The 70,812-nt window shown below is 51.4% G+C and overlaps 1 protein-coding gene across 8 annotated transcripts; it reads right to left on the reverse strand.

Annotated features, from left to right (window-relative positions):
- Window positions 1-7,364: 7,364 nt before the first annotated feature.
- Window positions 7,365-55,841, reverse strand: KCNJ15 (potassium inwardly rectifying channel subfamily J member 15). 8 transcript variants are annotated; one of them, XM_045852493.1, is made up of 4 exons: window positions 55,804-55,841; window positions 55,623-55,702; window positions 17,510-17,598; window positions 7,365-14,826 (listed from the first exon to the last, which is right to left on the reverse strand). In XM_045852493.1, exons 3-4 carry the CDS (start codon window positions 17,580-17,582, stop codon window positions 13,679-13,681), a joined length of 1,221 nt encoding a protein of 406 aa, XP_045708449.1. In that variant the 5' UTR covers window positions 17,583-17,598; window positions 55,623-55,702; window positions 55,804-55,841; the 3' UTR covers window positions 7,365-13,678. The 8 variants fall into 8 exon arrangements, with proteins under 8 accessions (XP_045708449.1, XP_045708453.1, XP_045708452.1 ...); XM_045852497.1 differs by lacking the exons at window positions 55,623-55,702; window positions 55,804-55,841 and adding an exon at window positions 55,558-55,596; XM_045852496.1 differs by lacking the exons at window positions 55,623-55,702; window positions 55,804-55,841 and adding an exon at window positions 30,343-30,457.
- Between the last annotated feature and the right edge of the window lie 14,971 nt (window positions 55,842-70,812).

Raw genomic sequence — 70,812 nt, forward strand, 5'->3', positions numbered from 1 at the left:
GAGGTAAGGAACGCTAGGGGGCGCTCCTGCAAACGACTCAAAAGCAGGCCCTGCTCAGGACGCCGTGCCAGGGCACGGTGGTACCAGAGCGACCCTCTCGTGGATAAAGCCTGGCACATGACTTGCGCTTAAAAAATATTTGACGTTAAGCAACAAAGCCCTCCATTTAAAAAAAAAAAAAAGGCAAGGTGGGAGGATTCTGGGATGTGATCAGGAACTCTGACCTTTGGACCAGAACCCGCCCCACTGGGGGGGATGAGAATTCCTCTGAGGAGGTGAGCCGTGTGGTCAGGTGTGAAATTTCAGGGTGGAATCTGCCTCTTCTGGGTGTCAGCTGGGGTGGCCTTGGGCAAGTCCCTTAAATGTTCTGTGCTTTGGTTTTGACATTGGCCGTTATGGGATAATAATAGCACTTGCTTTGCACTGAGGATTTAATGAGTAAATTCACGTGCAGCTGTGAACACAGCAGCCAACACTTAGCGCATGCTTGATGAAGGCCGGTTGTGACTGTTACTGGCAGTCTCGCAGCCTGACAGCACTGTACGGGAGGAAGTTGTGGGACAGGACACAGCTCTGTAAGGATGAGAGAGGTGATGCCAGCCACGCATGAGGTGAGGATTTATAAAATGCTCGTGAGTTATGTCTTGTCGAGCTCAGAGAGCCTTAGCCTCAGTCTCCTTTAAGAGGGAGATTTCAGTGCGGACTAGCAGCTTGGGCATCACCTGGGGGTTTGTCATGCACTCAGGATCTCAGGACCCGTCCCAGACCTAATGAATCAGAATCTCCATTTTAACGAGCTCCCTAGTGATTAACATGCACATTAATCCTTTAATCGCATTTATTAGAGTAATATTCAGAGAGTAAAACTGCCTTCATTTAAATTGTCCTGGTGTGCGTGTGTTAAGTTGATTGGGGTGTAATTGACATAAGACAAGTTGCATGTATATATCTTGTTGAGTTTAGACGTTTGTATACACCCATGATACCATTACCACAAAATGCTAAACTTATCCATCGTTTCCAAAAATGTGCTTGTGTTTTGTTTTTCTGTAAGACCACTTAACATGAAATCTATCATCTTATACTGTAAAGTGCATACAACAGCAATGTTAACTCTAAGTACTAAGTACTATGTCGTATAACCAAACTCTAGAACTTAGTTTTAAGTGACGTACAGACCTATCACGTCACCACAAGTAAAATTCAGAACGCTTCTGTCTCCCCCAAGAGCTTCCTCACACCCTTTTGTAGTCTTTCCACCCCGGACCCCAGGCGATCTCTGTTCGGCATCACTATAGATTGTTTGGAATATTCTAGAATTTTGTATAGGTGGAATCGTACAGTGAGTCCTCTTTTGGTCTGGCTTGTTCGCCTGTGCTGTTGTCTTTGCTGGTAGATCATTAACTTTTATTCTGTTCCCTTGTGTGGGTAGATGGCATTTTATCTGTGCTGTTGGTGAGCATTCTGGGTGTGTGCAGACTTTTCCGGCTATTAGACATAAAGCGCCACGAACACACACGTCTTCGAATGGATACACGTTTCCGTTTCACGTGGGTGTGTCTAAGAATGGGGCGACGGGGTCTCTGGTCGCTGGGACATCAGACGTCTGGCACGATCTCATGGGCTTCGTTCATTTTTTTTTCCTGTTTTTCTTCCTTCTTTAGTTGGGCAAACCCTATGGGGTTGTCTTCGCATGTACCCACTCTGTGCTCCTTCACTTCCGTGCTGCTGTTCAAACCGCCTGGTACATTTTTTCTTCCAGGTGCACATTTTCTCAGTTCCAAAATTTTAACTTGGCTCTTATTTATATATTCTATGCCTCTGTTGAGGTTGACACAGTTTTTCATTCCTTGCCATTACCCATTCCCTACCTTACCGAGCGTGGCTTTGGAAACTGTCCTCTGAGGGTTGACCCCTGTTGATTCTTTTCTCTTGAGACCAGGTCACAGACTCCCGGTTCTTCATGTGTCATTTAATTTTTGACTGGAACCCTGAACATTGTTACCGACGTGCTGTGGAGACCCTGGGTTCTGTTCTCATAAAGCGTGCTGATGTTTTTCTTTCAGCAGGCAGCCCACTGGGTTAGAGCTGAACTTCAAACTTGGCCTGTGGTCGGTTGTGCCGTAGCCTGTTCTCAGTTTGGACTTTGCAGTGGTCCCCACGTGCGTACGGCTCAGTGGTCAGCCACAGATTGGCCTAGAGCTCATGCGCAGAACTAGGCATTCCCATCCCAGGCTCTCTCCTGTCTTGGCTGTCCCCAGCCCTTCAGCAGCCCTGGTGGTGCCCGGGACACCGTCTCTGTGTTCCTGCACCAGACAAGTGGTGACTTAACATTGGAGTTTCCACTGACCTGCAGCACAGCACAGCCGCCATTGTCCTTAGGGCAAGGCTGACAAGACGGGCCTTCCCCATGCCTGTGAGAGTCAACTCACTCAGAAGTCTGCTTGCCTTTCTTCTCACTACAGGGCCCTTGGGTGGTTGATTTCATGTATTTTTTCCAGTACAGACTGCTCTCCTCAGTAAAGAAAGTTTTCTACCACGATTGTGTGTGTATTTTTTCTACTTCATTGATTTTTGTCTTGTTTTAGTATTCCCTTCCTTCCATTTATTTTGGTTTCAATCTACTTTTATTTTTCTAACCTTCTGAAGCTGGAGTTTAAATCGCTGATTGTAGACCTTTCTTCTTCTCTAACATAAACACGTGAAACCATCATTTTTCCTCCGAACATTCTGGTTGATCCTCTCTTTATTTAAAGTTTTGCTAGTTTGTCTATCATGGATTATTTTTTTGGCATTAATTTTGATTTTAAAATATTGTTTCAAAATATTGTCTCTATTCCTTATTTTTAGCACCCCTTACTGCACTTGAGGCACAAGGGTCTCATTGTCTCACCTTCTCTGACTCGGGCACCTGGCTCCATGAGCCTGGGCCCCAAACAGCCCTGTGGCAGGCCTGGCCCTGGACCCGCAGCTGGGCAGCTGGGGGGTGTTATCCAGAGGCTTGGTGAGCCCGGTAACACTATCGGGAGAACCCTCCGGGAGGGCAGCACTGTGCACGCCGGGAGTCTAGAAAGCGCCCAGGAGTTTCCTGGGGAGACTTCAGGCGTGTTTGGGAAAGCCCTTCGTCCCAGGTAGCCAGCAGACCCCGCAGGGGCTGGCCGGCCGGGGACTTCCCAGACAGAGGGAGAAGCAGAACCAAGGCCCAGAGGCTGGAGAGAGGAGGCGGCCTTCAGGGTCACGCGAATAGGGCAGGATGGTTGCAGACAGACCGCAAGGGCCAGGGATGACAGGGGAGGAGGTTTTCAAGAGCCAGATCGAGAGGAGCCATGCGGCCCATGCTCGGGCAAAATGCAAGGAATCAATCGGCTTTTGGGAAAGGGAGCAGTATGATCTGGTTTCCATGTGACCCGTTTTAGAATGGCCCCTCTGTGTACCGTAGGGGGCAGGCGGGTGCAGAGGGAGAAAGACTAGAGGCGGTGCCGCCTGTGTTAAACTCAGAAAAACCAGATGGGAGACGGTGGTGGCCTGTGCCAGGAGCGCAGCCACTGGGAGGGAAGAGAAAAAACGGGCGTGAGAGCCGTTTCGGGGGTGCTGTGCACGGGGGGCTGGGGCGGGTGCTTGTGGTGAGGGAGCGGGCGAGACAAGGGGGGTTCTCGGGTTTGCGGCAGTGGAGGGGGAGACAGTTTGGGGAAGAAGGCAATGTATGGGAGTATCGTTCTTGGAATGACACGGTGCTACCTGGTTCAACAAAGTGGAGTCAGTGCGAGGACCCGCCAGGTGACATCAGCTGGTGGCCTGGTGATGGCTGCAGAGACACGTCGGTGTGCCTGCCTTCGCTGAAGAGGGGGTTCCTTCCAGCCCTTGCAGTGGGAGACCCGCATGCCAAGTGGTGACAGACACAGCATTATGAAGTGTATCTAAACATCAGGTGCTTTCGAGTCTTGGGAAATCCGCGAGCTCTGGCTCTCGGTGGTAGAAGCCGGGAGCTGAAGCCCAGCTCCTGATTCCCCTGCAGAGGCTCACACTGGTGTCCCGCCACTGGAGAACTGGGGTTCGAAAGTCCCCCTGTGTACAAAACAGTGGGGACGATTTCCGAGGGAGAAAACTCCTTGGTCCCTGCCCCGAGAACCCGGCACCCTCTCAGGAGAGTGTGGAAGTGTGTCCACGGCACAGCTTCTGGGCAGCTGTGGTCAAAGCAGGCGAGGACACCTGCTAGAGGGTGGCTTTGTGCGTGTGTCCTGCAGGACTGGGGAATCTGTGACAATGACCAGAACTGGGGCAGGAGGAGCCCTTACCTCTTCCGAGAAGAAGACTAGGCAGAGGGTTGAGCGTTAACCGTCTGCGATGACATGGAGAGAGAAGAAAAGTATTGTCCCTTGAACTGTGTCCCTTCAAGCAGGGGTGTGGAACTCCCAACCGCCAGCACCTCTGAATGTGGCCTGGCTTGGAAATAAGGTCTCGACGAAAGTAAACAAATTCAAGTGAACCCATGAAGGGGCTCCTAACCCAGGATGACTGGTGACCTTATAAAAGTGGGGAATTTGGACAGGGAGACAGACACAGAGGGAAGACTGGTGATGAGATGGAGAGAGAGCCACCACGGGGAGACAGAGGCAGAGATCAGAGACAGAGCCACACGCCAAGGAATGTCAGGGGCCACCAGATCCTGGAAGAGGCAGGGAGGACCCTCCCCCACGGGTTTCAGGGACACCTGACGTGAGACTTCAGGCCTCCAGAACTGTGGGACAACGCATTTCTGTCCTCCTACACTACCACTTGCAGTCATTTGTCACGGCGGTGCTGGCAAAAGACGCCACTCTCTCGGCTCCTTCAGGAATCTGAGTTTATCTTCTTCGTACAGGGAAGGTCGCCAAGTCAATATTAATGTGGAAACCACAGCGCTCTAAGGACCTGGTGCGGTGATCAGGTGATCGTGCAGGAGTCTGCTTTGGCTGAGTAAACATTACGTGACCCAAGGAGCCACTTCCCTGGACAAAGAACCACACGCCTCGGCCGTCCGGGTGTGCGTGCCTCCCAGCCTCTCCCCTTCACCTTCGGGGGCACAGGCTGACCCACGTGCGGTGGCTTCCGCTCCAGCTCCTGCTCAGGGGACATGAGGACGCCGCTCCCTCACCGAGTCCCCCTCGCTCTTGTCCTGCTCTGGTCAAACCTCTCTTTCCAATGAGGAAGCCCAGTCTCTTACCCAGTTCCACTCCTGTCTTGGCCGGTGTCCTTATGCTCCTGTTCCAGCCTTAGGTTGTGTCCCTGAAATAAGGCCTGCCCAGCTTTCCCTGTCCATGGCCCCCTCCCAGGAGGTGGTCCTGCCTTGAGGTGGGGCCCAGGGGCTGGGTCCCCCTCCTGAACCTTCACTCCCTGGGTCTGGTCCTTGGTGTGCATCCTCACTGAGCTTCCTCCCAGGTTCCTCTCCCTCCACCCACCTGCCCCTGCCCGGGAGAGATTTGCAGACCAGTCTTTCCCAGCATGAGACCCATCGTCATCGGAACCTCCCTCCGCAGTCAGCTTCTGAGGCCTCCCTCGGCCACTGCCTGGTGGTTTCAAGCTTTGCTTGGTGTCTGGGACCTGTCCATTCCCGCCCTGACCCTGGCCATCCTCACAGCTGGGACTGAGTGTGCGGGGGCCACTCCCATGTCCCTGCGGGCCCCTGATGCTCAGTGTAGGATCCCAGGCAGCTCTGCTGACTCCGGAGTGTCTGCTTATCTCTATAAAGCTCCCTTAGTCTCCGGGCTCCATCAGCCAAGACCTTAAAATGATTATCTAACTTAGAGTTTCACTGAAGAGCCCGGTAGCAATCGGTACAAACCAGGGGTCCAGAGCTCAGCCAGGCATTCACATGGGAAGGCCCGGCTCCGTCCTCCGTAGCAAAGCCCCACCGCATGCATCGCCGGACTGGAGCATTCAGTCCGCATCCGGGAGTCACGTCTGTGGCCACATGGCAACTCCGCCGAGGTTTGGTTTTCTGTTGATAAAAACACTGGAGGGCCAAGCAAATGCGCATTTACTCCAGGAACATCAACTACTACCCTCCTAGGCTCCTGTGGGGGCCTCGTGGGATGCCCACCGGGAGGCCAGGTGGAGCTTGCAGGAAAAGATGGACTTTTACTTCATTCAGTCCCGGGTTTTACGCCCGACTCTGTCACTTGTTAGCTCTGTCACTTAACTTCTCTGGACCGCAGTCTTCCCGTCTGTAAAATAGGGGTCCTGACAGTTTCTACACGTGTCTATATTCAAATAAAGGGGTAGGAAACCTGGGGGGAACTCAATTTAATCGTTGAAATGGTTGGTTTGATATTTTTGAAGACAGGTACTCGAAGTCCAGCATTCCTGAGGAGAGGATTGTGGTCTGCTAGGATGCTGGGTCCCCAGCCCAGACCCAAATTCTGCTGCGACAAATTCCCATGTATTCACGGCCCCAAGGCCACGGTGTGGTGAACGCAAAGCTGTCTCATGTCTTGGAAGTGGCTAGCTCAGTTCTCAGCTAAGGTCACCCCTTAAAGGTAAGCAGATGCTTGAGATAATAGAATAGACAATAATACGTCTCAGAGAAATTTCGTGCAAATTACAATTAATAAAGTACGTCTTACTGATGAGCCTCATCACTGTGCACTTTCTGGAAAACATTTTGGAAAACTTTTTTTTCCCCCAAACAACATCCTCAAATGTGACTTCCTACTATACGACCAGGATTTTTTATTTCCAACTGTCACATTCTCGCTCACAGTCTTGCCACCAAGATGTTGCAATCAATGAGCCAGGGTTCCAAAGAGCAGGTTCCCAAAGGGATGCTGGAAGAAAGTTTGGAGCTATGGCAGCCACGTGTGCACATGTGGCTTCCCTAGAAAAGTGTGTCAAGGACAACGGCTGTCCTGGGTGCATATCTGCTGTGCGGATTTCAGATGGCTGTATCGTGTTAGTCACACTCACACGGGTGTCTTTAAGACTTATATAATTATGGGTTTTCTGTCTTTCAATCCATCCGAGTAAAAGAGCAACAGTGTGACAGGGACTCTGGTAGGCTGTGAGGTGCTGAAAGATTGCTGTTAAATAATTACTGGGTCTCTAATCATTGACTAAAGTGAAATGATCAGTACAGCTCAAGATTGAGGCAGGGATTTTATTTCTTTTCTTTGATTAGAAGGGAAGCAAAAGTGCAGTCCTGCGGGCACTGACAGAAACGAACCTCCTAAGCTCTGGGGCCCGGCCGTCCCCAGAGAGGGCGGCTGGCCTCGCTGCAAACCGCCCTCCGGAATGAGTTTATCTCTGAGCTCTCTAAGGAAGTGCCGGCTTCCTCTCCTCAGGCTCCCGCACAGCACCTTGCCCGCCCCAGTGAAGGAAACAGAGACTGGTGACTGTGGAATTGGCTTTATTGTGTTTGCATTTCCATTGTTTCACGGATTAGAGTGATTCCACGTGTAAAATCAGAAAGGTGATGCAGTTGCATATGCAAAGTGACATGGTGTAACACACAGAGGTATGAATCTGTAAAACACGAAAGGACATCATTAAAGCTGATCCCGCGTCAGCTGGGCTCACCGGCCACAGAGCATACACGCCAGTTAGTGTGAGATTTCCAGCACGCACCAAACAGTAGCTCGGCCTTGAGAAACACAACCCACTGTTCTGCCAGGGCACAGTCGGGTACAGGACGCGCATCAGTGTCACAGTACAGCGATCAGACGCGGAGGGACACAGGGCAGGAGACCGAGGCACCACCCAGGCGCTGGCAAGGGCACGCCGCTGGGATTTACAAGGAGTGGGACTGTTTGCTTGTAAAATCTGCATGTGATTGGGGATTTTAGACTTCTTAACCTTCCCTTGCATTTCATTAAGTGGTGTTTTGGAGTGGGTCCCTTTGGATTCGAGAAGTCTGTTTACCAAAGCAGCCGCTTTGCAACTTACAATTCCATGACACCGCACAGAAATAATTCTTCAAAAATAGATCCAAGTTGGCTGGTGTCCTGCCTTCCTCTCCCAACTGCTGTTTAATGCCCGTCAGCACACACACCAGCTTCCTCTTGCGATCTGGAAGTTTGTTTTTGTAAAAAGCCCCTGACACAGTCATACTTCCTGCGATGATTTGTTTTAATACAACATCCTCACTCTTAAGATTTGATTGCCGATGGAAAAAAAAATGTAGTTAAATCACGGAGATGAAAAAGAAAACACCGCGTTTCTTTGAACCCCCCTTCCATTCATCTTCTTGGAAACCCTTTTTAAATAATATTAAGGACATCTGCACCAGTAACAATAGTAGTAATAATAAGCTGAGAGATCACATTTCTTCGCTCAGAGTCAACAACTTCTGACTTTTTCTCTTTCTTTATTTTTCTTTTTCTTTTTTTTTCTTTTTGCTTCTCTTTCTTTTCTTTTTCCTTTTCTTTCCTTTCCTTTTTCCTTTCCTTTTCCTTTCCTTTCCTTTCAAGAAATAGCTATACTATAATCAATCGGAGTGGCTAACTTAGAGTCTAATTTTGAGCAAGTTCTGCCACTGACTTGAATACTTTTGGCTCTCTTAAGGGGGTGGGAAGGTTTGGATACTAGATGGGATTTGGCCTCAAATAAAGACCACGGCTAAGTGCTATGTCATGAGGAGGGAGCTGCTACTCAAGAAGTTCGCTGATAGGCTTTTTAGACTGACCCCTTCCTCACTGGCTTTGCCCATCCAGCGTCAGCCGGGAACACAGAACCCTCGGCCTGATTATCTGGCGAGGTCCGGGGCCGGGAACAAGGGCTCCCACGCACCGTGCACAGGGGCTCTGAGCCCGGCACTTGGGGTCTCTCCTGGGGGGACGGGCCCCCACGGATGGCACCCTGCTCCACGCTGCACAGAGTGTGTCAAAGGCCCCCTGTGTTTGCCTGCAATGTACTGGTACTAATGCAGCAAGTCAAGAAAATATCCTCTTGGATGACCCCTTTCTCCACTACGAGGAACATGAAAACCGTCACTTCCAAAGGAAGGGATATTTACGTTAGGCTCTCCTGTGAGTAATTTTCTGTAAGGCTGGCTGAGCTAGCAAATGAACATTCAAGACCAGTGCAATTGGAAAGATGTGTTTTTCTAACTGCCTATGCCATTTTGTTATTTATTGACAAGAATGACATTTAGAGCGTCATCATGAAATCCATACAGAATTCAGGACACAAGTCACTGAGCACAGGACAGGTGCTACACGCCCGGCATGGCTGGGGTTCCTCATTCTGGGGTCCTATTCAGGGTCACGGGGTCTCTACACACGCACACGGCAACTTTGGCTTTTATACACACGCAGCAATGACGTGCTTAACTTACACAGACAACTCCCGTAGTTTTATTAGGAATTAACTATCAACTCAAATCAAGAGCCTTTTCTCCATCTTCTATTTTTACACGCCAGCAGCATACTAATGGAAAAATAGAAACTCCTGCCCCAATTTCAGATTGTCTATCTGCACGTGTACACATTGCTAATTTGAACTGAGGATTTTCAACCCACAGAGTTACCGGACCTGCTGGAGCGGGTAGCCGGGGTGAAAACCAGCCGGCCACGCGCGTTCCAAGCTGAGGGGGAGCCGAGTCCCCCAGGAGAGCCGAGAGGGGATGAGAATGGCGGGGAGGGCTGAAGTTTTAGGTCTTCCCCATGTTTCTTTTTCATGGAGCATTTTGCAGAAGTAATTCTGAGGGGGGAATGGGACTGAAATCATCAATGTTTCTTAGAGACTGGGAAAATGGGCTCTCCTGGGGCACCAGGGGGCTAGAGCGACACTGCCTGTCGTCATGTAAGATGGAATGGCCAGTTTTTCCCTGCAAAGAAGTTCTTCACCAGGAGACGTGAATTGATGTACAAGCTAGTTGGCTGAACATTTTTACCTTCCTTAGTCTGAAGACAAAGATTTTGTTTTAAATTCTTAAACAAAAATTAAACCCACATAACAACAATACAAACAGTTTACTGACAAACACGAATGCCTCTAGAAGATAACTCATTCTTTCAAGTCCCAGTTTAGCTCTAATCGCATCATTCCAGCGCACATTCTGACTCTGGAAACTCTTAACGCTGCTCTCAGACACTGGAGTCTGACAGCGGACGCCTCCCACTCACTGGGGTCCCGGGACCCCAGGTTTGGCGGGTTGGCAGGTCACTGTGATTAAAGATAAACAGATTCACAAAGGGCAAAATGTACGTGGTTAATCCATTGGATGTGAAATGTTAAGCTTTGGACCTTCAAGTGTAGATCTTCTTCTCGGGTGGGAAGAAGACTCAGAGCACCATGGACCCATCCAGGGCCAAAAGCTGGATTTTGAGTGCACGGTTGGAAGTCAATGCTTGAAATGCTAATACTTTTTGTTACAAAAAAATACCATCCCACCAAGCCATGATAAGATAACTTGAATTCAAAACAAGGTATTGGAAATGTTTAAGAGGCAAAGGAAAGTCTAGCAAGAACAAAGCCAAGACTAAGAGGCTGGAAGTCTTCCCGACACCACAGGTCAAGTGCCTGACCTGTAGGCCACAGGGACAGCACGCAGAACCAAGCCCGAGGGCAAGGGTGGCACTTCACTGAGCCACCAGTGCAAAGGCCTTGTGCCTTCTTCACTCCACTTTTCTCTTCTTTCCCCAGATGACATGTCAGTGCTAAGGATCTAAGCCAGGGAGAAAGAATAGTGTTGTAGTAGAAGTGTTTATACAGGTTTATGTACCTTAATTTACATTTCAATGGTATCGAATTCACAGTCAATGAAAACTGAAAATTAAATCCAAAGACTTGTTTAAATTCATTTAAATCTACAATCCACTCATTCCTGGCATTTTTCCCTTCTAACCAGTTAATTTTAATTTCTGGAGTCGCTTCTCTGTGCTGCAATAGCCCCATGAATGGGAAAGGGGGCCGGTGTATGTATCGCTCCCCAAAAAGGTGGCTCTCTGCAAGGATCAGTGAGGAAACCTCTGCTACTACGTGTAGTTAGTGAAATGCTTCCGGGGCATTGGCTACTATGGACCACGTAAGTACAATACATTTTATTACTGAAACAAGAAAGACATGGCTTTGTTGTTTCTCAAATGGAACACGGCATTTTTGAAGGATCTCTCTGACAAGGCCTGGTGCACGGGAAATGCTTCAAAATGCACAAGCTTTTGGGGGGCCAAAAGTGCTCCATGAGAATGACTTTCTTCTCCATTGAGGGCGGAGCAGGAATCTGTTTTCGCCAGAAGACCGTGTCCAGATAGAACCACTTTGCCGCCTGAGTCCTTCGTTAGCATGTAGACGTGCGAGTATTTTGTACAAAGTAACACTAAATGAGAGTGCCTGGGAAAGGCCAAGTGTCCAACCAGCCATGACTTGAGCGTCGTGTATTAAAAATTACACTATATGATGTATTGACTTACATGGGTACTGGCTTTGAAGACACAGCATATTTATTTTGTGTGTTCTTTTGTTTGTTTGTGTTATTTTGTGTTTATTTTGTGTCGTGCAAAAGATCCAGGTGCTCAAGCCTTCCAAATTTGGCTGAAATAGATACGCTAAGTGAACATAAAAAAGATTTCTCCGTTTCGTGCCACGTCATGGTACTAGATGCAACAGAAGCACGTAAAATTCCTAATCTTGGTCACATTCAAATGAACATTGATGGCAGTACCGTGAGAAGAACTGGACAGTGCGACAGGAAATCGGTGAGCGCGCCCATGACGCTCTTCTTCTGTTGATTATACCACGATATGCAATCGAAAATCACGGAGAACAACTACAAGGGGTAATGCCTAACTCTGCGTAATTTTTGAAGATCTAAAACAACCTGCCAGGAAATTATCAGCAGGAAAAGAAAAGAACTTCCTGAATAGTTAAAGGCCAAAACCTCTAGTGCATTGAAAACGCTCTCTAAGCCTTTCCAGCTGCAGACCCCTCCGTGCGATGGGCAGTCCATCTCAGAGGCGTTGGCCACATTTTCTGTTTGTCGGTTTGATGCAGGACCTTTGAAAAGGAGGCAGCACCAAGAGACGGCCAGACTCGTTGGCGTCCACATCATCGGTCACCGACCGTCTGAACCCAGACTGCCTCCCTGTGTCCTCTGAGTCTCGGTGTCCCCAAGCCTAGAGGAGTCCCAGAATTTCCACAGTTGTGCTTCAAGAGCCCGTGTGTGAGTCCCTGTGTGTGTGTGCATGCCTGTGTGTACACATGTGGGCTCACATGTATGTCCATGTAGCACCTACACACAGCCCCATGCTTCTTGAGTGAACACACAAATCCATCCCATTTTGAATGAAATGAGAATTCACCTTTTGTACATTTAGCCAATCCTAGCCCATTTATCCTCTGCACCAAAGAAAGGCAGGGTGCCTGGTCCTTAAATTCTGCCAAAGGCAAAGTGTTACTCCATAACACTGAGTTGCACAAGATTTGTTTAGATCCTGAGGACATCCTTGATGTGTTATCCGACGGTCAGGTTTTGTCCATGCTTCCCGGACCCATCTGTGTATGAATTATCCCTGCCACTCCTATTCTTACGGGACCATTCAACTTTCTAGATTTCAACCCTTGAGCAAATTTCTGGCCCTTACCCAGCTTAATTTTTCTTTTGTTCTCACTACTCTCCACAACCATGTACAATACTTAGCATGGATGAGACAGCCGTTACTTGCAAGAGTTTTATTTTGCTCCCAGAATGTCAGTGGCACTTCCTCTGGGGACAAGGCATTTTAACAGATAAGAAAAGAAGTGGCTGAAAGGAAGTGTGGTCCCTAAGAATGAACCGAAGGAAGGGTAGGTCTGGGGGCCACGTGGACCTGGGACACACAGAGTCCCACCGATTCAGAAGGTTCCTTGAACACACTGCCCAGAGAGGGGCTTCCCAAACTCATTGGTGCACAAGTCACTTGGGGGTCTTATTAAGATACGAACTCTGATTCTCTAAGTTGGGTGGGGCCTGGGCATCTATGTTACTAATAAGCCCCCAGATGAGGCTTGATGCTGCTGGTCTGGGATCCGCATTTTGGACAGAAGGGGCGTGTTCCAACAGAAAACGAGTGAGCCAATAGCCTCCGGTCCATTTGCATCTGCCTCCACGCCCCTCCACTCCTGGTTGATCGATTTCACGCTATACAATTAAACCCACTGGAAAAAAGGTAACAATGGCATTGTTATATTTCGTGAGTACAGAATCCCCCTGCTCCATTTTCTCTATTACCAGACAGCCTCCAGTATATATAACATTTTCTCTGCCTGAGAGAGAAAAAAAAGAGTGTTTTAAAGCAATGATATAAGTGAATAGTGAACCCCATTTCAAGTCTCGGCCATAATGTCTTTGACAGTTGGGTTGAATAAATACCTTATATTACAGCTGCTATCCTCATGCAGAAAAGCATTGCCACTCACGATCAGCACTGCTGAATGTCTCTGGCCACCCAGCAGGGCCATTTTGCAATTGCCATACACCAAGGTCCTCGAAATGTAGCCCCATTTTAGAAAATTGGAATTTTGGGAGTTCGTTTCAGACCAAGCATTTAAACAAGGAACCCTCTGAAAGGTGCAGACTCTCGTTTAGCCACCAGATCAAAGGAAAAGAGAGATTTTGCACGTCTGCACGGTTGGGTTTTTTTAGAGTGCACCCATGTGTTTTTTTTGTCGGAAGGGAGCTCGGGTGTGGAGCCCGCGGCGGAGTGAAACCGAGGCCGTGGCCCCACCCTTAGACATTGCTCTGTTGCAGCAAAAGCGTTCTCAGTTCTCTTTCCCGCTGATCCTCCTGCCTGTACTTCTCCTCCAGCTTCTGCTTCTCGGAGTCTGCGCAGTAGAACGTGCAATCGGCGCTCCTCCGGATCTGCTCGAACTGACTGAAGTCGGCCACGTACTTCCCGTTTTTGGACAGAGAGACCACGGGCACGAACTCGAAGCCCCAGTAGATCTCCTCGGGGACGTAGGACGTGCGGCTCTGGCAGACGGCGCTGGTGGACTCCACGGTGGCGTTGAGGAGCACCACGAGCTCAAAGTCCTTCTCCTTCAGGTTCTGGGGTGTGAGATCTCTCAGGGGGCTGGTCTCGTCCAGCACGTGGTAGAATGTCAAGGGCAGAATGAGGAAGGGGCTCTCTGAAGAGGAGTCCACGTGGAACTTGACGGTGGCCTGGTTGAGGAGGATCCGCTCCCCCTCCTTGGTGACGTGAGTCTGCAGGAGCTTGCCAGAGAGCTGGCATTGAATGAGGAGGCTCTTCCGCATGTTGGCCACCTGGATCACCAAGCACAGCTTCCCATTCTGCTTGGTGATGACAGCGCAGTGGCTGAACTTGATGGTCTCGGCCCGCTTCTTGGGTCTGGCGATTTTGGCCAGGAAGGTGCCTGTGATGAAGATCTCTATCAAGGTCGTGATGACCAGCTGAGCCACCAGCAGGAAAATGGCATGAGGGCATTCCTCCGTGATAGAGCGGACGCCATAGCCTATGGTTGTCTGGGACTCCAGGGAGAAGAGAAATGCCCCCGTGAGCGAGTCCACCTTCATGATGCAGGGAGTGCGGTTTGCCACGGGCTCACTCGCCTCTAAGTCCCCGTGAATGAACGCGATGGCATAGTAGATCACTCCAAAAAGGAACCAGGTCATCACAAACGTGGCAGCAAACAGGGTGAGCTTGTACCTCCACTTCATGTCGATCACGGTCGTCCACAGGTCTTGAAGGTAGAGTAAGTAGATGCCGTCCACTTTGTCGATTCTCACGTTGCTGTGTCCGCTCTTGGACATGACCCGAGGTCTGTGGGACTTGAGTCCGGGTCCAGCTGTGTGCTTTACCAGGGGAGCACTGGACATGCTGAGGTGCATCGGGTCCATCGGCAGGCTCTTGGGACCACCTAAGGAAATGACAAAGAAGGACATATTATTACTGTGACAGGTGGTAGAACATCCAGAAAATACAACTAGGATATCCATGTGACGTAAGTATGAATGCATGTGGACACACACAGGAAAGGAGACCTCTAAAGGCAAGACCGATCGATTTGAACTTGAGGAACTGAGGAGCATAGACCCTGGAGACAAGCGAACCTGGCTTCCATGCTGACTGTGCAATGTGTTTGCTGTGTGAGCCAGGATAAGCTATTCAACCTCTCTGGTCTCTAATCTGTAAAATGAGAAGAAAGCCTCTGTCTCGGGGGCTTTGCAGTAGTAAAGGAGGTGAGGGCCATAAAGTGCCAAACCAGAGCCTTGCAGTTAAACAGCGATGCTCATCCTCCCTTGGCGACATCACACTTGCCTGCATCCACCCCACAGAGTATCGTGAATAGTTATGTACATTCAGGTACCACAGGTTTCCAGTTTCAGAACATTTAAAAATAAGTTGATGGAGCATACAGGCAGTATGGATACAACTAAAATGTACCATCCATAAGATAGTTTTTGTTTTTGTTTTTTTAAGAAAGAGAGGGAGAAAGAGAGGGAGAGAAACACTGACGTGAGAGAAGAACATCGATCAGCTACCGCTCATACACACGACGACTGGGGACCAAACCCACCGCCTGGGCACGTGCCCTGACTGGGAGTCAAGTGACTGGTGACCTGTCACTTTCTGAGATGATGCCTGCTTGACTGAGCCACACACCAGCAGCTATAGCCATAAGGTAGCTGCTGACGAGCAACGGAGACTGCTCACACACATTTTGTAGACTTGGACAGTATTAATAAAATTTTTCAACACTTACCCTTCTGCATGACCTCTCCCATAACAGCACTTTATTTTGCCCCGAATCCAATGCCTAACTTAGAATCCATGATCTCTCCTAGTCTTGATTGCATTGGAAAAGACTAAGTTATCAAAAACCTCCAACAAACACATAGTGAATGATTAAGCTTGATCAATGGCTTAATGGATACGCCGGTTATTCTTAGAGGCACCATCCCCACACGCTGTTAGGCATGACATTTAGGCATCGCGTTTAGGCACGGCACACACTCCCCCTGCCTTCCTTCTGGAGAACTGCGTGGGGCCAGCAGAGGAATGCGTCCGAAAGAGTTAACGCACAAGCAAACACGGGCGGACTTCGGGGAGGGCAGACCTACCAGGAACCAGGGCCGGGCTCCCACGCTGCTTCCCAGACGGGGGTGAGCTGGGAGCGAGGCCACCCAGCCTCTTATAGCACCTGCCCGGTGACCGAGATAAATGGCCCCTACATTCCTCGGAAAGATAATGGGAGTGATTAGGGGGAACTCTACCTGGTTGGCATGGGTTTTTTTTGTTGTTGTCGTTCCCACCTCCCTGGCATTTAGAAAATTTTTTTAATTTCCCCTTATAAAAAGGAACCGGTGTGCAGCGGTCTATGATTCATGCAATAAGCTCTGCTGCCCGAGCGGCGTTACCTCGATTAGGAGCTTGGAAAACAGTCTTCTGGGCAAACCCCTTCAAGGAAAGTGAAACCGTGCCCTTCGCGGGCCAACACTTGAGCACACAGGGTGTCTGTTGGGCTCCTTAGTTTTCCTGTTACAGTATCAGGAGGGTGCCACTTACCGCATGCCCCCTGGAGTGATCTTTTTTTTTGTTTTCTTGGAAAGGAAAGTCACTTTTTTTATTTTCATTACGAAGAAAGGCCATAAGGTCCTCAGGATTTATTTTTCTTGTTGGAGCCTATTCCACTGAGTCTGGGATCATTTACAAGAAAAGCCCAGGGCCCCGGCTGGTTGGCTCAGTTGGTTGGAGCGCCGGCCTGTGCACCAAAAGGTGAGTCTGATTCCCAGTCAGAGCATACACCCAGGTTGCAGGTTCGATCCCTGGTCAGGGAGCATACGGGAGGCAACCGATCGATCTTTCTCTCTCACATTGATGTCTCTCTCTCTCTCTCAAAAAATCAATAAACATATCCTTGGGTAAGGATTAAAAAATAAAAGAGAAGTACGGGGTATAATCGATGAGCATGGGTCTTATCGGACACTCAGCAGTGCCTGTTAGTGGCCAGGAGGAGAGGGACCAGGGTGACGGTTTGGAGACCACGCCACACTGGCACGCCCCGTGCAGAGTCAAGCTCAGGACTCCAGCTGCCAAAGGCAAGTAACTGCATGCACTTAAAAAAAAAAAACCTGCCAGGGAAAGTGCATGCCGTGCAATCCACCGAAACAACAGCAGAGGCTTAAGTGTTCGAGTGGGAGCGATGCACAGACGTCCTGTGCATCACTGATGCAAGCACCGCCCTAGGCTCCCCGGGCCACCAGCCTCTGCACAGTCGGCCCTGTTCACACGAAGGCAGTGCCCTGAGGCTCCTGTTCTAACCTACCCCTGGGAGGGGCAGCGGGCCCACTGGGGGTGCGCTGCTGTCCGGCCTCCCCCTGTGTTTCTGCACGGCTGGTGTTGGAGTTGACCGCACCGATAGTGTCTCCCCCCAGAGTCTGGTGAGCAGAGCGTGGGAAGAAGCCCCAGAGCCTCTGGGTGGGTCTTGGGCTTAGCATCTCTCCGTGGAAGAGAGCAGCTGGTGGACAGCACTCCACGGGTGACACCTTCTCCCTCCCTGTCGACACCCTGTGCCCGCAGCTCGCCGCCCGGTCACTTACTCAGCAGGTCAGAAGCTGTCCTCTTCAAGGCAGGCAGGCAGTCCCGGCTCGCCTTCAGCCACCTGGCTACCATGGGACTCTGCTGTCGCCTGCAAGAGAGGGACACGTGGGGTTCACAGGGGTTTACAAAGCAACTGGTCCAGTGCAACTGACCCTGAACAATTCCCCCCAAGCCCAGGGCCTTAGCATTGATTTCCAGGCCCTGGTGATCTGGCATGGTGCCAGAATGAAGGCTCAAAGAGTGTTTTAAGGACTAAACCGAAGCCCTCGCTGAGGAATCCCCACCCTCTGGAGGGAGTGAAGTCTCAAACCACGCTGGCAGGAGGGTTAACTCACCCCCATTGAGGCCCACGGTGCACTGGCCGGCAAACAGGAGGCAGGAAGGGGAAGTGCAGCGGAAGTAAACAGTGAGAATCGGAGGGGAAGAGTCTAGAATATTTTTACCGCCTGTGGAAGTGCATTATTATTCTTGAGTCACAGAGCGTTCGAGTTGAAAGGACTGTCAGAGCCGAGGCATCTGACAAGACGTTTTTCAGACACGGTGACTGAGACCTGGGAGGTCGGAAGGACTTCTGTTCGTCACAGGGACGGTTTGTGGCAGAAAGCAGGAGGCCCCGAGTCTGCGGGAGGCAGGCCGGGGCGCTCCCACCCCGACCTCCAACGTCCAACGGCCTCTGTGCGGAGCTGGCAGGGTCGTGGACCGCCTGCTCTCCTGCCCTGCTTCTTCCCGAGCGACACACACACACACACACACACGCCCCGACACACATTGTTGTCTGTCTGACCCAAAGGGGCATGTGTCCACTTCGCACTTCTGTTCCAATCCAGCGACAGTTGTACATCATGACGATAATTATGTTTATCAGTTCAGCAGTCCCAGTGACCAACCTACAGAGCCTTTCCTGCACTCGATCCTCCCAGGGTGATCGTACGCTTGGCCAACGGCCTCTGCCTTCGCCACCGCTCCGTCGGGAGACAGCATCGACCTTATCCGGCGCCTGCCTTCTCATGCACGCTTTGCCCCCTCTTACATAACAGTGCTCCGTTCCCCAGCAGACTTCTTGGATGACATGTGTTTCATTGTTGATAGACGCCCTTAATCCACATAATCTTATGTTCCTGCCTTTTTTCCCCGTGGCGAGCCTGCACTCTACCTTGGCTCTGATTCCAAAGTGTTAGGGGAACATCAGAGTCTACCGAAGCTAAGTGTGGGGGAGTGATACAAGACATTCTCTGCTGTTTTCCCCTCTCCAGATCCCACACATAAGCAAAACCCCATACACACCCTTAATAGTTTTCTTTAGGCCTTGTATTAATTTCTCCTGCCTGCGTTCTATTGTTCCAACATGTGGGTTAGGATTGCAGTTCTTAGAATCGCAATATCGTTGTTGAAGTCCTTGAAATTATTAAGTGGACAGATCAATACTACTCCCTGTTACTGCGAGCCAACAAAATGTACGTGGTGCAAATCATTTAAGGCTTATGTGGTTGCAGCATTTGTTCTCTGGAGATAAAGGAAAGAAGAACGTGTTTTGGAAACAACTAAAGAGTTAGCATGCTGAAAAAGGCAATTAGCTGTAAGGAGAACTACACTCTCTGTGCTGGGGATAAAATGATGGGCATTGAAAAAAAACCGGAAAGCAAGTTACCATCACCGACCTCAGGAAGGAACAAAATTCTACCCAAGAAAGGGGCCCTTTTAAGAAAGGCTGATCAAAGAAATCAGCTACAGTGAGCTGGAACACGCTGTCCTGGCAGGGAGAAACCAGCCTGCACATGGCCCAAAAGCCACTGAGCAACTAGAAGAAACACAGATGCAAATAATAAGCACGAGCATCATCCGAACGGGGCCAGAAGTGGTCCCAGGTGGGAATGGTCCCAAGTAGGATAGATGACAATGAATAACAACAACGGCACTGACAAAAGGATAGAATAGAGACTCAGATAAGTAACCCGAAAGCTCCAGATCAATAATGACCATCATCATCCTACAGAATGACACTGCAGGCCGCGTGCCAGCTACTGTTCTAAGTGCTTTCCGTTTGTGAACTTAACCTTCACACCAAGCTGGTGACGCAAGCACCGTCGTTATGCCCAGGAGGGGGGAACTGAGGCACGGACAGGTTCAGTAACTCACCCAAATTCTCAACAGCTGGCAGGTGACGGCAGAGCCCCCGGCGAGCTCCGGAGCCCCCGCTCGCCCTCCCCTGCCTCAGGTGCTCACGCTCCAGCGGCCTCAGAACCACCTGGAAGGCTCCGAGTCTCTGATTCAGTAGGTCTGGGGCGGAGCTCAAGAACTTGCATGTGGGACAAGTTCCCAGGGGGCTGCTGCGGCTCCAGGAACACACGGTGAGACCCACCAGGCTGTGGCAGACAGGTGGTCAGATGGGGTCCACAGCGTCTCCCCAACCCCCCGTTCCCCTCAGCATTCTGAAATGACACAGTGGCACGCACGCGTGGGACACACCCACCTATGGGTTTTCAGGATGTCCCAGCTGCATAGACGCCCGCCAGCCACCTGGGGGACCGACGCTCAGTATGAACTTTGTAAGTAGCAAAGATTTCTTTCTTCCCAGTTAGTACACCACCGATACTTTCTAAAAATTGAAAGCTCTGTTGAGTCAAATTTTTGGAAGTTTTCAGTTTTCCTGTTTGGGGAAAAACTTCATTCTGTGTGCCATAGTGGGCTAACAAAGTACTTGTGATGGAAACTTGGGGAGGCAGGAGGTTCCCAAACCTGGAGCTTCTCAGACCTCAAGCAAAGTCTTTCTCTGAGACTTCAGGCCGGGTGGTGAGGGGACGGAGGAATGAAATCGGGACCAAACCGTAACTTCGGATTTCTGGGCTAACATTAGAAAGTGTGAGGGCCTGACTTCAAAGCTCTAGCGAGACAGCTTCCTGTTTGTAAGAAAAGTTGCTTGAGGCCCTGGCTGGGGTAGCTCAGTGGATTGAGTGCGGGCTGCGAACCAATGTCACAGGTTCGATTCCCAGTCAGGGCACATGCCTGGGTTGCAGGCCATGACCCCCAGCAACCACACATTGATGTTTCTCTCTGTCTCTCTATCTCCCTCCCTTCCCTCTCTAAAAATAAAATAAAAAATAAAATCTTTAAAAAAAGGAGAAAAGTTGCTTGAAAAGCTTTCTTGGATGCCATATATTCCTAACAAAACAATTTTCAGGTAATTAAAAAAATTTGTTATGAATCTAAAATACATGGATTAAACTTCCCTTTAAGGATACACAGGTTTAAATATTAAGTGGAAAAAGAAATGGTTGACAAGAGGCACTTGAGGTTCACTGAACTCAGAAGGCCTGAGAGTAACTGGAAATAAACTCGGTGAGGCTTAGCGGGCCTCCCCACGGACCCTGTGACTAGGCCGCACGAGCACCAGGGACCCTAGCTGGTGGCCCGCTGCCCCTCCCCCGCTCCTCGGACCAGTCCAGGACGCGCTTCAGCGGCTGCTCTGACTGTCGGCTGAGGACGTGGACGGTTTGCCCAGGCGGCCTCCGGAACGAGCGCACTCGCCGAAGCAGAACGAGGTGGCCGAAGCTGAGTGTCAGCAGATTCCAGAGGTGGCCCTTTGCTTCTTACCTGCCGGGGCAATGACTCTTTCCTTGTGCAGGGGTAATTCTTCCCTCGGGCCTCGGAGGGCTGGGGGTGGCTGGAAGGGGACAGCTTCTGGAACCATCAGTCACCATTCTCCCAGTGGGAGAGGAAGCACCATCTGAGACAGTGGCACATTCCCGACCTGCTTCCTTCTGTCCCGATGACCCGTGCTTTGAAGACATGAACTGGGACCTGTGGGTACAGCTGTCATCATTGTGGGGTCGTGGCTGACGGCTTGTTGCTGCCAGTTACCGGCTGCCGGGCTCTGCGGGGTCCGTCCACAGAATCCCTCCCTGGGCTTGCTCCTGTGGGCGCGGGTGTCCTCACCCTTTTGAGTCCGATGTGGTCATGTGACCGCTCGGCCAATGGAGCGTGAGCCCAAGTGACTCACACCGCACCTGAACAGAGGCGTCAGGGCGCTGTCTTGGGTGAGCTTCGGCTGGGCTGTTCCTTCTTCTGGGGGGTGGGGGGAGGGGCCGCTTGGAGCTGAGCTACAGCCAAACCAAAGTGTACATGCACATGGGTGAGAAGAAACTTTTGTTGCTGGTGCAAGCCATTGAATTCTTGGAATTGTTTGCCCCTAAGACAAAGCCTCGTAAAAGCCTGTCTGCAGACACACCCTTTCTGCATTTTTGTATCTTGGGGTGATGACGACCTGACCTACCAGCTACTGGATTTAAAGGAAACATGTAAAGCCTTCACATGCCCTTAACGTAAACTCTGAATGTTGGCCTATGGCTAAGGGTGGAATAGGAAAAGAAACCCAAATTAGCAAGACTCCAACAGGGAGAAAGAGAACATAGAAAAGACGTGACGAGCTGAATAATGTTTCTCATTCAGTCCTTCTGAATCAATCCTTAACTTGATCCGGAGAAGACAGCTGTTCAGGGCAAGGTACGGACAGCACGACTCAACTAGGCTGGTGCCGGGGAGCGAGCAGCCCTCGGCTGAGGGCGCGGTGGCCTCATGATCTGCAGTGACAGACACGCAGGGCGGTGCCGGCGGTCATTCTCACGGGGTCCTCACGTCGTCGCCAGCTTTCAGTTGAGAGGGGGGTGCTTGGAAGGCACCAGACACTCCGCAAGGCAGTGACAGACAGTGTTCCCTTTAACCCTTCCCTTCCCCTTGGGAAGAAGGTCTTTTCCCGGTGTCCCCGATGCGAACACCGTGCTTGGAGCGATTGGGGGATTCACACCCGTTCACAAAGGTAAGGGGTCACGGGAGACCGTGCTGGCGAATCAGACCTGTCTGTGTCCCCACCGCCGTGCTGCTGTCCAAGCACTGTCCTCACACGCACTCACGGAGGGCGTCGCTGCACGCGTGCTCTGCGACACAGCACGCGGCGCTCCTGCTCATTCCGTGTTGGCGTCCGCTGGGGAGAGGTCGCTGTGGTGGGGGCCTTGCTTGTCCTGCGCCGGGCCTTCCAGAGGGGCCGTGTCGTAACTGAGCTCTCACGTGGACATAGTGCTGTCGTACTCCAGGTTTGGAAACCGTGACACGGCCCAGGGTCCAGAGTCCTCGCTTTCCACCTCGGAACCACTCCTTCTCCCAAGTTCAGGGGGCACGCGCATCGCCTGGGGGCCTTGAAATGGGCACAGCCGGGAGCCACTGGGAGTTTCTGGTTCAGCCGGTCTAGAGGGGAGCCTGGGAACATGCATTTCTACTCAGCCGCCACGGGATGCTGATGCTGCCGGTCTGGAGACGACCCTTCCAGAGTATGAGCCGCACTCCTCACCTCTTCACGAGGTAGAGAGGCTGCGTGGGAAACGGACAAGCACACACACTGGGTTGCCTAAAAGTGCAGGCTTGTTACCTGGCAACGGAGGGGGAGGAACAGAAGCCCCTGGGGTTAAATACGGTGGCCGGCAGGCGGAGTTTCCAGGTAGCCAGGAGGAGCGTCCCAGAGGACAGAAGGTCAGGCGCGCCGGCTTGGGGGAATAAACTCGGATTTCTGAGAAAAGGGAAGCAGTCGGCGGAAGACGGCTCCAAGGTTTCTACTGCGACGGTGGGCGCCACCGTCCGAGAAAACACAGGAGACCCAATGGGGAGCCCGGGTTCCGGGACAGGGAGAGTGAAGCCGGGAGGACCTCAGCCGTCCTCTTGCTCGGCCTCCCCCAGGTGTGTGGCATTCACAGGTGCCCCCAGGTAGAGACGTGTGGTCCGATGACTGTGCGAAGCTTTACCCACCAGACCTCTAAACACCCCGCTGCCTGCACCCACCAGGGAGTCACCCCCACGTTTGCACACCGCAGGCTCTGAGAAGCCCCACAGCACAGACACCTGCGTCGCCGTACCTGGCATTCATCGGACCTTTGAAGAGTACCCGTCTGGTCTAAACGGAACTTTGTATTTGGGGGAAGAGAGGCTCCAAGAGAGTGATTCGGTCAAGGTCATTGAGCCCATGGCAAGGCTAACCCGTGTCACAGGCAGATACTGCTCTCGGTGGTCATGGCACACCCTGAGATGAGCTCCCCCCTCACTGGACATAGAAGACAGGGCAGCGCAGGCAAGGGGGACCCCACCCCCCCGAAGCACAGCATCAGCATCCGCATCCCTGGGAGTTCATTACAAATGCCAGTTCTCCCTGGCTGGCGTAGCTCAGTGGATTGAGCGCGGGCTGCGAACCAAAGTGTCGCAGGTTCGATTTCCAGTCAGGGCACATGCCTGGGTTGCAGGCCATGACCCCCAGCAACTGCACATTGATGCTTCTCTCTCTCTCTTTCTCCCTCCCTTCCCTCTCTAAAAATAAATAAATAAAATCTTAAAACAAAAAAGAAATGCCAGTTCTCAGGCTCCACCCTCGAGCTGCTGAATAAAATCTCTTAGTGCCGCCCAAGAACCTGTGTCTTACAAAGACCCCAACTTCCCAGCGGCTGCTGTGGCTAGTTGGCCTGTGGCGGCCTGGGGGATCAGTGAGGTCTTTCTTCTGCCCCATTATCCACTGGAAAAGCAGCAAGCCCTCCTTTTAAAACAAACTCCACATTTTTGCATCGCCTGGGAGCGTCTAATGATCCCATTTGCCTCTGCGGTCAAATATTTAGCCTTTTTGCCTATGTTTCCATTCTGTTATTATTGTTTTGAATTCCATAAGTACTAAAAAAAAATCCCTTTCCATGGCTAAATGCGGTCTGCATAGTTATACCCTTGACTCCTTAGTGCAGTCTCTTTTATTTTTTTTTTTCATTCCATAGAACATCAACCTTTCTCCACTCGGCAAAGACAAGTTTAAACAGATCCTGGGTTCCACGGGAGACTCATTTTCCATTTTCCATGGCAAAGAATCTGAGCCCAGGAATAAGTCAGAGGTATCATTTGCTGAATATTTTTGTAAGGACAGTTTAATTTCAGGCCCTTTATTTGCGAGTGAGTTGGTGAACCCAAATAAAACATTATACATCTGTCTGTTGTTACGAGTGACCAACTTCAGCTGAACAGTATTACTTAATAACAGCTAACTTTCCTATAGAGCAAGAATGTGTCGCAGCTGACGAGCACATGGAAATTTCCTTTGGTTTACCACCCTTGGCCTCTCCGTGCTCCGACATGTGAAGACCTGGGTAATAAGCATGTTCCCCCTCTAATCACAGCGTGGCTTGGACATGCATTGTTGTGAGATGACTGGCAAAACAGGAAAATTTATGTCTGAGGGGGGAGAAAAAAAACACAAGACGAACTGGATTGCGTTAGCCTCCCGAGCGCCCTTCCCCCAACGCTCTCTCTGGCCAGGAGCGTTCTCTAACGAGCTCCTGAGATCTCGTCTGGATCAGTTCCCCGGCCTCCCGGAGACAATCGCTGGCCCCGCTGCCCCGTTTAGATAAGGAGGAGGAAACGCAGAGCGGTCGGGCTTTGCCGGATGCCACCTGGGAGAAGGCAGAAGGGGAGGCATCTGTGGTTGCAGACCGGCCTCCTAGACACACAAGGGTTTTACTTAGCGGATTCTACTTCACGAAACTTCAAACCGGTCTCAGCTGGCGCGTTCAGAAAGGAAGGGAGAAACGGGAAGTCAGCAAGTGTGTTGTTTTCTCCCCCCCCCCGCCCCCGCCCATCACTGCCCTGAAAAGTCGCTTGAGACAGACCTCTGACATTGCACCAGGCATTGTTCTATGATTTGCAGCGTCTCATACTGATTTCCCCCCGAAACAAACCTCTCCCTCACGGAGACAGCAAAGGCACCACCTCTCACCACGCACATTTTCTGTCTCGCACTTACACTACGTTATTTATGAGAAGGCAGACACAGACATATAGACAGCAGCGCACGGTGGATGTACATACCGACTTCAGGCTGGCTGGCTTTCCTGGCTTCGTTCTATTTTTCTTCTGTTTAAAATGCATTTGCAACTGTTGGCTTCTACTGGCCGATGATTAATGGGCTTTGGTGTGATTCACCTGGATGTGAGGGTGGAATTCTCCTTAGTGTTTCCTATGCTCTTTATTATCGTAATTGGACTCGCATCCCAGAAAAAAAAGGAACTTGGGACTTTCACTGGATTTGGAACCAAGTTATTTCACGACGGGACGAGTGTCAACAAGTTTTGAAACTGGGCTTGACTGTCAGTCTCGACTTGGACACGTGGCTCTGATACAGAAACTGGATATCACGGGGTCCCAGGCGAGCGCAGTGAATACCAGAATTCTTGGACTGCGGTCAATTTGCTCTTAGGACTGGCGGGATTTCGGAGTCGTCTGCTTGTCCCAATGCTGAAAACGTAGACGCTTGTGATTGTGGGGTGATAATAAGAAATGTTCAAACTTCAAAATGCTTCCCTTCACGTCCAATCAAAGCCTGAGAGAGCTTTGGGAGCACTAACGTTCGTCGGTAAACAGTGTAAGAAAACATGTTCTAACCATCTGCAGTTAATTAGCGAGAGGACTATTTCCCAATTTTGGTGTTTTTCGGGTTGCTAGGTAAACTACGAGATGCCCAGGGAAGACTAGCTTTCGGATGGACAACAACTAATTATTTAATACCAGTATGTCCCTCGCAGTAGTTGATATAAACTTACACTAGAAATTAAACTCATCTATAGATGTAAGGAAGTACTATATTTTTTTATTTACTGAATCTGGCATCCCTAGAGAAGAGCAAATTTATGCTCAAGAGTAGCTCAGAAGGTCAAAAAGCTGAGTGACCAAGTTGGACGTGCAGACATTCTTAGACCAGCAGCCCGGATTCTCTCGGTGCTAGGAACCCCGACAGCAAATGCAGCCATTGCGGGGTGAGAGGGCAGCCTTCTCATGCACCCCGGTGTCGGGAAGCCTCGTAAGCTGGTCTCGTTTGAATATCTGAGCTCGGGGCGTCTTAACCATTCTTGTGCTGTGTTTCCTTGTGGCGGACTGCTAAGGTGTCTGCCTGCCTGCCTGCCTGCCTTTTCAGACACTGTTTAAATAGATAAAAATAAAACTGTGATCACAAAAGACACCAGTCGTTTGAAAACACACTCTTGAAAACATTTCTGAAAACCAGAATTGTGCTTTCCCCCCGAGCATTCGTGGGTTAAGACCTAGCGGTCTGATGGCGCGGTGAGCACACATGGTCAAGGTGTCCGAAGCAGCCGCCGTGTGGAAGCCCTGTGATCTCTACAGTGACGGAGTCACAGTGGGGGCCGCTGCGATGGCACTGCGTCGCACACTCGTAGGGACCCGTGTAGAAAGTTTACTCAGAGGTGGTTGGAGGAAACTGTTGTTTGCCGTGCAAGGTCACAGATCCTCCCGAAAGCCAGCCCGACCTCTCCAGGCCCCGCGAACCTGGGTGTAAGTGAACTCTGCTGTGAAGGGGGCCTCCACACGCCATCCTCCTGATGACGTCACAGAGGTCAGCTAAGCTGGGGAACCCTGCATGACCGGACTCCCCACAGACACCCTCCCGACATTTGCAACGATCAGCCTTCCAGCTACCGTTTCCTGTGTGGCAGCAGCGGGCACGCGTCCCAGTGGGGAGCACAGTTAACTCCCCGTCTGTCCCCCGGGGCATTGCCACGTGCACTGGAGTGCACAGGGACCGTCACGCGGGCGCTTGCGGAGCTGCCCTGGGGAGATGTCACAACGGCCTGCTCGGAAGTCATGGTACAGTGTCTCCTGATGTGGAAACAAAGGAGGAAAGGACAGCTCAGACAGACACACACGGAACCCCCTGTCTTTACAGCCTTACGTGCGTGTGTCTCAGAACTGGGCAGCCAGAACTTCACTGTCACCTTACTGCTCAGTCACGTGCAACTTTCAGTCGCCAAGGCTTCGTGACAGCCGTGACCAGGACACAGAAGGCTCGCCCATCTAGAGAGAGAGTGTCAGCGGACAACGCTCCCCTCCACCCACCCACCGTCCGGTGGCCCCTCGGCAGGCAGGGTAGACCCCGAACACCTTTGTGACGCAAGAGGCTCTCGCGAGCCCTGGCTCCCGCTCCCCTCCCGCCTGTTCGCTTCAGGACTTGGCCTGCATGGGGACTGGCCTTTCCCCGAACCGCCCCCTGCTTCCCCCAAGTGTCCCCTCTCCCCTTCTCCATTAACCCCAGCTGTCCTGCAGAAGTCAGGGGGAATGGGACCTCCTCTGTCCACCGAGATTCAACACTTCTTCAAGGACAGTGTAGAGTCAAGGTTGAGAGTCCTGCTTCCATTCACAGCCGTGAGGCTTCGAACCACTTAACCCCTCAGAGACTCGGTTTCCCCATTTGCAGAATAGCGATAATAATAATTCCTGTGCGTGACAGGGTCGTGCGAGGTTAAAATATATAAAGCACCATAAAACTCTGCCTACTCACACTCGTTCTTATACAAGTTAGCTATCATTATGTGTTTACAATAAACAACAACACACAACACAGAGCTTACAAGAGGAAATTACATTCCCCACAGATGAGAGCAGAGGGGTCGCAAGGTGATTATAGAAACTTTCTTGTTCCCCCAAATGGCAATGTTTATAAATATACAATTCAAGAAAATGCATACATTGAAAGACAACTTGAAGACATTTTAACAACACTTATCCATACCTTTGTACTTCAAGGGTTTGCTGAGCACCTGCTACATGCTCAGCACCATGCAGGGCACTAGAGCCCTGCAGTAAACAAGGCTGATGGGGCCCTCGCTTTTAGGTAGCTCACAATAGGGCAGGGGAGGGTGCAGTAAACCATTAGATGAGTGACTTAAAGATGGCTGTGGAGAGAATTAGGGAGGAGAGAATTAGGGAGGAGGTCAAGGACGGATGAGAGGACAGAGCGTGGGGAGCATACCAGGCCCTTGTCTGCAGGTCAAGGCAGCTCCCCTAGCAGGTGGCGTTAGGGTGGACATGTATGGACTTACGTGGCTGGTTAGGAGGCCAGCTAGGAGAGAGAGAGATGTGTGTTCCGGGGAGAGGGACCCCTAGCATTTGCAAAGGCGTGGAGCTCACGGGGTACTGGATATTGAGGGGGGAGAGTGGTGGGGGTCAGGCAGGAGCACAGGGCACAGGCACACCCCACAGGGCTCCGTGGGCTCCATGAGGACGGCGTCCCTGCATCCTAGGAAAACAGGCACCTCGGGTTTTGATCCCAGGAGAGACAGAGTCAGACTTGCTTGTCAAGGTCATTGTCTTTGGCCCAGTGGGAGAAGGGGTCAGAAAGCAGCAAGCCCAGATGCTAGAAGCCTGGCTGACCACTGCGCTGCTCCGGGCATCCAAGCCTAAAGGGCTGCGGCCAGGACAAGGGGCGTACGGGTGGACTGCGCCGTGTTCCCCATCCCAGCCAGAGTCTTGGGGCACCTCTGGCGGGTGGGTGCAGCGGCGAGGGTGGACAGGCAAAGTCTCAGCGATGACCCCTGACATCCCTGCCTGGAAATGAGGTGCCTGGGGTGGGCACTCGTTTACTGAGTTAGAGGACACTGGATCTTCCTCTGTAATGTGAACATCACTCCTATGTTATCAGACAGCCCCTTGCTTGGGTGTCTCGATAGTCTATCGGTTTGGACCTCACGCAATACATGATGTCAATGCGGAAGAGCCCAGCCTGGGGGGTCAAGTCTGAGGGGGTGCGAGGGGTGGCCCGGGACGCCTGAGCAGAGACGGGCCCTGGGTCTGACGTGTCTGACGTTTGGGACGGGGCCGGCCAGGAGGACTGCCTGTCCTGTTGGCCCACAGATGGGATCCGAGGCATGTAAGCAGACACGGGGTGGGGGCAGCCCCTGGAGGGCTGGCAAAGGAGCCCAAGAAGGAGCCGCAGGCCCAAGAGACAGCACTCGCCGCCAACCCGAGGTTCTGAAAACCACGCCGGTGTTCCGTGCGCACAAGCACGCAGAGGAGAACAGCTTCGTGCGTGGTGTCTGACAGAGTCCTTTGGCGTAGCTCTTGCTGGTGGCAACTTGGCCAGTTCTACCCAAAGTTCAAAATGATGTATACTCTTTGACCCAGTAAGTGCAGGTCTAAGAATGAATAAGAAACGTGTGTCAGGACTATGTGTGGGCCTGTTCTCTGCATTAGTTGTAACATTAAAACACTCAGACTAACCCCATCACCAAAAAACACAGCAAGGATTTTAAGTTCACAAAACATCTATAATCTGAAATATGTAGTCTTTAAAAATCATGGCGAAGCTAAACGTGTTAAGTTAAATAGAAAGTTATCCGATAAAGCTGAATATTCAGTCCCATCACTCTGATTTTTCTCTCTAGGCAGGGTTCAACCGAAATAAATGCCTCTAAAATGTGGGCAGCAGTTATCTCGTCAAAGAAAAACAAAATCAGGAAGGTTTTTCCAATCAGATTTTCCATTTTCATGCAGTTAATCTGAAAATTCAATTTCCCTAGCCCGGACCAGCCCCACACTCCAGATCTCACTGTAAACGAGAAGTACTCACTCTGCCCCACCAGCAACTTCCCACACGCAGCCCCGGCCGGCCGGCCAGCCAGCCAGACCGTACGAAAGAAGTCTCCCCAGAGACGTTCCAGCGGCACACATCCGAGCGCCGAGGGGTCAGAGCGTGTGCAGGGTTGTTCTTCTGTGTCAGCACGGGGCTCCGTCTCTTTGCCCGAGTCGGATGAGCTTGCGCTGTGCCCAGGAGGAGCGCTGAGAAAGCAGGTTTCCTGCCCGGCCCTGTGCTCAGACACGCCCCTGCACCCCGCGGCCCTTCTCGGCGCCCTGTGCCCGCCACGCTCCAACTCACCTCCCCCCAAGGCCCTGTTCTGGGGTCACCTCCTCCAGCTTTGAGAAGGCTGCCTCTGGCCCCCCCTTCTTTCCGCCCGTGGCGCATCGTCCACACCTCCCAGTGACACTCCAGGTGTAGCTGTGATGGTGGTCTGTTTCGGAACTTCCCTTTCTCTCGAAACAAAGCTCTGTGGTCGGGTGTCCATTTCCTCTTTCCACACCGATGCCGGCACGGCCCCGAGACACCGCAGAGACCTGACGTTTGAGGGAGAAACGGGGTGCGCGGAGATGCCGTTCCAGCCAACGCAGGGCCGCCCCAGTTTAATAGCTGGTGAAGCTCATTGGACGATCAGGGGCTGTGATGTTCTGGGTCAGAGAGGACGCCAGTTCGAGGGGGTGGGGGATAGGGAGGGGTCCGTATACGTCACTGACGTGAATGACTGAGTGAGAAATAAAGATTTAGACTTCCTGTTTGGATTCACAGCACAACGAATATTCTTTAATATTCTACCTCGAAGAGGAAATGAGGGCTTTACATTTCTCAAACTGTCCAAACTGATCAGCACTCGGGGTATCACATACTCCACGTAGCCCAACAAGCTACTTTCCAAGTGTGTTTCGTGTTGCATGAGGCCTTCGGCTCCGTTTGCTTCCCCAGGCCGGGCACCTCTGCCGTGCGGGACCACAGTAACCCTAGAGGGCACAGCAAGGAAGTGATAGCAACAGAACCGTTCAAGTGTAGCTTCAACTGCAGCCTTTTCGATGTTTAGATACTGTGCATATTTAAAAATGTACATAATATAAGTGCAGCTCAAAAATGTGTTTGTTGTATGTGTATATATCAATGTGTGTGTGTGTGTGTGTGTGTGTGTGTGTGTGTGCAGGTGGGTGTTTGCGTAGGGGGACTGTAGAAGTTTGAATCGTTCCTTTAGGCCCACGCTTAGTCACGGGATCCGTGGGGATCCTATTGAAATGCAAATTCTGATTCAGAGGGTCTGGGTTGAGCTCAGGCTCCCAGCGATGTGGAGCCGAGGAGGGGGAGGGGGCCACACCACGAGTCACGATCAGCCTTCTGCCACCCCGGGTCCCCGTCCGGACTGCAGCACAGAACACGGACAGCCTCTGGGGCGGGTCTCATCTCTCCCACCACAGAACAGCCGTAGCCAGCTCCCCTCAAGATGCTGGGAGCGGAGGGGACCCATCCCCAGGAAAAGAAGCCATGGTGGTCGGGAAGGCTGCTTTCTCTCCCAGAACTCGGTTGGGCAAAGGCCTCTGACAAGCTTGTGGGGCGTGTGGCTTTAACGATGGGAGAAAGGCCAAGGTCACTAGCGGACTTCATTACTATTTTTTAAAGCACTGTGCATAAGCCACCTCCCAGGGTTACAGGCAGCCCTGCAGTCGGCAGTTCTTTTCCAGTGTTGGGCTTATATTGGGAAACTTCCGTTATGAGGAGCATAGCTGGAAACCGAGGTCTTCGCCACTCCCGATTGCCGAAGACCCTGTGATGCTGACGTTCAGCGGAAGGGGCAAGGCGGGAGTGTCTCGCTAACACGAGCTACCTCCAGACACCCTCACCCTGCTGGGACACAGGTGCTGGGAGTCAGTGGGTCACCAGTGCTCCTTGACCAAAGGAAGAGGAGAAAACGAAATACGCACACCCAGTACTCGATGAGTATTTGTGAGAGCTCGCACACACATATGCACATTATTGGTGGATTCTTGATGAATAAAATGATTCTCCTCATTTGCAAGCTCACCCAGCAAGTCATGTTCGTACATCCTGGGACAACTTTCCAAAGACGACTTGGGTCGAATTTGAACCGTATGCTTTGGCCTAATGCCTGAGTCAGTTTGTGCTACACACTAGTGGCTGCGAATACGTCTTCAAATATCTACCTCTTCTAGGTTAGGTAACTGGCATCAATGAATAGGGATGGATGATTGAACCAGAAAGATTCTTCCTCTGATCTAGGTCCCCAGTCTACACACACATAATGCAGCCCCGCAGGACTCCGCCTCTAGCCGCGTTGACATCTAAGCAAGATCACAAGTTCATGTTGAACAATGGAGAGGATGGAAGAGGAAATTCCAAGGGGCCCTGAATTGGCCACTTGAAGTGAGTTGGCCCCTGAATGAAACCTAGTTGGCCTATTCTTTTTTAAAAAAATTTTATTTATTTATTTTTAGAGAGGGAAGGGAGGGAGAAAGAGAGAGAGACATCAATGTGCGGTTGCTGGGGGCCGTGGCCTGCAACCCAGGCATGTGCCCTGACTGGGAATCGAACCTGCGACACTTTGGTTCGCAGCCCGAGCTCAATCCACTGAGCTACATCAGCCAGGGTTTTGGCCTATTCTTAATGTTTTATCTTCATCCCTATTTTCAGCCAAGAGCTCTGATTTTCAGGGGGTGACGCTGGGAAGGAGACCCTGGTCGAGAGACCGTGGTAGTGTCCTCTTGTTTGTTCTATGTGTCACTTCCTGTCTCCTCTTGATCTTTAGTAAAGAACCCCATGAAACGACAAAGCCAACATGCCTGTTTGGGTCGTGGGAAGAGGCAAGGAGTTCAGCTGAGAAGAGAGTGCCTTGCACCGCAAGCCAAGCTTTGGGGAACAGAACCAAGTGCAGAGAAGCATTTTGGGGAGGCAAGAAATGCCAGTGCGCCTCCACTCCCCCAGTGGTCGTGTGGTGGCTCCTCGGCCCACGCAAGTGAGTCCGCGCCCACGGCATTCCGCCGGAGTCGCTGACAGCTCAGCCGGTGGGCACGTTTTAGTTCTCCTCTCATTGGACCCTTCATAGCATTGCAGACTGTTGCTACGGTCTTCTCCGAAGTCTTCCCCCTGTTCTGGATCCTCCTCATCGCCTTTTTAGACACCTCCTCTTCTTCCGGTCCTTTTGATGGTATTGCTTCCAAGTCCCCACACCCCGACGTGGTTTCTTCTCACTGAACACACACTCCTGTGCCCTCCCGCACAGCCTCGGAGAACCTTCAGAAAGCCCAGACCCTGGGTCTCCCCCCGCCCCAGGCCTCTCTCGTCCCTCCAAACCAACAGTCAAGGAACAGCTTAGGGTCTCCCCTGGGACGGCGCACAGCCTCGATTCAGTATCCGCTGCCCAGGCCACCTCCCCTCCTCCGTAGGCCATCAGGCACTTAAAGATACTTAAACATCCTTTCTTCAGTGACCACAACAGCCCCATCAGCAGGTCCGCCTCTCAAGTCACCCTCCCTCCGAAGCGCTCCCCACCACGCGGCCTCAGTGCTCCCCCCAAACCATTCCTCAGCCGCCCAGCCCAGCGGCCGCACTCTCTGCAGGCCAAAAAGAGCCTCAGCTTCCGACCTTACGAACATGGCACGTGAGACCCTTCAGGAGCTCGTCCCACCTGCCTTTTCACCTTGGCACCTGCCGCCCCGCCACCCCGCACCACACAGCCTACTACCTGCCGAATGGTTCGCACTGACTCAGACGGACTGGTGCTCCAGTGGCTGACTCGGTGTCTTTCCATGTGCCCAGCCATCTGCTGCAGAGCCCTTCCCCTCTCTCCACCTGCCCCTGCTGTCTGTCTGTTGATACATTGCCCATTCCAGGTGGGTGCTCCTCTCCCTGTTCCCGTGGGTTAGGTGCTCCCCGTCTGCCTCCCTGGGCTTCTGTTCCCCAGAGCACTTATCTCCATGTAAGGGGGTTTCCCGTTTACTTGTCCAGCTCTAATTTCAATAGTAGTTGTTGGATTCACAACCACCATTCGTTGGGAACGGACACCTAGCCAACACTGTGTTAGCAGTTCGTATACTCAACACCCCATTTCCGAGGGACTGGCAAACCCTGGTGACAATAAATAAATGGAGACTCAGGCAAGTTGGCCTAAGGCTATACAACCAGTCAGTAGTGGTGACAATATTTAAATCCTGGTCTATCAGACTCAAAAGTCAGCTCTTTATCCATCAGGCCCCAGTGCCTCTCACTAGAATGGGAGCTGGCATATTTTCTCTTGTATGTGCCAGGGGCTAGGTTCTAGCAGGGGTTTCATGCTTGTGAGTGAATGAAGGAATGAATGAATGAGTGAAGGAAAGCAAAGGGAGCTGGGATCTTCCCGTTCTGGAAAGCAGCACTGGGTCTCTAAAAGAACGCACCTGCATACGATGTGTATCGATGAGCTATCAGAGCCTCACCACACACGTGACTCTTCACTGATGTGGACACGGGCAGCATCATGCCTGCGAGTTAGGGTTCCTAACAGTGAGTCAGGACTGCGCCACCCTGTTTGTACTCCTCACCCTGAACCTGCCCCTGTCCCTGTGTTATTTATTTCTATGTGTGGTTCCTGGGTAGCCCGAGCCGGATGCTGAAGTCGGCCTCTTGCCCTTCCCATTGTGACCACAGGTACACGGTCTTTGGGGTTTATCTCCTAGATCATTCTTGCTCCCGTTCCCTGCTCCTCCGCCCTGGGGTGGCTGCCGCTCACTGCACCCCTGGTTTGCTCTTGACCCCTCTCAATCTGACTTCCTTTAAAAGCCGATCTCTCTAAATGCGAGTATAACCTTTCAACAATGAGAACTTGTCTACATCCATTCCTTGCGTCCTCCCTCAAACTATTCTTTATTTTTTTGCATGATGCTGTCTAAACCGTTTGCCCTGTGTCCCCGTCTTCCAAGCTCTGGCCCCTGGCTAGCACTCCGGTCCCGTCCCTGGAGGTTCCCCACTCCATCGTCCATGTTTCAGCGATGGGGGGCTGCTTCCATGTCTGCACGCACTGCGTGCTGCTCCCCACCCTGCTACTCTCCTTTCCTCCCAACATCTCCCCTGCCTGGAGAGCCCACCCTGATACTGGAGTCCTCGGTGCCGCTGTGGTTCTTCCCACAGCCGACTCATTGCACAGCAGGTTCTTTTAAGACCCCAACTCTCCCTTGTCATTGAACTATAACATTGCTACACTGAGCACAGCGTCATGACTTTCGCTGAGTGCATCAGTTTCCCGTCCACAAGGCAAGTCCCTAGAGGGCAGGGGTTGGGCCGCGTTCATCTCTGTACCCACAACAACATAACCCCTGGCATGCACTCCGTAGCGTGTGATCAGAAGAGGCTTACTGACTCATACTCTTTACTCTATGAATGAGTCAACCAATGAATCAAAAGTGGATTAAGAATCCATCCATTAATTAAAAGCCGTGAGTGGTTTTAACATATCATTACAGGTGACACTTTCGAAATTGCTTCTTTGAGGTGATTTATATGTGTGCATCGTTCCGCCTCTGTGGGAAATGAGTCTCCGTGGTATGGACACCCTCCGGGCTAAGGAGCGCTCCCTCTCACCTGCTCGCATGCAGACGCCCCCGGAAGCCAGACCGGCCCCCTCATCTCAGCTGGTCACTGACTCTTCCGCTATGGCTCACTCGTGTCCGCAAAGAACATGCGGATGTTCAGATATGGCTTTGCTTCCTAAGGATGGTTTCCTTCGTATGGAATGATTGATCATACCTGTAGTTACTGGGAAGATTAAAGGTTCCCACTGGAGAAGCACAATTATTTTCACATGGACGCTGGCTCATCGGTCCTCTGTGTCTTCATTCATTTGGGCGCCATTTCAGCAGCTGTCTTGGCAACATCTGTAAGACGCTCACGGGCTTAACTTGAAGATCACGGCACGGTGCGGAGGGACAGAGGGGAGCCCGTGGCTCCGCTGGGTGGGCAGATGTTTCTCCTAATCCTCCCGCCCCCCGTTGTTCTTCCCGTCAGACATCCCACCGGCCCACTTGATCTCTGGCACTCATTTGTTAAAACCAAAGGGGCTCAGTTGATTTTGAGCAGACCCGTTACCACCTTTCAATCATGAGACATTGGGCCTCGTTTCTCATAGGCTATTCTTATTACCATTTTAAAAATGTGGAACGATGATGGGGAGATGATGAAACTCACACAGAACTTGGAACTGCAAAGGATGGCGTGGGTCTTGGACCTCCGGTGAGATGCCCTCTGCCCTGGCCAGACACTGACCTAGGGCTCTATGGCCCCAGAGGGCCGCTCTCCCCCAATGACGATGGATCTCCAACACGCCATCCATTCGCTCACTCAGTCACTTGTCCAGCAAACATTTAACACTATCGTAAGAAAGACGTGGTCTTTGAAATACACAAAGGTGAGTGGTATGTGGTCCTGGCCCTCAAAAATATACCATCCAGTAGAAGAGATGACACATACATAAACTGTTATTTAGTAAACAGAATAGACTCCCTCATATCTAAACACTATGTCACGGACACTTCTATACCTCTTAGCATAAAACTGAATGATAATCATTGCTTCATGCTTTCTCTCGTTCTACAAGAGTTGTATGCTGTGTAAAGGCGGGGACTGTGTGTCATTCTACTCTATATTTCTGTATATAACAGTCTTCTCAGCTCACGTGTATGAATGTGATATATGGAAACATATTAAGGGATTCCAGGAGGAGGGTCAGTGCTTTCCAGCTGGAAGAATCACAAAGGTCTTCAAGAATTTGGGAAGAAGAAATAGGGGAAGGACAATTGCCTGCAAGAGGAACTGCCCACACAAAAGTACGGGGTGGTGGTAAAGTACTTCCCTGAGTACTCTCACTTGCTGGGGTCATAGCGTGCATCAGTGATCCTCCCCATGGCTGCTTGTTAGAAACCTGGGGGGCTTTAACATGCCCAAATGTTATGGCCCATTGAATCAGAATCACCAGTGGGGGCAAGGAGAGGTATATATGGAGGCAGGAGCCTGAGTTTTGGTACTTTTTTAAAGCTCCCCGTTTGCTCCTAAGGTGTGTCCATGGTTGAGAGTCTCTGCAGTACCTCGAGAAAGTTAGTGTGAGGCTGCACTGAGAGCTAGACTGGCAACTGGTGTTAAACGGCCCTGGGAATAAAACTGAAAATTTGATCTTTCAGCAGGAAGCAGCAGCCAGGCTCTGCTAGCCGGACAGATGGAGACAAGGAGGGTAGCTACAGAAAGAGAACTTAGGAGGCTTCTGAATTCACCCAAGCAACACATGAACTTGGGGACATATCCACCTTGGTTTACCACCAGGTGCGACCCGTGCCCCTATTGGACGTGAAGTGGTGACGGGGGAACCGGGGCTGAGAGACCTCGGGGATTTGGGGCCTCGATGAAGGGGAAGACTGGGATGGAAAGCAGAGGGTATCCAAGACATTGTGATGACATTGACTCGGAGCCCGCCCACTTTGAGGTGCCTGTTTCCAGGAAGTAAATTTGGGGATGGCGATGGAGGTTTGGAAGTCACTGCACAAGAAGTAGAAGTTGACCAAAGATGAGTCAATGAAATTTATGTAAAAAAAAAAAATAGGAAGAGAAGAAAGCAGCTGAGAGCAGATATTTGGAGAGGAGGAGAAAAGACTCTCTAGCAAAGAAGCTGGAGAGAGAGCAGCCGGAGGGTTGAAAGGCGTGTAAACTCATCAGAGCGGACAGCTAGAGGGGCAAGATTTCAAGAAAGGGGACAGGACGTAGAGGTCAAAGGTCTGAGGGTGGACAAGGAGGCACTGAGTCTCCCGGGGAGGTTAAGTCCTGGAAAGGAAAGTGACACCTGTTTGCACAAGGCAGGAGGGAAGGAGAAGCGGTGTGTCTACTGCACATGTATCTGCTGAACACCTGCTCTGGCCCAGACTGGTCCAGTCCCCGGGGACTCAACAGTGCAGTCCAAGTGCTTGCTGCCATGAAGCGTGTGTTCCTGTTGTGGGGAAGGAGAAGAAAGAGAAAAAATGGAAAACCTTGAGCAGCAGAGGGTGAACATTCAGGAACTGCACTGAGTCCAGGGGACGGTGGTCCTTGGGTGTGAGGGGAAGGGGCTGAAGGGTGTGAAATGAACTCGAGTCAGCACTGGAGAAGCGTGTCGGGGAGGCAGTAGGAAAGGAAGACAGGAGCTCAGCCAGCTGCGAGGGCCCTGCACAGGCTCCCAGGCACGAACGGGCACCTTTGGGTACCCCTCTCCTGACTTTGCCAAGGCGGGGCGGCCCGGGAACCCTGCCGGAGCAAGGAAGAGGTGGGCCGCCCAGAGCTGGGGATTGGCAAGGGTGCCGGGGGGTAATAGATGGCCGGGACTGGGGATCACAAATACCACGTTAGAAACATCAACACTTGAAAACCACGGAATATAAACGCTCAAGGTCACAGCACACTCATCAGCCCATGGAGTCTATACAGTCACCGAACACGTTAGGAAGCCTGCTCACGCTGCTATCTAGTTTTAGAAGAGCTGTAATTTAGCATTGCTGGGTATCAATTAGTCCTGTTTTCCTCATCTGTGAAATGAGAGGGTTGGGCAAAATGACCTCAAGGTTCTGTTCCAGCACGGTCCACGGTGAACATCAGAGAGCACGTGAAATTCTGGAAATGAATTTATTCTTCAACGTTTACATCAAGTGTTTAATTGTCGGCGTTTGAAACTCAGCTGAGAGAATGCCACTCAGTTAGGCTGGTGTGCACAGAGTCCTTCGTTTTATGAACCAGCCTGGTTTTAAAATACATTGTCCCGTGGAAATGCACAGTGTAAATTTTGGTAGCAGCAACCTCAAGTGTCATGGGTAATTGAATAGGGTAATTGACAGGTCATTGATGGAACGTTGAAACAGGTCAGCTAGAATGACTAGAGATGAATACGTTCTCATACTTACAAGCTGGGGAAATTGCTTTGTGAATTTTGGGAGAAAAGGGAGAGATACTGGTTAAAGCATATAAAGAAAGAAGAAGAAAAGGAAGAAAGGAAGAAGAGTTTTTCAAGTATTAAGGTGGTCGTAGATAGGAATATGAAATACTTAAGCAAATATGCCTCACCACACAGAGCCCACATTAATTTAGAGCAATGTAAGTGGGATCTCATTTATCACGCTCAAAAACTGTGAGGAAGAGTTAATCAGGCCTTGGGTAGATTCTGAAACCCTAAGATAAAATGTGGCTGGCGGACAGTCAGGGAAGATGAACAGTTATCTGCTGTCCTTTAATCATTTAAGGATCATATCACTTCTCGCATGCAATGAGATTTGTAACACTATACAAAATCAAGAAGGAAATAAACCGAAGTATCGGTGCTTTTTCAGAGAGTGAACTTGTCGCACAGCTTGTCATGGAGATCACGGTCTGTCAGACTCAAAACTCGGCTCTAATTCAACAGGTTAATTTATTTGTAAATTTAATCTGAATGAGCAAATAATGGCTATTTTTACAAGTTTGTTTGAGGCATTGTTATTAGTTTTATACCCCAAAGCTTTGCTTATGCAAATATATAACTGAGGTTTCAGTCCTTACAGTTAGGGTACGGGTGCTAACCACTCTTCTCCTTACAAAGGTAAAACCGTATTTTATTTGCAATCTCACTGAGTACTGCTTGGTGATTTTTAAGCAGTTTCACACGCAGGAGTTTTCTTCAAATCAGTACAATACATACTCACTGAAAATAAAGAGTGAAAATCAGGGAAGAGGTTGTGTCTGAGATTAAAATTAATCTCTTTGGCTGAACCTTCTAGAAAGTCCTGGCCCTTTGCGGTTTGGGTGTTTTGTGCTCCCTTTCCTAGTTGATCAGTGGCCAGCCCTTGGGAGGGGGGGCGGGGGGGGGGGTCTTACCTTAAATCCAGGTGTTGCGGCCCAGCCCAGCCAAAGAGCCCAGAGGTCTGGGGAAATGAGGGAGGGGCTTGGCTCTAAAGGAGGAAGCCTGGGCTGCTGGGGGTGGGGCGTGTGTGCGGCCCACACCTATTGGCCAGTGCTTATGTGACTGACAGCTGAGACAGTGGGCAAGATCATGCCCTCCACCCCAGGAGGCAGAGCTGGGCATTCCAGCATCCCTCGCCCACCTCCAAGGACACAGCTCCCCCAGCCTCCAGGGCCTGTAGCACAGAACCTGGGTGTTTATGGGCGAAAGGCAGCCCCCTCGAGTCAAAAGGTATTCATGTCTGATAGAACCCCAGGTTTTTTAACAGCTATTTGGCAACAAACGCTGCTGTGCAGAACCACCACCCAGGCCCAGACGGCCACACAGCATGTTGTCATCCTTCCGAGGTGCCTGGGGACCCCAGGAGCTCTTCCCTGCTCTCACGATCTCTCCAGAGGGGACGGTCTGACGGACCCCGCACTGCAGCAGTTCCCGGAGCTGCCGTGGTCCTCACACGGTCTGTCACGGCCCGGCTGGGTGCGGGGCCACAGGCTGCGCGGTTTCTTTCTAAAACACCAGGCTCCGAAGCAGCCCCTTGCGGCGGGTAATCGTCATAAACACCTGGTTAGTGGAGCCTCGTAGCAGCATCACACTACGTGAACGAAGTCAGACGGAAAAGGACAAGAACCATACGATTTCACTCATGTGGGTTATAAAACAGAAAGCAACAGACAAGCACACAGACAGACTCATGGACACAGACAACAGTGCGGTGGTTGCCAGAGGGAAGAGGGATGAGGAGGATGATGAAGAGTGTGAAGGCGTCAAATATATGGCGATGGAAGGAGATGAGACTTGGGTGGCAAGCACCCAATGTAACCTACAGATGCTGTATTATAGAACTGTATACCCGAAACTCACATAGTGGTATTAAGTAATGTTTCACTTTAAACAATAAATTTCATTTAAAAAAAACAACAAAACTATAGCCCTGGCTGGCGTAGCTCAGTGGATTGAGCACGGGCTGCGAACCAAAGTGTTGCAGGTTCAATTCCCAGCCAGGGTACATGCTTAGGTTGCAGGCCATAACCCCCAGCAACCGCACATTGATGTCTCTCTCTCTCTCTCTCTCTCTCTCCCTCCCTCCCTTCCCTCTCTAAAAGTGAATAAATAAAAAAATCTTTAAAAAAATTTTTTAAAACTATAGACCCCAAACCCTAACCCTAAAACCTAAACCCAAACCTATCCCTAACCCTAAACCTAACTCAATCCTAACTCTAAAAGCAACACAAACCCTAATCCAGACCCCAAGTGCTAACCCTGACCCTAACACTAACACTCAACTAGACCCCAAAATTTAACCCTTGCTCTAACCCCTACCCCTGAAACTGTAACCCTTAACCTCAACCCTAGCCCTCTGACTCTAACCCTAGAAAGTAAAAGCAAACAGACAAATGGGAACAACCTAGAAACCTCTCAGGACATTGGGTGGATCTCGTGCACCTTGCTTTCAAGGACCTGCTCGTGCATTTCTGCAAGCAGTCTCTTCCCGTGACCCCCGCCCAGGATGCGGGCCACCTGCACGGAATCGCAGTGACCCCGCCCGGCCGGCCGGCAGGGCCCGGTGGATCATATGGCGCCAGCAGTACAGCGCACAGGCTCACCGCTTTCGGTTAGAAAATTACTAAAATGCCACTCAGCTCCGCTCCCCGAGGATTTCCCTTGCACAACCGCCCCTCAGATGAGTGAGCTCAAGGAAGAAGTGCCAATAGTTCAGGGGAAGTGTACACCTACGCCTTTCCTACACTTGCACATGTTTAACCCAGTGTCTGTTTCTTCCCACTCACTCCTCTTCTCTGTTTCCAGCGATGAGACACTTCAGCTGTACTGCTTCCCCCTGAGTTTCGGTTCCTCTTTTCCTCGTTCGATTCCACCTGGGCCTGGGGAGGAGCCCCCTTCAAGGGCAGCTGCAGGACAAGCTCCTACACGTGCTGCGAAATCTCAAGGGAGTCTCAGGCTCTCTCTGGGTGGCTTGCCACTAGGAGGACTGGGAAAGAAAAGGTTCCTTCAGCTAAGACCCCCGCGGCTTTCTGGCACCCAGGGGCCCGTCTCTGTGGCTGGGAGCAGGCCTGCTGCGCAGAGATGCCTTTGGCTGTTGGGGAAACCGAGCCATAAACATACCCGCCGCATTTAAAAAGTTTATGATGCGTGTGGCATATGTGGAATTATATGTGACCCAGGTGAAACAGGTAGTTACACACTTGGACATGAACATGTATATAAACCGTTATGGCCTGTTCCCATACAACAGAGAAGCGGGGGTGGAGGGCTGTCTCGGTCCTGCCGCAAGCACACGGGAAGAGCAAGCCGTCAAGTCCCGGAGAGACGCGGAGGAAACACCGACGCCAGTCACTGGGCGGGAGAAGCCAATCTGAAAGGGCTACTCACTACACGATTCCAGCTGCGCAACATTCCGGAAAAGACAAGACCAGGGGGGTGGAAAAAGACTCGTGGTTGCCAGGGGTGGAGGGAGGGATGCGTCAGGAAAGCACAGAGGGGCTTCAGGGCAACGGAACTACCCCGTGTAATACGGTATCGGTGGATGCGTGTCACTGCCCGTTTGTCCAGACCCACAAAACTCGCAACACCGGGAGGGAACCCTAATGCAAACTATGGGCTCTGGGTGGTTATGATGTGTCCATGCAGATTCCTTCTTGGTGAAAAAAACAAAGTCCCCCTCTGGCGTGGGATGTTGAGAACGGAGGGGGCCGTACCTGTGGGCTGGACGCTGTTCCCGTCTAACGCGAGGTGAGCTTTGTTACCTCCCTCCTCCAAAAGGAGGACACTGGACACCAGGGAGGTGAGATCACTTGTCTCAAGTCACCTGCCCGGTCACCTTAGATGGATCTTGATACCAGTTTTCCAACATTTCAGTAACTTGCCCCCTAGAGCTGCAGCCAGGAGACCTGAGATTTGAAGCCAGATCACATCTCTGAGGGGCGGGGCAGGGGAATCCACGGAAATTCCTGTACTTTCCTATCACTTTTGGTGCAAACCTAAAATTGCTCTAAAAGTAAACATAAAATATTGAGAAATAACCGCTATGCCTATATGGTGATTTTGAAATACATTAAGACTTTAGGTAGAGAGAGGGAGGAAGAGCATATCACTGCTCTGGTTAGATTTTTCCACTGGTTGTCATATTCTCTTGGTTTTGACAAAATGGGATGAGTCACTGCATATTCATTTAATATTATCCCATATTCAACTCTGTCTGGAGCACTTTGGTGCTAGGGAAGCAATGCAATATAGAAAGTAAAGGTTGGGGCCAGCCACAGAGATCTGGGTTCAAATCTCAGGTGTTCTGGTTGCAGCTACAGGGGGCAAGTTACTGAAGCGTCGGAAAGCTGGTATCAGGATCCACTGAAGGTAACCGGGCAGGTCCCTTGCGACAAGTGATTTCCCCTCCCTGGTCTTCAGTGTCCTCCTTTTGGAGAAGGGATACAATAAAGCTCACCTCGTGTTAGGCAGGGGATCTAAACAGTGAGCTGGAAGCACCCAGCTCAAAGCGCACAGCAGGACTCTGCAAAGAGCGGCTGGCTCTCACTCAGCCACAGGCCACATGCCCTCAGCGGCCCAGGAGCTTGTCATCGGATCAGGGAGGGAGGTGGCACCCGCACTGAACACACGTTCACTTGGGGACACGATAGACAAGTTCCTCGTGGCACGGACGTGTGAGGGGTTTGGTGCAGCCTGGAGAACTGGAATTCAGGGAGTGAGGAAGTGGTCAGACTCTGGGAGGGAGGGAAAGCTGAGCCTGACAGGCCCCCAGGGGGCTTGAGGGCGGATAATGAGACTCTGAGAGGGAAGGGAAAGAAAGGACGGCTTCCAGGAAAGAGACCACACAGGCAAAGGCAGCGAGGTGGGGACGAACCCAGAACAACGGAACGGGGGCCCTTGGCGGGGAGGAGGGAGAGGAGTGTGGGTAATTGAGGTCGAGCGATGGAGAACCTTGGCCGCCAGCAGGTCCTCCAGCCCACAGCTCCAGGAAGCCCAGAGAGGTGCTTATGCTAATGAGGTTCCCTAGATCCAGTTAAGCCTGCTGCTAATTGTCAACATCCCCGAGTCCCAGGACACCTGGTGCCAAATGTACCCTCTGTCCCTCTTCTCTGATTTCAGAGAGCGCTGCGGTTTCTTTCCATACCAGCCTGCGCAGTATGCACTCAGTTTATAGTTTACGGGGATTTCTCCCACACCCTTATATGTTTTCCAGTGGAGTCTGTACTTTTTCCTAGACCCACCCGAATTCCAGAGCATGGTTCACTTGTATGCCAAGTTCACAGTCTTTCTCTTTGTCACTCTCCTCGCCTTATAAAACCGAGGAGAAAGTTAGCATTGCAATGCTTTTACATGTTTTTAACAGAAAGGAATGGAGGACCCCCCAAAAATAATTACCAGGTTAATGATGCCTGGTCCGGTTTCCAGGGAGGACAGCAGACATTTCTAGAAGCAAACCCAGGAAAGGAGCGCTCCCAGTCCAAACTGTTGTTCATCGGAGTTTGAGGTGCTAGCTACAGGGGCATAATCCCTTTTATAAGTTAAAAAAAAATTAAGCCCTGGCTGGCATAGCTCAGTGGATTGAGCTCGGGCTGCGAACCAAAGTGTCACAGGTACGATTGCCAGTCAGGGTGCATGCCTGGGTTGCAGGCCACGGGCCCCAGCCACCGCACATTGATGTTTCTCTCTCTATCTCCCTCCCTTCCCTCTTCTAAAAATAAATAAATAAAAAATCTTTAAAAAAATTAAAAAGTTACTTCAACATTTTTGTAAAGGTGGTGACTTAGCCTGTTGAATTCTGTATTTCTTTATAAAGTTTTTTTCTTAATGAAACCTTATAAAAAGGGAAAGTTGACACATGCTTGGTCCTTTTGAAAATGCTTGTTTCCTGCTGATTCGTAGAAGACAGAAGCAGCTTCCCCAACCCCGTCACAGAAGTTGTTTCGTGTCACTCTCCCGGGGTCCCCGCCGGTGGAATTTCCCCAGGTTGACAGATGAGAAACCAAGACGTTGGGTGACTGGCAGGAGCAGCGCACAGCCTCTGAGCGAGCCTGACCCACAACTTTGTCTTCTAAGTCTGACCTTTTGTGGTCCTCCCCAGCGGCCGCCTTAAGGAAAAGCCTGTGCTCACCTCGGTGCGGGAGACATGGTGACGCGGGTGGAAGCCTGCAGCGGAGAAAGAGAGGACCGACCTCTGCCGAATTGTTTCCCACACATCTCGCCATGTGCCAAGACCCTGAGGCCCAGCGCGTCACGGCGCCTCACCCAAGGGTGCTGTGGCTGTACGAGACGCTCTGCGAGGAGTTCGCGCACCTGGAAATCGCATCCGGGAAGGTCCGATTGCAAAATGACCAGCCAGGGCCTTTTCCTCACTGCCCTTTCATCCTTTTCTTTTTTTCTGTAGGGCTTCAAGAATTCTCATCAGATATTTATAGTCTCTTATCCAGAAATTTCCAAAATATTATTTTAATTATTTTGCTAAGAAAATGAAGGCTGCGATTCTTAGAACCCACCTCCATATTTTTCAGAAAGACTATACTGGAGCACTTCGGTTTTGCTGAGGTTTAACTCCCTCACTGTGGAGCACCGAGAAACCACAAGATTGTCTCGGCAAAACAAACTTTCATCTGCAAGCACGAAGCCAGCAGCAACACATGGGTCCGAGGGAGCTGGGTCGCCTGCTCATTCACCACCCCCACCCCCCACTCCTATGACTATCTTTGTTGGATCCTGTGTTTGTGTTCAAAAGGTTGCTGAGCTTACGAAAGAATGAAGAGTCTTGCTTTAATCATTGCTGTAATTAGCAAATTTGGACACTGGCTCTCTCCCCCCTTCTTATGGAAACGCATTCAGGAATGGGCTGGTAGTTACTCCAGGGCTACTCAGCACACCGAAGCACGCAGCTTGTAAAATCCAGGTCTGTGCCCCAGCAGTCCAGGAAGATTCCTGAGTTGCTGGAACCTTCCTTCAGAAACACAGGTACCCGCCCCTCCCTGTTGAGCACATCCTTGTAAAATCATGATACATGTTAATTTATTGAGTAACTTGATTGCCTTTAAGGGAGGAAGGAATCAATTAGCCACACTCAGAATAGGAAATAGAGGAAAAGGGACATTGGTGACAAACAGGCTTAGAAGGAGACTTTCTCCAGACCTCTGGGACCCTGACTTGGGGGTCAAACACTAACTCTTGATCCTCCTGACTTTTCATTGGAAGAGTAAGTTGGGAGGGGGCTCCCTGGCCCTCCTGCACCATCTTTTCCTGTGGTCACCTTCAGACTCCCCACGGCTTCTTTCCTCCAGCTCCCAAACACACCCTTTCCCTCCTCTGACGCAGGAGTCCAGGGTGGTCCCCATGGTAACCACCTTTTGTTCAGAGAGCTCCCACCGTCGGCTGCGTCTGGGTTAGATGACTCTTTGGCCTCTATCTGCTTCTCTGAGGGTTCATTTTCTTTCTTCCTGGGGGGCGTGGTCTCTTCCCCCGCCCTCGTCCCCACAACTGTGTCTCCCCGTGGTCTTCACTCATCCTTTCATTTCTCTTCACGCCCCCTCTCGGCATCCTCTGTCTGACCCTCACGGCCGTTCCTGGATAGGACGTGCGGGTCACCCCATCACTTCACAGTTCATCTGTGTGTCAGCACCTCCCGGGCCTTCTCCGTCGCAGGACCACCCAGAACTGACTCGTCCGGAGCAGAGCTCAGATTATTCTCCTGAATCCGGTCCCTTCTCCAGAGCCTGGGCTCCGAACGCTGGCATCCCGGTCTCCCACCTGTGTACCTATCGTTAGCTCCTCCTCTCCCCACTAACCCGGGGCCAGCCCAGAGTGTCCGCCTCCTCGATGCTTCTTGCATGGTGTGTCCCTGTCCCTCCCTCACGCCTCTGCGTTGCTGCCCCTCTTCGTCCCCCTGACCCGGCCTCTGAAAATACAGACCCTGCCGGTGCCTTGGCCCACGCTGTCACACTGATGTCTAAAGAGCAGCTCAGAACCCACAGTGCCCACAACCTTCCGTGAACCCCAAACACTCCTTCCCAGGCAGCCTGTCCTTGCATCTCCCCTCCCAAGGCGCAACACAGCAGGCTGTGGCCTTTAGAGACCGGTGACCTCGCTTCAGAGCCCAGCTTCTCAGCCCTTTGGAAGCCTGAGACTGCAATCCTGTGTACTGCCTCTTAAGCAGGGCTGCTCAGAAAGCCTACGGGATAGGGGTCTATCGTGCGCATCGAGGGGCAGCTAGAAAGACCTGGCCTGTGGGGAGCACGCCGCGGTGCGGGCCGCAGGCCTCCTCACAGCCAGCACCCTCCCTCCGCCGCTCTGTCCCTGCAGCACTCTCAGCCCCCTCTGTGCACTGCAGCTCCCAAGCTCGTCCCCCCCGGGGCACCCACCCTCGGGCGTGCCTGCGTCCTCCTGGCCGCGGACGGCTGCTCCTCCCCAGGACGACTTGTGAAGTCCCACCCATTTTTCCAGGTCCTCTCAGGTGCCCCTGGGCCCCTCCTGACTGTCCTGCAGGGGTCTGGTCTTTCCTTCTTGGCTGTCCCCAGCACTCTGTGAAGACCTCACGTCCCCCTCCCCATGCGCCCCTGGCGCCAGAGCCGTCCTTGTGCTCGAGCATTTGCTTTTTACTATTTCTCCCGTTCTGCTTCCATCCACGCCTGGTCTTCTCTACTCGTTATCTTCTGGGCGTTACTGAGGGTCAGAAGATGACCGTCCAGGTCCTCATGAGGGCTGATTAAAAAACTCATTAAACAGACATTTCTGCCGACCATGGGGCTAGTAAGTCATAGGCTGGGGTTTTTTGGGGTTTTTTTTTTTTCAGATCTTGAAAATCAAACAAAGCGCTGTGCAAAAGCACAGTTTAGAGAACGTTCGTTCACAGGATATTGGAGCAGACAAGTTAATATCCGTAATTATAAATCTTATGTTTGGATATGCACACCCGTGCCGCCTCCCACCCGGGAACACCCGGGAGTGGGGCTGGGCCGCTCCCGGGCGGAACGAGACACATGTGATTGCAATCACAGGAAAGTGGCCCCTGTGAGCTTTAGCCCTATAATATTTCACCTTTAAAACGGGCAAATCTTAGAAAATTCTCGACTTAAAATGTAAAACACATTGAGAGCCAGACACATTTGCTGCCGCGGGTAGGCTGATGCAGACCGTGTCTGAGCAGGGCACCTGAGGGAGACGGAAGCGATGGGCCTCCCCGCCCGCCCCCTGGAAGGGCCACACCGTGGGTCCCGGCCCTCCCTGCACCCCAGGGCCGCAGCAGCTCCTCCTCTCTTTCCTTCCCCTTGGGGGGATTCCCTCCCCCTCTATTTTCTTCCCCGGGATCGAACTTGGAGTGCACGCGCCCACACCGAACCCTGCCGGCTCAGCATTTACTTCTGTTTTATTTCAGTTTCCTTCTTTCCAGAATCCTCTGCGTGTTTCCTATTTTCCCTCTATGGGGTTTACACAGCCACTCTATTGTCGCTACGTGGTACCCTGTTTCTTCTCACTCATAAAAATATGTCTCCCTCCTCGATCACCTCATGTGAGCCGTTCTAGCGGCCAATCTATCACTCTGTAATGTTCACCAAGGGAGAACATGCCCCCGTCAGGAGGTTTTTAGGTAGATGTAATTTTCAAAACACTTCAGACGGGAAGTTCTGTGTTGTGTGTTTGCAGGATAGGGTGGAATCAGGTCATGATTCAACGGAAGATGTAGCTATAAAAAAGTGTGCCTCCTTGTTCGTGCATATTAATTCAACGAGCATCGCCTGCGGGGGGGTGGGGGGCGGGGCCTGCGGGGTTGCTGGGGCCCAGCTTGGGGAACAACGCGGCAGAGTCAGGTAGGCAGACTCTCGATGACCCTTGAGCTTGCAACCCAGTAGCACACAGAGAGAAACAGGCCACTGTGAGGTAGAGCCAGGTGGGGTGAACCGGCTGCGTCCGGGCTGGCGAGGGAGTTCCAGGGAAGGCTCCCAGCCCGGGCCTGGCAGGACATCGGTGTTCCCCTGGTGCTGGTGCTGGAGCCGAGGCTAAGCCGACGGAGAAGTGTATAATCCCACGTATAGACGATGAAGCGATACACATAGAGACGGAAAGAAAACAAGCCGGTCCCGAGAGCAGAATGGTCCCTGTCTTCCACAGTGCCTGGCCCAGGCAGGAGGAGATTCGAGGCGCGCCTGAAACCCCAGGTTCAGACAGGAAGCGTATGGAAAACCTACACTCAATTCTGAAGTCACAAATAAGATGCTGCTGTGGGTCTACATGCCCGTCATGTGTGATTCTTGAACAAAGACAAAAATCATATAAGCCAATGGTTTTTATCAAATTGCCTCCTTGAGGCCTACCCTTATCTTTCTTTTAATTCACATTACGTTTGTGTGGCTTACAATGCTCATTCTATTTGATTGATGGGATCTGGATAAGTCTTTGGAAACTCACCTAACCTTTTCTTGGAATAAGGTAGATTTAAAGAAAAAAACAGACGAAACGTAAATAAATCTGGGGAGCTAGCTGTTTGCAGCCTCTTCGCAATCCCAGGGCCTGGCCAGTCCTGTGCGGGGGTTGCTAGGGCACGAAGGTGAGCTGACAGCCGAGTGGGGCAGGGACGTCAGAGCGTGTCCTCCCTCGGAGCACATGACATCTCGTCACCCGCACCAGTCATTGTCTACAAAAGCGTCCCCCGGGGGGTTGCATGAAGTGCTAGCCAGAGGAGTGAGTGGCAGTCGCAAGGAGGTAGGTGGAGCGGGGGGCCCCGTTCTGTGGCCCAACACGGTTGCATGGCTGAGAATTCAAAGTTAAAGGACGTCTTTGCCGCAGAACTTCTAATAAGGTAACGACGACCGTGAAGTTCCGAGAGGGAACCGCAGATGATGACCGTGACGGATTTCCCGAACCCATCTGAATACACATCTCCCTGCTTCTTGCAGAGCAAGAATGGCACAAAACCCTCTGCAGGACTCCTGGCGTGCCGACAGAACCTCCCAGAAGAGAGGAGGCTTTACTGTCAGACGTGGTTGGTTGTGTGTCAGAACTCCCCTCCTGCCCTCCGGCTGCGGGGACTGCTCCTGCCCCCAGGCCCCGAGACCGGAAGCATAGGGCCCTCCTTGAAGGGATTGCCCCGCATTCCCTGGGACACAGAGTCACAAAGGCACTGGAACCGTCCCCTCCCCTCTCCTTGCCCAGGCAGCTTTGTCCTGCCCGGGGAAGCCAGCCGTGCAGTTGCCCACAGGGGCCCTGTGGGGGGTGGGGCCAGAAGCTGGAACCCTGGGAATTTCTTAATCAGATTATCGTAGCCTGCTGGTTGCCAAGAATCGAGTCATGTGACTTAACGCTGAGGTCCTTTGTTCAAGAGCGATAGTAACATCAGTGTCACTATGACAGCGCTTTTTAAAAACACTGTCTAGAGGGCAATTTGGGGGGACCCTTGGTCTTTAATATGACCCTGAGATGAAAATTGTAGAGTTCAAATTTCTTCACTAGGACAAAACATTAAAAATAAAGCACCATTGTGTTGTGACGGTGTTGACAATGAAATATTCTCTCTGTCCCTGCACGGTCGGTTTCAGCGTGAACGTTCTGGCTAAATGCACACCCACCCACACGCCTGTTGTCACGTGTACGTATGTGTCCGTGGGTGATGAAGCTCACGATCTGTTTACACACGCATTTTTCCCCTGGATTTTTGAAAATACATAGAAGTCAGGGTGGGCCCTTGGTATTTAGACAATTCTGAACAAAGGAGTCAGGTGCTCCGGCACTCTGGCATTTTCTGTGACTCCCAGCAGGTATGTGGGAGTGTGGTTGGTAGGAAGGGTGCAGGTGACGCCAAACTGCATGATGTTTCAAAGCAGAAGGCCGACTTCCCCTGGACTCTCAACGGGTAGGAGCAGACACCCAGGGTAACTCAGGAAGTCAGAAAGCCAGCTTCAGGGAGCCGACCTTGTGTTCTTTGGCAAACAGGACCTGGATGGAGCGAGATAGCAATCTGCAAATATTTGAAGACGTAAACACCACTGAGTCAATAGGAGGCCCGGTAGGCCCGAAGTTAGCCAGCATTCTTACCGAGAAAGGACACTCTTCACTGCCCTCGGACCTGGAAGGGGCACTAGTGGGAACCGGGAAGAGGAGGCTATTTCTTGCCATCCACACAGACATTTCGCTGGGGCGAACCCTTGAGTTGCAGGAGGAGTATATTCCTCATGCATTTAATATCCTTTTTACTTCTAGGTTCACAACAAACACGGTGTTGCTCTTCAGGTTTTAACTTGGGGGGCTTTTCAAATGCTAAAAATGTACCATTCATTTTAGCAACCCTCCTCCCAGCAGCAGGAAAAACAGAGTGCATAGTAGCTTACCCTGGGGCGATGCGTTGTTAGTTCAGCCTCGGGCAGGAAAAATCTACTTTTCACCGAGACGTGCCAATGAAACAAGAAGCATTCTTGATATTCCCAGATCAATTTTCCAGATATATCACTCACTGGTCATTCAATATGGGTAAGCATGATTATTCACTTATCATTTCCCAGAGTCACTCAGAGAGCAGTAAGCAGCTAGAATGTGTATAAATGAATTCAATCGTTCCTTCAAGAAACAAGCGTGGGCCTTTAGGGTGGACAGCACAGAATGGACTTAACCGTGAAGGTAATGAATTCACACGACACGGGTCCCCGTGTGCACCAGCCTCCTCCAAAGCTTTTAAGTACAGAAAGCTTTGTACTTAATTTTACAGTCATAATGTTTCACTCATTTTCCTTTGAAGAGACGCCCCAAATTGCATAACCTTCAAGCTCCATGAAACCTTGATCAGCCTCTGGTGCCAGTAACACACAAGAATGTCAGCCCGAGCCCCGGGCAACTTCTACTGAAACAGGATGTGGACTGACACCCAAACCCAGCTCCCTGGTGCCTCAGCGTCCCCCGAGAATCGGATCCCCACCTGCCGTGTTCCTCCCCTGACCCACCCTTTTGTCCTCGGATGACCCCACTTAACTAATGGGATCTGTCATCCCAGGGACATGGTCAGGCCCTGGATGTCACTTCCCTGAACCGCGGAGCCCTGGGTGGGGGTGTAAGAGGCCACCTCAGCTCTGTGGCTGGGGCCCCTCCCCGACGGGAGAGCTGTGGCTCAGCTGGTGCGGACCCTCCGCATCTGGATTGCTCTGAACTTGACCTGTGGGGATGTGGGAGAGGGCGACACGGAGCTTATTCTGTTGTTGATTCACCCCGGCATTTCCTCCAGGTGCTCCGACCCGAGGTAGCACGGACATGCTCTTCCGTGTCATTGCTTCCTACGACGCGTGCTTCTGCCCCCCCCAAACCATCAGCTTGTTCGTCTCCTGATGCCGTGAGCGTGACCACCAGGCTGCCCTGGTTCATCTCGGCTGGTGACTAAAATACCTGGAATTTAGGGGCACGGACTTTCAGGTCTAGAAGCACAGGCTGCACCCCGGAGCTGGGCTGCCTGCGGACGCCGAGGCCCGTCGGGTTGTGGCGGCCGCGGGTTCCTTAGCTGCTTGGCCTATGACGCCACGGTCCTTGGGGGAGCGAACCCAGGCCTGCAGACGCCGCAGGGGCCCTGACCTCATGAAATCAGCAGCACTGGTGGTTTTTCGGCTGCAACGCCCTGGGGGTACGGGAAGAACGCCTGTGTGGACTCCAGCTGCGTCACCCCAAGTGAGGATGAACCCCCAGACCATTTTGCAGAGCGGCTCCCTTTACTCGGACAACTACTTTCTTGCCTTGTCTTTCATCGGGAGTGTCTGTTTGCTCATTTTATTTTTTCGTTTCATCTCAACCAAGTAATACTTATCAAACAAAACCTCTTTTCCAGAACTTTACTTTTAAGAGTATGTGTGGTTTTCTCTCCCCTGCACCCTCTGTTCTCCCTTCCAGAGTGGGGAGCAGGCTTCCTTTGTGCCCGTCCTGTGTGGGGGGGTGTGCCGCCGCCGGGGGTGTCACGTCTGTCCTCAAGTCCTCTCCCTGCCTTACACTGGCCCCCGGGAAAGCTACCTGAGCGGCAGCAAAGAGCCAGAGGTGCTGGGCCAGATCTGTCCCCTTCAATGGCACGGCATCCTTGAGGGGCACAGGGCAAGTGAACCCGCCTTGGTTCACGTGGCCCCTCTGCCGTCCAGGCACCCAGCTCTGCCACCCAGCCCAGCCCACGCTGCCCAACCCCTGCCATGGCACCGGAAGCTGTCTGAGAGGAAGGCGAAAGGCAGGCGACGGGAAGGATGGCTAATGACCTCTGCCTGACCTACCCCTGCACTCACCCCTTACGAAGCACCACACTCCCCTTGGCAAGCACAGGAGCTAACACCCATCTTGCCACAGCTCTCTGACTGTTTTTGGAGCAGGGTTCTTTTTTACTTCAAAGAAGGGTTAAAACAACACATTTGAAGATACCAGTTGACTCCAGTGGGAAGTGCTTGGACTGTCGTGGGGAAAAGACAGTAGCTGAATCACTTCTAAATGAAAGCCTGAAGGAAATGAGTAGAGAGGGTTATACGCCTTCAACAGTCATGCCCAGGGGCCCGTCCTCAGCCGCCGCACGGGGCCACGGCTCCCTCTGCAGGCGGTCCCATTGGCTCCGAGGCCCTGATGGGCCCACCGGGCAATCTGCAAACACCTCTGGCCTCCGACGCCATGTGTGCGAGGAAGTCGGCCACTCGTGTCTCTAGCCGATGAGAGGGGGTGCGGCAGGAAAGAATATTTCAAGTACTTGACATTTACTGATGAAGTCCCCAAACGCTTGCCTCTGTTCACTGCCCAAAGCCACGTATCGGTGGCTTTGCTTGCACCAAGCACGTCATTGTCATTCAGGTGTGTAATTACACACACACACACCCCCCCCAGGACAAGGGAGAGCAGCCCTTCCAGGTTCCTCCTTGCAGGCGTGTGCTCGCTCTGCATGCAGCAGCCAGCAGACCTGCTGTTGTTGGCTGCCCGGGGCTGCTGGTGCGGGGAGGCTGGGGGTTCGCTCTCCCTCTGCCCCCCCCCCCCCCCCGCCGACGCAGGGCTGCCTGCACTGCTTGTAAGTGTGAAGGGAGGAAACTGGGGAAACAGCCCTTTCTATAAAATGACCACAACTGTTGAGGAAGGAAGGACTGGTAAGAGGGAGGGAGGAACTTTTAAAAAATGTGTTTTCCTTAAGCAACCGGAATCACAAAATCCAACGAGGTCTATTTCTCTAAAATCCCCGAACAACTTGTGTGTGTGTGCTGAACTCGGAGGAGAGAGGGCAGCTCCGTTGCTTCCTGAGCATGTCCACGCCAGGACTCCCGGCCGTTTGTTCCAACTCTTCCACTTCCCGACCTCATGGGAGGACTTGCCTCGGGACCTCTGGGTCACTGCTCCCGGCGAGGTCGCTTATTACATTCACAACGAGGGGAGGAAGAACCCCGATAAAAATCAAGCCTAGGAAACAGCAGCCCCGGGGAGCTGTGTGTGAGGTGAGTGCTCTCCTGTTCAAGTGCGAGTCTTCCGATTCCTAGTTTCCATGAAAGGATGGCATTTGGAAAAGGCATTATAGTGGCATTTGGCTCGCTTCTTTTGATACTTCAGACAGTTTTAAATGGAGAGATGTTTTCACCCGAGGCTGTTGTTGATCATTACATATTTGTCTAAACATTTACCGGAGTAGACAAATTGGAATAAGACCCAGGGTAAGAGCTGATTGTGTGAATATGATTTTCAGTTTCCATAAAAAGAGCTTTAAGAATCACTTGTAATGTTTTCTTTTTTCAAAGTCCTTCCTTTAGGTCAATTAAAAAAAAATAAACATTAAGGTATTTTCCGATAAGAAGAAATAAATCTTAGCGTTTGCATTGAGTGTGACAAACTTTGGTCTCTCATTTTCCCAGGTTAAATATTGCATTTGTTCTGAGTTTCTGAACCTGTGACTTAAAGTAATTGTGAGGTCAAGAAACAACCATTGAACAACGAATTCTTATTTCCTACAGGCAGCTAGATGCGGAAGTGCAGAGAGGAGATAAAAAAAAAAAAACTCGTTTCACAGGAGCAATGTAGAAACTTCACCCGGTGCGACATTTATTAGCCGAGACTAGACTGAACCCACATGAAATTACACACAGATTATAAAGCGCATTACTCAGGGGTCGGGAGCAAGCTGCAAAGCGTCCTCAGAGTCACAACTGTTTACATTCCTTATACCTAGTGCGGAAAACTTACATAACTTTTTCTCATGAGGATAGGTAGCAGATTTTTAAATACTCCAGTGAGCTTTCGCCCTGCGGCAACCTGAACCGATTTCTCTGCTGACCCAGGACAAAGCGGCGCGGGGAAAGTCCCAGAGAACCAGACCGGCGCTGACAACCAGTAACACACTCTCCCCGACAGACAGACAGACAGACAGACAGACAGCACGAGCGAGCCACGCTGGGACGGGGAGCCGGAGCGGCTCTTCCCGCTTGATCTGGATCCCTTACCACCCTCCCCACACACACACACACACACACACACACACACACACAAAAGGAGACGACATCTGGATAGTGTTTCACAGGCAAGAATAAAGCACTTCTTTTTTTTTCCCCCCCTGCCCCATCATGAAGTAAAAAACCCGTTTCCCACATGCAAACAGCACTTGTAAATTCCCCCAGATAAGCTGGGACGCCCTGAATGATTTCAGGGAGTTTGAAAAGAATCACGCTTTCGCCTTTTACCTTGAGAAGGAAGCGTTTCAGAAATATCTCCCACACGTCCCCGCCGGCGCCGGCTCTGCTCTTACCTGCCTGGCGTGGAGGCTGGCTCCTGGCTGGAGGTGCGCTTCTGTCCGGGCAAAGGAAGGAGCCGTCCCTGCAGGTCGCCCTGGGAAAGATAGGTGTTTGGGTTCCCTCGGAAGGAAGGAGACTCTCTCACTGTTCCCTGTCAGTCAAAAACGAGTTGGTACAAGTTTGAGTAGGATTTACCTGGAGGAACTGGAGAGAGAGAGAAGGAGGTTGGAGGAGACTGGGCGGAGGGAGGGAGGGCCGGGGAAGGAGGGAGGGAGGGTAGGAGAGAAAGTGAGAGGGAGGGGGGAGAGAGAGAGAGAGAGAGAGAGAGAGAGAGAGGGAGAGAGAGAGAGAGAAGAGTCCCTGATGTCAGCAGTATGTCTTAAGAAAATCTACAGCCCGGCAGAGCAAGCTAATGGACGGGAGGTTCGGAGTTTTTCAGACACCTGTATGAAAGAACACTGAAGGCTCTTTAAGGAATGCCGGTTAGTCTTTGGAGAAACTTCAGCCACTCTTCTCAAAGTCTTTTCAAGATCTCTTTGCCTAAATACACTACAAATAAATAACCAGATTATTTTTTTCTAATAAATTCTCCTTCACCCCAAGTTCTCTCTCCCTGTCTGCTCCCCCCGCTCCCAATGAAGAGTAACAGAAACCCCTGCCTCCAGGGAAAATCTGTGTCTCAGAACTCCCTTCTACTTTGAATGCCACTGAGCACAGCCTAGATCGTGCCGGCTCTTTATCGTGTCCCGTGTGTTCTGTCTCAGAGCTCCGCCGCACCTGTCTTGGTCACCTTGTGTCTCTCGAGGGACACTTGACATGTCATGGCCCCTCAAAAAAGTGCTGGTCAAGTAGGTTGATAAAAGATTATAAATGGAGGGTCTAATGTGTTGCTACGGTTGAACTGTAATTCTTATCTTCTTAGTTTTGATGAACAGATAACACAGGTGTCAGAACGTAAGAGCACAAGGTCGCAGGGGGCACTTTGTTTGTAGCTCAGTGCTCTCAAGGCCACGTTGATTTTTCCTGGAGGCTGTTTCCTTGATCAAAACGTGTGAAGAGGCTGGACAGCTGTGGGCAGAGCTGGGCTCTGCTGGGTCTTTGGAACCGGGATCCAGCACGTGCATGGGGACCTGGTTTCCAGCACTCACGCACAGAGCCTGGCACTTTGACAAGAAACACTTAGAATTCCATTCTGAAAGCAAGTGTCCAAGGGGAACATCTCTCTGGCTCTGGAAACGGAGGCTGCAAGCTTCTCCCTTGAATGCAGTTTTGTGTCCTCTGTATGGAGGCCTGTCCAAGCCCACGCAGGTCACCAGCCTGCTGTAGCCAGAGTGCATGGAGACCCCAGCAAATTCTAGAAGAGAGGATGACTTCCCTCAGACACTTTCTCCAATGAGGTCCCCCGCCCTGCTGCAAAGTCGACACCGTGGGGAGCAAAGGAGCCAGCTGATGAGGCGCTCACCTGTCCCGGGCAAAGGCGCCTGCACCGGGTGCAGGCAGCTGCTTTCAACTGGAGGGAAGAGCGGGTGGCGTGATTTACGGGAAGCACAGGGTGTGTCTCCTCCGCCAAGTTCTGGGCCCGGAGGAGGAAGGCGAGAGGCTGTCCCATGTCTCCTCCCCTCTCCCTCGACTCAAAACCCTGACACGAGTCATTCCTTTTCCCTGTGTCCCCAGTGGGAATGGTGTGCCAGTGTCCTTCCCTCTTGTTCCTGGGAGAAGGTGGTGACCCCTCAGAGACCCCAGCCCCCCCAGAGGCTCAGGGCTTGAGAGTCTGGAGCAGCCACACAAAGGTCAGGTTTGCAAAGCCGGCGGTCCTGCTCCTAAGCCGTAGCACCCGACAGACCTTGAAGGAGGACATCCCAGCGGTCCCCTGGGACACTGATAAACACAAAGGGGGAGAAAAATAAAAAGGGAAAACCCAGAATTCAAGATCTGACCCTGTGCTTCCTCTGCCTGGAGCATTCTCAGGTCTCCATTCATCTGCCTGGTTCGTTATCACTGCCCAGGCCTTCGCCCAGAGGGTACACCCTCCAGGACGTTGTTTTTAAGGTCCTTATTGCATATGGTCCCAACCCAACTCTGCATCTCGGTATTCCCTTCTGCTTTGGATGCCCCTGAGCACAGCTTCGCTTACTCCAACTCTTTATCCTGTCCCGTGCGCTCTATCCCAGAGCTCCGCCACACCTGTCTCGGTCACCTGATGTCTCTCGGGGACACTTGACATGTCATGGCCCCTCAAAAAAGTGCGGGTCAAGTAGATTGATAAAAGATTATGCATGGAGGGTCTACTTTGTTGTTATGGTTGAACTTGAATTCTTGTCTCCTTAGGTTTAATTAATATTTGCGGTCTCCCCTTTCATTAGTTAACTGATCATTGAGTGCTCTCTCGCTATGCATAAAGCTCTTTTGATAATGTATTCATTTGACACTCAGGCCCCAAAGCCACGATCAGCTGCATTTTGAGGAAGAGAAAGTGAGAACCAGAGAGGGCAAGGGGTGCAGCAAGAGCTACAGGGCTGGAGGCGGGGGGGGGGGGGGTTGAGGCTCAGAGCCGGTCTTCTCACTCTCAGGCCATGCCGTTTTCATTAGGCTACATTTTTCTCCAATTAGTCTATTGTGTGAGCATACATATGCATGTGTAGATTCCTCTGAGTATGGAGTCATGCACGACATGAATTCTAACCACGGCCTAAGACTCTGGCAAGTTTTATTTCTTGCAGGACCATGCACAGTGGAGCTCACATTCATTCATGATCGCCTTAGAAGTGATGAGAGCAGAAAAGGAGTCCAAAGGACTGGTGTGAGTACGTCAAATTGCTGAAGTGTTAGGCCAGGATCCTTCATGTTGGGGATGTTTACCTGTTTTCCTTCTTATTCACTTGAGATATTCCACAGTTAGATATCTGACAGAAGTTATCTGGTTGTCGATCTGACCGAAGTCACAAAAGGAGGCGAGGCCTGGTGCACGTGTGCTTCAAGTGCGAGGTGAGTGGGAAGGTTCTAGAATAAGCATCTATATAGACATCTATGCGATTTCTGTCACTGAAGACAGACTCTATTTTACATGTTTTTAATAACTGAATGATCTAAGTATTTCTGGAAATTTCTGAGGCTAAGGACAATGGGAATAAGACAAACAGTTAAGCTTAACGGAAAATAGTGTGGGTCATTCAATCTCTAATTCACCCCATGAGTAAAATTTACTTCACAACCTGTCTCTAAGGAGTAGGGTCTGGAATCCACCATATAACATTACTTCAAATAACAGTTAATCATTTTTTAACTGAAGGTATTCAATGTTATTAATCTTACAGCCTAAAAAACAAACATGAATATTTACCAAGTCACCTTTCTCTCTTTCTTTCTTTCCTTATTTTCCTTCCTTCCTTCTTTTCTTTCTTTCTTTCCTCCTTTCCTTCCTTCCTTCTCCCCAATTAATTAAAAGCAAAATCCTTACATGTGTCAAATTTAAACAGAATGTAAATCTAAAGTCTAGACTTTTACCCAAAGTTCTCAAAAGATGTCTGGAACCTCGGCAGAAAAGATTACAAGAACTAACTTTTTCAATAGAGCCATTTCCCAAGAATAATTTCCAAAACACACACACACGAAAAAGACTGTAGTACATCCAATTCTCATCTTGGCTTGAATCAAGACAAAAAACTTTGAAGTGTGATGAGAGGGAATAAAAATATACTTTTATCTTTGACTACATCTACTTAAGTGGAGTTCGATGCAGAACTATTGGGTGGGGGGTATGTCAGTTTTTAAAATATCAGCAAAGCCTCCTATGACCCCCGCCAGCTTAAAGAGCTCTCCACAGGCCAGGTAGGATTTGGTCATTTGCCCCCAGTTCGCTCCCACCATCTCTGTCCCAGAGGCATGCGCAGTGTCTCCTTGGTGTGCCCGCGAGCCACGGAGAATGAAGGATGCCCATTTCAGTCCTCGTAAGACTCTGCAGGCCCCAGCTGGGGACTCGCTTGCCTTTGGCCTGTCCGGAGAGAACCTTATCTTAGGAAGTCACAAAGCTGAAATCTTCTCTTGGAGTAGGGGTTCTAGAAGCAAATGTGGAGACAAAAATTCACACGTAATTAACGAAAGAAGTGTTCCTGGGAGGAAGTTGAAGGAAAATAAGGGCAGCTCATCCGGGGAAGGAGGGAGTCAAGCAAGGGTGTGATCTCAGGCAAAGGCCATCCCCTGCCTGGTGCTGGAGTGAACACAGCATCTGAGGTCAGGGGGCTGGGCCTTCATGCTCTTGGCCCAGTCAGCCTCAGCTAAGAGTAGCAGGGGCGATGGACATGCCGTCTCCCAAGTGCTCTGGCTTTCTGCACCTGCAAAGCAGTGAGTCTTAGGCAGTCTTCAGGGTCTGCTAGCAGGGGCTTCAGGTGGTCAGAAGTAATCCACATGGAAGCATAGAAGTGGGCACCCAGAAGCAGTGAAGGGGACCCAAGGGAATCTGAGTGGATCACCAATAGCTTTGGCTACAGTTGCTAATCCCGTGAGGGCCGGAATGACTCCTTTCCATTGGCATGAGGACGCCCCCTCACTGTGGCCCTTCACTCCCTCGGTGTCCCCCACCCTCCTCCTCCATGCCAGCAGGTTCCCAATCAAAATAGAACTGGGGATCTCAGCACCAATAGTTGGAATTCGATTTAGGGTGCACATGCAGGATCTGATGGGGCACAGGGTCAGTCACCCATAGTGCCACGGGGGTGCCTTCCAGCACTCACAGAAGAACCCTTTGCTATTGAGATCACGAGCGTGGAATTCAGTGAGTAACTACACTGGGTGCCTTTTCTTCGCTGGTTAGAAAGACCGCATAGTCCATGCACTGGAGTGAGTCACAGTTCAGCAGAAGTGTGGGTAATTAGCGGGCCATAATTCAGTATAAGTGGTACCTGATCAAAACATTCTAGAAGTCAACAGGAAGGTCAACGAACTTGACCTTGAACTTGAAGGTGGACTTCTACAGAAGGGATCAAGGCCTCCACAGAGGAAGGCAAAGAAGGGCTGTAGACATTCCAGGAAAGAGCCACCTAACAAACGCTAGCGAAGATTAGAAGAACCAAGTGATTTGACCTCTGGGGCAGTTCAACACTGTAGCTCTAACCTCAGCCTCACAGGGTTTACATAGCAAATATCACAAGAAAGAAAATGGACTCAGTTATAGACTCTTTAAGAGTATTCCACTAAGTATGAAAGGACATACGTCCCATTTGCCTTCCTATGACCTCATGAGACAGAAAGTCACCCTTCTCTCTCTTTTTTTTAAGATTTTATTTATTTTTTAGAGGGAAGGGAGGGAGAAAGAGAGAGAGAGAGAAACATCAATGTGTGGTTGCTGGGGGTCGTGGCCTACAACCCAGGCATGTACCCTGGTGGGGAATCGAACCTGCGACACTTTGGTTCCCAGCCCGCGCTCAATCCACTGAGCTAAGCCAGTCAGGGCATAAAGTCACCCTTCTCTTAATAACATCACAAGGATAAAGGCCACATTTATTAGCACCAACATTTTGTTAATATTATTCATATTTAAACTAAGAAATCCGAGCTCATATTTGTTCTCTGCCATTTTTACCCTCAAGTTGGATGTGTGAGTCAACAGTCAGAAATGAGCATGCCCAGGACGAACCCCACCGATCCCACGTAGTGAAGGAAACTCCCCGCCCTCCATGCCACCCCCACCCATTCGCATGGCTCCTCCCTCCCCTGTGCGCTCACTTCTCCCACCCGGCATCTTCCTCCCTCTCCGCCTCCCTCTCCATGGCCCGGCTCTGGGAAAGAGGGAGACTCCTGCTAACCGTGACATTCAGAAAGAGAACAAGGAGGTGAGTCCCAGAGGCTTAGTTAGAGTGGGAAGGAGCTGCTGGAGCCCCTCCTGTCCAGTGTTTTACTGTTTCTGTGTGAGGCACTGAAGACCAGACAGTGCCTTTCCCGGTGCCCACGGAGCCAGGGACGCAGGGCCTCCAACAACGCCTCATCGAAGTCTCATGCACCAGGCTCTGCTCTGTTAACCCCCACGTTTACCTGTTCGCACGCATCCAAGCTAGGCAAGTGGCAGAAACCTTCGTTAAGGTTGTTCCTGGTGTAAGAGGAGCTGTGAGTATCCGTTTGGGGCTGTCAGAGTCGCTCTCTTCCCTGGACTTGGCTGACGGGCTTGGAGACTTTAGCCAGTGAAGGTTTCATAGGACGGTAAGAATAATTGCTCCAAAGGTTCAAGCATGAGGAGCCCCCCTGGTGGGCACCACCCTGGACCAGGCAGGAAACAGAGGAGTATCTTCAGGCTGTTCGGGGGCTGCGACAGCTATTGAACAGACGCCGCCCTCCCGCTCCCCAAAGCTGCTGGCGCTTCAGAGGCTGATGGCTGAACTGTCTTGGGACAGCTCTGAAGGACACAAGGTCTCGCCCCCAAACAGTTTCGCTAGGGTGGTGACCGGTTCTAGCATTCTCTCCCTCTTTGCCCCTTCCCATGCTGTGTCACAGGGCCAAACGACCGCAGTAACTTCTTCCTGCTCTCCATTTGCCTCGACCCACAACTCACAAGCCACTCAATATTTCCCCCTCACTAAAGGTGCAGACAGGTAGCGGAGAAGACCAATACGTGCGAGGTGAGTGTGGGGCCCCCTCCTGCTGCCCGGAGTCATGGCCACAGGCCAAGTTTTAGGGCACGATCTAGAGCGAGGAATGTGGCTGTTTTCTGTTTTGCCAAAGACCCGAGACATTTTGAAATGATCAACAACAATAAGAATTTTTGAAAAGGAGCTTCGGAAGCCAACTACACAAGGCACAGGGACACGGCCAAGGGAAGGTCTCCCCGGAGACCTCACGGAAGAGCTGGCTCTTAGAAGTGTCCTAGACCTTGCGACAGACCATCGGCTCCTGTTGGGCTCACAGGAGACCTCTCGTGAAGGAAAGGTGAAGAATAGCTCCCGTGGAACTCTTTACAAGTTTCTACGTTCTTCAACGTTTTTTCATCTCTTGGTGTATAAACCGGGTCCCATCCGACAAGCCCTCCTCACTGCTGATCAGCCGGCCGGGATCCGCTCTGGCCGACCTCCAGCTACCTGGCTCCTCTCGTCCCATGTGGCTCTCGAGGGGGACGCACAGGGGAGTGAGAGCTACCTCCAGCATCCCACTGGAGGCGTCTCCGTCTTCCCACCACGATGCCCAACAAAAATAGCTCACCCCCGGGAAAGTCCTGGAGCCGGGCTAGGGCTTTCTCACAGTCTCCGGTGGGATGCCACAACAATCGTCCTGAGTGCAAACGTTGCCTCCAAGATGTGCCTCTTTGGGGTGACCAGCTGTCCTGGCTCTCCCACAGCTGTCCCGGGTTTAGTCCGGAGAACCTGACGTCCCCGAGTCCCACACAAACCACGAGCACTGGCCACCTCTTCCCCGGTGTGTTCCCAGCTCTCTCATAGTCATAAAAACACATAAAAACTGTGTCGGTACTGGCACATAACCTAATGTGTCAGTAGCAACTGGACACTTGCTAGGGCAGATGTCAGATCCAATGTTCTCAAACGAGCAAATGTCCACGTAAAAAATCAGACGCAGGAAATGCCCAACGTTCCATGCAGCAGCTGGCTGCCTTCCTTCAGGCCTCCACTGGGGTTTGTTGGCGATTCTGGGTCCCCACCCAAGAGTGGCTTGGGTGCTGGTGACCGCTGACCACCTGACAGTGAGGCGATTTCCTCTTGCTTTATCGGAGCGGGACTCGGTCACGTGTGCAACCGCACGCTCTGTGTGAAGTACACGCATGTTGTCCCGGTTCACTTCAGACTTGCACTCACTCAGCGAGCCGCTCCGCGGTGACCCCCGACCGTGAAAGGTGCACGGTGGTGCCTGTGCTTCAGCGTTGACAGCGTTGACAGCGTGGGGCTGGCTAGCAGCAACGCAACCTCGAACGGGGAGCCTTGCCATCTCGGGCCACGGCCACCAGAACGAGCCCACCTCCCTTCCCGGGCCCAACCGCACCAACCCTCTGGCACAGTCCGATCTCAGCACTGTGACCTATGAATCGAGAGCGTAGGGACCCTCCAGGCCGGACAGTGAGGCACCTGCCGCCTCCAGATGCAGACGCACCCCTGCATGCACAGCACACTGGTTTGGGGTCCAAACTCCAAAAGTGACGTTTGTTTTTTTTATTTTGAAGCGTCTCAGTGATTATCTGAGTTACATCCTTACTTTCGTATTTTGTATTAATATGTAATATTAGTTACATAATTAATATTAATAATACATAATATGTATTATGTAATCACAGTAATCCAATTTATGTAATTGGATTAATTATGCAATCCAATTTTTCCCAGTTTTATTGAGAAATAATTGACATACACCACTGGGGAAGTTGAAGGTGCACACCGTGATAGTTTGATGGACGTGTTCCGTGAGGTGATGACCACGGTATCAGCCCTCTCCTCACACGGACCCAAGAAAAGGGGAGAAGGAAAAGAATCTGTTTGTCATGGGAACTCTCGGAATCTACTTTCTCAACAATCTCCCTGCGTGTCCGACAAGAGCCGCATTTAGAATACTGAAAACAAACCAGTACAGCAATGCTACCATCACCCTGAAGGACCCCAGACATCGAGGGGGTCCACAGCGGGAGGGAGGGGTTCTACAATCTCCCCTGTCCTCACACTTCAGCAGTTGGTTCTCGGTTCGTGACAAAGCACACATTTCAGCTTTGGAAAACCAGCCAGCGGGGCACTTTTCTGCTCGGGCTGGTGTTATCGGCGGACCAGCGATAGGTCCCATTCTAGCTGCAGGGGGGGCAGGCTCGGTCCTTCGTCACCGGGTCCCATCAAACTGCCACCTCCCTACAGGCCTCCCTTGCTCTGACACGTCTTGCATGATATTTGGTCTCGGAGCACAGAGAGGGCCTCTTCCCCACTTTTCCCGAGATCGGGACCTGGCCTCCGGCGTGGCCCACTGGCGGCAGGGCGGATGTTTCCCGGGCTTTTGCTTCGTTTTGCATTCAGCGATGGTTTCATGCTGTGCATCCCTTGTTTGCAATGTTCTGAATCCCTTCCCTGTGGGTCCATGTAATTTCAACCTCTGCTAATGACCAAAAAAAAAAATCATTAAAACCCCGATTCTGCTTTAGCACCCCTATTTCTACATGGAAGGGGAGTCTTGGAGAATTCATGGGACTCATCTTAAGTGCTGATCACTAGCAGAACAGGGTAAACAATGAGGTTTTTTTTTCACTTTGGGATCTTTTCCATGACAAAGTCATTCCTTGTTGCCAAATACTCTAGTTAGTGTGGAAAAACTGAGCAATCCAAATTGGCCGGGCCGTGCAGACCGAGTGCTCTCAGCCGAGTTGTGATGCACTCGAGGGGGCTGCACACCCAGGTGGTGTAACGGAGGAGCAGAGGGTCGGGCACACGCACTCTCGCCCCGCACCCCATCTGCTCCTCGTCGCCTTATAGCCAAGGGTGGGTGCCCATCGGCCGCCCTGCCTGGAGGGGCAGCAGAAGCGGTCATCTGTATACGTACCGCTGATTTACCAGACAGCCAAGGACTCAAAGGGAGAGCTGCCCACGGTCACTTTGGCCCTATCGTCACACGTCACCTACCTTATCGAGTACACACGCACGTCCAGACTGCTGAGTCACCGGCAGAACACAGAGCCGATCAAGAAGGATTTTTTTTTCTTATTGTTCTCCCCTTCCGTGGTCCAACCTAAAGAACAGAAGCTGGAGAATGGCGAGGCAAATGCGGCCTCCTGAAAGCCAAGTCACGCAAGCCTGGATGTCCTTGACGTTCGTTAGGCGGCACCCAGACTGGAGAGGGAGGGACTGGATTCTCTTGATTCTCTCTTGAGAAGCCCCCCCCCCCCGCCGAGGGGACCCCCCTTCGTGCGTGTATTCTCCACCACAGGCCGGAGGACATTCTCGGTCTCGCGTGTGCTCTGGCCCGTCGGCTTTAGTTTGCCGCGGTGGTCCCCCCGACTCACCGTGAGTGCGGACTCGGGACGTGCTCTTCCTGCTGCAAACGGCTCTCCCTGGAGAACTGCTGCTAACCACGGACAGCTTGCCTCAACGCACTCCCTGCTACAGTCCGCGTGCCCTTCCCAGGCGGCCCTGGGTCCGAAGAGACACCTCGGGGGTTGAGCAGCCCACAGTGAACAATTCCCACGCAGGGGAGCGTGCACACCAGCCAGAGCGCTGGCATTACCACGGTGACATTTTGTTTTTCAAATTGCCCAATGGTACGTCTTACCTCAGTGAGCCAGCTCGCACAGTGTGGAGACCCTCGGGAAAGCTGAGCCCAAAATGTAACCCTTGCCTCAGAACACCGAATCATCTTATTATTTCTTTCTGGTAAGAAGGGCAGTAGAGCGGGGGGGAGAAGCACGTGTCTAGTCCCCGACGGACGTGGATTCCGTCCCAGAATGTCTATGTACCAACTGCAGGCCCAGGACAAATCGTCGTCTTCTGCGAGCTGGCTTTTGCCCTAGTGAACTGGGAGGCGAAGACACGCACCCCCCCAGGGCCCCCTTGTGGTTCAGACGAGGAAGGGCGCGGGACGCATCCGGCCCCACGAGAGTGAAGAGGGCAGTGGGAAGGAGAGTTCCACAGTAAAGGCAGCCGGCATCAGGACACTCTACCTGCCCATTGCGCTTAGCCACTGGGGCAGGATTCTTCCTTGTTTGGCCTAAACTCACGTCCAGGAACACTGTGCCAATCTCAGTCCCAACACCCAGGTTCTCCTTTCTCCCTGCATTTGAATTGTGGGACAGGTGTGCTGGCCACTCGGAGCCTTGCAGATGTACTGTGTTTGCACTGGTTCTCCTACGGACACCCTGAGCTGGCCAAAAACGCTGTGAATCGCTAGAAGTCCCACTGCTCCTTCCAAGGACAGCAGTGTGGGTGCTGGGCTTCTCTGAGTCTCCCTCTATTTCTTTAATTGTGGATCGCTTGAGTAGTCAAATAGTTTAGATTACACGAACAAATAGACCTTAATGGAAGTGCCAGGCACTGCAGCGATCAGCTGCAAGGTGAATGCCACTTCGTTAAGCGTTGTTTGTTTCTTGAGCTTTACTGGACGTTCGTATTCCCAGCAATCAGGCAGGAGAATCTAACGCCTACCTTGGTTGTAGAACCTAAAAAAAACTTTGCTCAGACACCCCTTCTGTTCTTTTGCTGATCAAGGGCTGACCCCATCCCACGCTGACTCAGAGACTAACATCACTGATTGCTGGTGTGCGCAAGTGTGCAAAGACAGGGGTGGGGAGGGCGTGCTGTTTGCTGTTCCTTGTGAAGGGATGTGCTCTGGCAAACAGTGAAAACTCCCACCTGAATTGTAGAACCCGTCTGGGCTGTGTCACCAGGGGCCCAGTTTAGAAGCACTGACGTTTGTCAGTTTGCTGAGCCCTAGAGATAACATTTTAGTTGAGAGGGAAGCCTGCGTCAGCAAGGTTCTTTCTAGTGTGTCATGGGTGTTGGGTTTCTTCCTCTGAAGGTGGTGGGGGGGTGGCAGGTAGTGGAAAGTGTCTGTCCACAGCTATATGTGGTAAAGCCCATGTGTGTTTATGAGGAACATGGGAAATCATGGGCCGTGACCATGCGGACGCCAACCTCCCACCAGAAAGCCAGCTTTCCACATGACCATGAAGACCATGTGATTACCCAGAGGAACAGTGTTTTCTTTGCCCTCCAGCATTTTCTCAGATCAGTCCATCCATCCTCCGTTTTCTGGTTTTGTCCTGTAACTTTGCCTTGTTTCTTCAAATCGAAGCTCAGGATCATTTCCAACTTGAAAAGCCTCCCGTCAGAGGTTCCAGTTTGGTTCTCAGACATGCTATTTGTGAACAGCAAGTCCCAGATGTTAAATGTGCAGAGTGTGACTGGGACCCCCCAGCCTGATAGACAACGAGGTGAACACACGTCCCCCAAACACTAACGCAGACACACCGCACCGGCCAGAGAGCAAGCCCCGTGGTCACAATGCAGGGCAACATAAAACACAACTTACCTTCTAATGATCATGTTGGAATTCTGCTTGTCTTGTAATATGTTTCCTCTTTATTTTTTTTTTAATGGAAACAGAGCATTGGAGAGAGTCATACTTTGCCTAAATGCTTCACCCTGATTCGAACCGAGATTCCGAAGACACTCCCTCGGGGTCACAGAGCTCCTCTCTTGACCCCCAGCAGACAGCGAGGACCACGGAACTACCCCCGCCCCTCCCTCGAGCCGCCGGGAATCCAAAGGGAATCAAAGGCAGCCCCGGAATTTTTATTTTTGGCCTGCGTTCTGCGGAAAGAGTCCTCCAAATGTTTGTCTTCGTTGTTCACCGACAGTAACCAATACTCCTGGGTCTGATTGAACTTGGCAACACAAGAAAACTCTAGTGAGCTCACTGCTTCAAGAAAAATCAGGACTTTATTAGTGGGCCCGGTTCTTATTCTTGAACCGTACAGCAAGGAAACGGCACTCTGGCCCAGACACGCGGTTTATTTGAGTTCTATTAATAACCACTGCTGTTTGTTGGAGGCTTACCGTGGGTCAGGAGTTTGATGTAGGTGTTTTCTTCTCACCGCCTTGTTTAATTATTAGTCGTTATTCAATTTACTATCATATGAACAGATCAGCACCTGTGGGATAGGGGTGATTTTCCCCACTTTGTAAGTGAGAAAACTAACTTTCAGATTAAGTCCAAGTTCAAACGGCTAGTGATTTGAAGTGCAGAGGTTTAGATCATGGTCTCACCCGCCAGTCCCCACAAAGACCTTTCTAAGCCCCAAAGTACTGTGGGGCTTAGTTCTGCCCACAGTACTGAGTCACAGTACTTTACAGCCACCCCTGAATTCATAACCCATGCGGGTCACCTCGGGCCTAATGGGGGTGCCTTAAAGGACCACACCGGAAAGAAGGCTGGAAGGGCCCAAATTGAACACGTGCATCGGAACCGAGTCCTGTCGGATTCCCGGCTGCAGACGCCTGTCATCATCTTTAAAAATATGAATGGAATTAGGTGATCCCCAGCCTGGTGTCAGACGCAGCCTTCTGGGAAGTTTCCCAGGTGCAGGTTCTCAGGCAGCTGGTGGCCTTCCTTATTTCTTTTCCGGAGTATTTCTTAGCCTCGCAACGAGAATAAAGCAGAGCTGTGTGGACGCCGCCAACCCTGACTACAGAATCTCCCAGAGAGACTTCCAAATGGTCAAGTGATTCTGATGTATTTGGTCTGGGGGAGGCTTGGACCTCAATACTGTGTTTAAGTCCTGAGACGATTTCTTTTTTGTTTGTTTATTTGGGTTTTGTTCAATGTATTGGGGTGACATTAGTTCATACAGTTACATAGGTTTCGCGTGTACATTTCCAGGATACGTCGTCTGTGGATTGCGTTGCGTGCCCACCACCCAAAGTCAAGTCTCCTTCTTTCACCGTATACTCCACCTCCTCTACCCTTTACAATCCTCCTCACCCCCTTCTCCTCCTCTGGTAACCACCATACTGCTGCCTTTGTCTCTGAGTTTTTGTTTGCTTGCCTCCTTTGTTCTACCCAGCTCATTTGGAAACATTTATTTGCAAGCCATACGCACCCCTATGTTCACTGCAGCCTCATTCACAGAAACACCGCAGTGCCCTTCAATGTGCAACCGGATAAGGACGCTGGGGTACGTACGCACAACGGAACCCTACTCAGCCATAGGAAAGGATGGATTAGTGCCACTGGCGACCACATGGATGGACCAATCTTGAGAATATCATGCCGAGGGAAATGAGTCAGACAGAAACCGTCCTGAGACGATCGGGCTCTGGAGGCAGGGCTGACAACCACAGAGGCGGACGTGGAGCAAGGGCGGCAGGAGCAAAGTGAGGACGAGGGGAGCTTGGACTCCGAGCCAGGCCTCCGGTCCCTCGCCTCTTCCCACCGGGCCTTCCTTCCGACCTCCTGTTTTCAGACCCCGGGACGCCAGGGCCTATAGAAACCTCCCAAGACCACAGGGGGGCATGCCTGTCTCTGCGCATCACGGATGAGTCACCAGCCTCACAGGGAGCGTCTTAGACCCACAACGTCCATGTGGTCATCTGCCCCAGGATGCGTCCGACCCTCTCCGCTGGCCCTCTGGTCTGCTCCCCAAGCACAACTCCGGCTGCTTCGATGGCCTCTTATTAAGAAGAAAAGAGGCTGTTCTTAGTCCCGAGTACCCACAGCTGCCCATTAGTTCTGCGGAATAAATAACTTAGAAGTTACAACAGGATGAACCCCTGCTGTCTCACTAGCTCCAGTGCTTTGCCCCAGGGCCTGGGAAGAGACAGAGTTTTCCAGGGGGTCAGAGGAAAACATCCTGCTCCCCCCCACTTCCTCCTGAACCTCAGCGTGTGTAGAGACTGGGACGGAATCAGAAACAAAGACCTTTCTGGCTGGGGCTTAGTTCTGCCCACAGGAGGCGGCGGGAGACCAGAGGGTGCTGGGCGGAGCTCCTGCCAGGGGAACCAGCCGTTCCCTTAGAGACGACCTCCTGGCACTGCGGTCACACACGCAGGGTTTGGGGAAGATGGGAGGCACACCTATGCGGAAGCTGGTTTGGTAACCGCCAGCCGGGGAAAGGCGATAGCTCCAGATTCAGGCCCTAAGGCCCTGCTCAGGTTGGGTTTCCGTGCTGAGCCCGAGCCGTGGGCTCCTCTCTCTGCTTCCCGGCCCCTGGGAGTTTCAGCGTCTCAGCGAAGGGAGCGAAGTCCACCCTTTGTCCTCACTTGTGTACGACTGTACACTTGGGACGATGAAAGAGGTACACTCTGGTTTATGTCACGTATTGACCCGCCCCCACAAAACACATCTAATCTGGTACAGTCCTTTCTTTCCTTCTTTCTTCCAGTCTAGTGAGCGGGAAACTAGTTTAACCACAAAGAACGTAGTAAGCCAACGCGAGCAGCTTTGTCTCAGGTTCGGTTTACAAACACGAGGTGGTCACGTAGACGGGGTGTTATTGTTTGAAAAGGAAGAAAGTAGAAAAGGCAGCGTGTCTCGGGACCTGTCTTACGTGGGTTAAGCTTTTTATGTACAATCTAAAAATGAAATAAACGAGGACTCAAGCTTGGGTGACACTTAGCAAGTCTTTATGTAAGTAACAAACGGCTAACAATAGAATTGAAACGAAAACTAGTTTAATGCCAGGCATAGGTTATGTCTAATTCTGAAGTGCAATTGAACTAAACAATTTTGCTTTTACTTTATGTCAAT

This window comes from Phyllostomus hastatus, unplaced genomic scaffold (assembly GCF_019186645.2).
Source record: "Phyllostomus hastatus isolate PE091 unplaced genomic scaffold, TTU_PhHast_1.1 phas_contig_948, whole genome shotgun sequence".
Lineage (NCBI taxonomy): Eukaryota > Metazoa > Chordata > Mammalia > Chiroptera > Phyllostomidae > Phyllostomus > Phyllostomus hastatus.

Coding starts and splice junctions, on each gene's coding strand:
- KCNJ15 (XM_045852491.1), bottom strand. CDS start 21,298: ATGTCTTCAAAGCACGGGTCATCGGGACAGAAGGAAGCAGGTCGGGAA. Junction 17,599..21,101: donor AAGAGTCATTGCCCCGGCAG/GTAAGAAGCAAA, acceptor CCTCTCTTGCAG/GCGACAGCAGAGTCCCATGG. Junction 14,827..17,509: donor GACAGCTTCTGACCTGCTGA/GTAAGTGACCGG, acceptor TCATTTCCTTAG/GTGGTCCCAAGAGCCTGCCG.